This window comes from Hemitrygon akajei, chromosome 24, assembly GCF_048418815.1.
Source record: "Hemitrygon akajei chromosome 24, sHemAka1.3, whole genome shotgun sequence".
Taxonomy (NCBI): domain Eukaryota; kingdom Metazoa; phylum Chordata; class Chondrichthyes; order Myliobatiformes; family Dasyatidae; genus Hemitrygon; species Hemitrygon akajei.
This window is the reverse complement of record NC_133147.1, coordinates 47,713,251-47,767,429: the sequence shown is the minus strand read 5'-3', so window position 1 is coordinate 47,767,429 and position 54,179 is coordinate 47,713,251. Positions and strand designations below refer to the sequence as shown.

The 54,179-nt window shown below is 48.5% G+C and overlaps 2 protein-coding genes across 2 annotated transcripts; one reads left to right on the top strand and one right to left on the bottom strand.

Moving 5' to 3' along the window:
- Positions 1-9,489: 9,489 nt before the first annotated feature.
- Positions 9,490-9,944, bottom strand: LOC140715614 (large ribosomal subunit protein eL33). Its single transcript, XM_073027983.1, has one exon. It carries the CDS (start codon positions 9,872-9,874, stop codon positions 9,542-9,544), a length of 333 nt encoding a protein of 110 aa, XP_072884084.1. The 5' UTR covers positions 9,875-9,944; the 3' UTR covers positions 9,490-9,541.
- Positions 9,945-27,928: 17,984 nt separating this feature from the next.
- rhoaa (ras homolog gene family, member Aa) lies at positions 27,929-52,067 on the top strand. The gene is made up of 5 exons (XM_073028745.1): positions 27,929-28,083; positions 31,321-31,483; positions 46,549-46,669; positions 48,541-48,671; positions 49,654-52,067. Exons 2-5 carry the CDS (start codon positions 31,328-31,330, stop codon positions 49,825-49,827), a joined length of 582 nt encoding a protein of 193 aa, XP_072884846.1. The 5' UTR covers positions 27,929-28,083; positions 31,321-31,327; the 3' UTR covers positions 49,828-52,067.
- The last annotated feature ends 2,112 nt before the right edge of the window (positions 52,068-54,179 follow it).

Genomic DNA, 54,179 nt, shown 5'->3' with positions numbered 1-54,179 from the left:
CCCCTGTTACAGGCTGCCCCTGCCCACGTATCTGATGTATCTGTGTAACCCCTGTTACAGGCTGCCCCTCTCCACGTATCTGTGTAACCCCTGTTACAGGCTGCCTCTCTCCACGGTATCTGTGTAACCCCTGTTACAGGCTGCCCCTCTCCACGTATCTGTGTAACCCCTGTTACAGGCTGCCCCTCTCCACGTATCTGTGTAACCCCAGTTACAGGCTGCCCCTCTCCACGTATCTGTGTAACCCCTGTTACAGGCTGCCCCTCTCCACGTATCTGTGTAACCCCTGTTACAGGCTGCCCCTGCCCACGTATCTGATGTATCTGTGTAACCCCTGTTACAGGCTGCCCCTCTCCACGTATCTGTGTAACCCCTGTTACGGGGCTGCCCGTCTCCACGTATCTGTGTAACCCCTGTTACAGGCTGCCCGTCTCCACGTATCTGTGTAACCCTTGTTACGGGCTGCCCCTCTCCACGTATCTGTGTAACCCCAGTTACAGGCTGCCCCTCTCCACGTATCTGTGTAACCCCTGTTACAGGCTGCCCCTCTCCACGTATCTGTGTAACCCCTGTTACAGGCTGCCCGTCTCCACGTATCTGTGTAACCCCCTGGTACGGGGGTACCCCTCTCCACGTATCTGTGTAACCCCAGTTACAGGCTGCCCCTCTCCACGTATCTGTGTAACCACTGTTACGGGCTGCCCCTCTCCACGTATCTGTGTATCCCCTGTTACGGGCTGCCGCCTGCCCACGTATCTGTGTAAACCCCTGGTACGGGGTACCCCTCTCCACGTATCTGTGTATCCCTGTTACAGGCTGCCCCTCTCCACGTATCTGTGTAACCCCTGGTACGGGCTGCCCCTGCCCACGTATCTGTGTAACCCCTGGTACGGGGTACCCCTCTCCACGTATCTGTGTATCCCCTGTTACGGGCTGCCCCTGCCCACGTATCTGTGTAACCCCTGGTACGGGGTACCCCTCTCCACGTATCTGTGTAACCCCTGTTACAGGCTGCCCCTCTCCACGTATGTGTAACCCCTGGTACGGGGTACCCCTGCCCACGTATCTGATGTATCTGTGTAACCCCAGTTACAGGCTGCCCCTCTCCACGTATCTGTGTAACCCCTGTTACAGGCTGCCCGTCTCCACGTATCTGTGTATCCCCTGTTACGGGCTGCCCCTGCCCACGTATCTGTGTATCCCCTGGGTACGGGGTACCCCTGTGTAGTGCAGAAAATATGAGGTACATTAGTGTACATTGTTCAGAAATCACAGAAAGGGCAGAGGGGAAGTTCGTTGTGGTAGAACGAACTTGGTTGTTCCTCGTTTGCCCCGACTGACAAATCCGCTCTTTCAATACACAGTCGAGCTCTTCATCGTTCGCTTTACGCGGCGTTTCTCCGCCGCTCATCACCGGTGTGAGGCCGCTTCTCGGGACTGCGCCCGTCACCCGGGAACCTGCTGAAATTCACATTTGCCGTGTCACCTCTGATTTTCGCAACTGGTACTCGTCTCGGCTTGGCGGAGCGTCCTGCAGGTTTATCCTGGGATTTCCCCACCCAGAAGATGCTTGGATTTTTGTTTTTGGGAAGCAAGAGCTGGTAATTACTTAAACACGCTGCCGAGATACGGCGAAAAGCTCTGCCGCGGAGACCGGCCCGTCCCGACAGATCATTCCGTTCTTCCCACAGAGTACAGAATCAAGTGTGTTGGCAGCAGAGAAACTGGAGATGACGAATGAAGTGTCGCGGCTACAGAGAAGGTACAGCGCGGGCAGACAAGCAGACCCTGGCTCTCAATGTACAGGAACTCGCTGCGCAGGGCCCGCAACAAGATACGTTTTGAGATTACTAAAGAGAAAGATCTGTTAAGGTTGGCTTTTGTTTTCCAGCTGAGGGTGAAATGAGTCGCCTGTGTCGACGCGTTTAAGGGGTGCGCTGGGGGCAGCCCGCGAGTCTCGCCAAGCCCGTCCCCCTCCCACGGAGCTCCCCCTTCGCCATTCCCAACATCCGTTGCTCCCGCCTGTTTTGCGAACTCGCCCTCTGCTCCTCGTCGTGCAGAAGCTGAGGGCAAGAATCTGTCCTGTTGTTTCTTAAAGAGTCTACTCACCCGTCGTCCGGTCGAACAAAAGGACAATTATTGCAGAATAAAGTGTTACAGAGGGGGTGGACAGTGAGGTGGGTGCAAGATCTTAACCAGGTCCATCTTATCATTGAAAAATCCGACAGCAGCGGGGATAGAAAATGCCCTAGGGCCCGGTGGGGCTTCCGGCGTTTGCATTTTTCTGCCCGATGGAAGAGGGGGAGAAGAGGGAATGCTCGGGGTGGGTGGGGTCTTTAATTCTGCCGGCTGCTTTGCCGAGGCAGCGGGAGGTGGAGACAGGGTCCAGGGAGGGGGGGCTGCTTCCCGCGATGACCTTGTGGCCCCGAGCAGGGTACGATGCTCTATCTGGGACATCTGGTGAGGTCTGGAAGTGACCGTGGCCAAGTTCCCTCGGCCTCCTGAGGAGGTAGGGGGCTTCGGACGCGGTATCTGTGTGGTTGGACCAGGATGAGTTGGCGATGTTGTCTCCTCCCTCCCCTCCTTTCCTCATCCTTCCCTCCCTCCCTCTCGGGCACCACCTCCCCCCCCCCCCCCCCCCCCACGCTCTTTCTACCAGGAGGGGCAGGTTTCCAGCAGATAAGCTCCTCCCCGTGTTTCGGAGGGCCATCGAGAGGGTTGGAGTCGAGAAACATCAGCCGCTCCCCTTCCTCCACCCCGTCTCGTTGCCCTCCGGGGACCTGCCCGCTTCCCGGACTACACGCGTTCTCCGGGGCATGGATATCAACACTCTCGCTGCCGGCGGGCTGGGGTCACTCTGCTGCGGTGCTATTGAGTTCGGTGCAGGGTAGAGAGCCTCGGGGCCGGCCGCTGGTGGGTTCCGGACGCTTTCAGTTCGTCCAGTTAACCCCACGAACGTGGACGGTCCCGCCGCGCTCACAGTTTTACCCGCAATACCGCAGCAGGAGTGCGCTCACTCGAGCCACGATGTTCCCCTAATGGAGAGCGCCTGGTGAGCGGCCTTGTTTAACGCGGGGGAGGCCGATGCGCCGGCAGCCGGCACGGATCGGGGTCGAGGACCAGAGGCATGACGACCGGGACCCCTTCCTCCGCCTTCACCGCGTCGTCATCTTCACCAGCTCCACCACTGAGAGTCTCGGTCGTGTCGTGTGGGTGACCCCACACAGTGTAAGCACACAAGAAATTGGGGGCAAGAGTCGGCCATCTGACCCGTCCAGCCTGCTCCGCCATTCAATAAGACTCATCTCCCCCCGACCTGCCTTTTCCCCATGACCCCTACTCTGCAAAAATCTATCCAACCTGGTCTTAACTATATTTACCGAGGGGGAGCCTCTGCTGCTTCACTGGGCAGAGAATCCCACAGATTCTCCTCATCTCCGTCCTAAAATCTACTCCCCTGAATCCTGAGGCTATGTCCCTTACTTATAGTCTCACCTCCCAGTGGAAACAGCTTTCCTGCCTCTGTCTTATATCATTTTATATGTTTTTATAAAGATCTCCTCTCACTCTTCTGAATTCCAGCGAGTGCGGATCTACCTCTCCTCATCTCTGGAATCAACCCGGTGAACCTCCTCTGCACCGCCTCCCAAAGCCGGTATATCCCTCCTCAAGTCAGGAGACCAGAACTGCCCGCAGTGCTCCAGGTGCGGCCTCGCCAGTACCCTGTACAGTTGCAGCATGACCCCCCCGCTCTAGCAATGAAGGCCGGCATCCCACCTGCCTGTTTGATAGAGCACTGCACCTGCAAACCAGCCTTCTGCCATTCATGCACAAGCCCTTCCGCACAGCAAGCAGTGTATTTCCATTTAAATAATAACTTCATCTTCCATTTTTCCTCCCAAAGCATCGCTCTCGGCAAGGCGTCGATCCTCGGAGAGCATTCAGCTGCTCTGTTTAATAATACTGCCCTTTGCTAATTAATACCGAGCTGTACCCATTGGCACTGAAATACTGTGTTTACCGGTCTGTCAGACACGGCAGCTTCACCGCTGACCCAGTCCTCAGGGCGCAGACCGGCCGAGTTTACAAGGCGTTATATTCCAAAGCTATTTTTAATTCACTCCTTTTTAAAGTTCACACGGTACACTGTCCCAGTGAGACGGCTATTTTCCAGAATCCTGCAGATTCGGGGGTCCCGGAACGCGGTCGCCGTGGGTTTAAAGAGAGTTCGGGACGGGGCCGTGGTGGGTTGAAAGGGCGGGTTACACCCGAGCCCGAAGGGGTCCAATATCCCAGCAGGCAGGTTTAATAGAGCTGTTGGGGGGGGGGGGGTTAAACTAATTTGGCAGGGGGATGGGAACCGGAGTGATAGGGCAGAAGGAGGGGAAAACAGAAATAAATCAGAGATAGCGTGCAACAAAGATGAGAGAAAGGACAGGCAGGAAATGAGGCTTAATCACGGGCCGGGGGGGGGGGGGTTGGGGGGTGATTTACAGGGGCAACAGAGGCGTGGTGCAGTTAGAACAGAAAGCAACAAGTACTGGGCTGAAAATGTTGTGTTTGAACGCACGCAGCATTGGGAATAAAATAGACGATCTGGAAATTCAGCAACAGTTTGGCAAGCGTGACGTTGTGGCCACCTCTGAGACTCGGCTGAAGGATGGCTGCCATTGGGAGCTGAACGCCCAGGGGTATACGGTTGTGTCAGAAAGATAGGTTAGTAGGCGGGGGAGGAGGTGGTGTGGCCCTGTGTATAAGGAATAATATTAAAACAGGGATGACATAGGATGGGAAGGTGAGGAGTCTCTATGGGTTGAGTTAAGAAATAACAAGGGTAAAAGGACCCTAATGGCAGTTGTATACAGGTCTCCAAACAGCAGCCGGGATGTGGATTACAAATTACAGCAGGAGATAGAAAAGGCCTGTCAGAAAGACACTATCATGATAATCGTTGAGGATTTTAGCATGAAAGTGGATTGGGAACACCAGGCCAGCACTGGACCTCAAGAGAGAGAATTTGTAGAGTGTCTAAGGGATGGTTTTTTTTAGAACAGCTTGTAGTTGAGCCCACTGGGGGGTCGGCTGTGCTGGATTGGGTGCTGTGCAATGATCCGGGGGTGACAAGAGAGCTGAGGGTTAAGGAATCCTTGGGGAACAGTGATCACAATGTGATCGAGTCCACTTTGACATTTGAGAAGGAGAAATTAAATTCCAATGTGTTGGTATTTTAGTTGAATAAAGGAAATTACAGTGGCATGAGAGGGGAACAGGCCGTAGTTGACTGGAAAGGGACACTAGCAGGAAGGACAGCAGAGCAGCAATGGCTGGAGTTTCTGTGAAAAATGAGAGAAGGGCAAGACAGATATATTCCGGGTAAGAAGAAATTTTCAATGGGAAGAAGGACACTACCGTGGCTGACGTGAAGTCAGTGCCAAAATAAAAGCAAAAGGGAGGGCATACAAGGACACCAGAGCTAGTGGGAAGATAGAGGATCCGGAAGCTTTTAAAAACTTGCAGAAGGAAACTAAGAATGTCGTTAGGAAGGAAAAGATGAATTATGAAAGGAAGCTGGCGATTAATATCAAAGAAGATACTAAAAGCTTTTTTAAGTATATAAAGGGTAAAAGAGAGTCGAGGGTAGATATAGGACCCATACAAAACGACGCTGGAGATATTGTAATGAGAGACGTGGAGATGGCAAAGGAATTGAATGTGTATTTTGCATCAGTCTTCACAGTGGAAGACATCTGCAGTATACCAGATATTCAAGGGTGTCGGAAAAGAGAGGTTTGTGCAGTGAAAATTACGACAGAGAAGGTGCTCAGGAAGTTTAATGGTCTGAGGGTGGAGAAATCTCCTGGACCTGATGGAATACACCCTCCGGTTCTGAAGGAAGTAGCTGGAGAGATTGCAGAGGCATTAACAATGCTCCTTCAAGAATCGATAGATCCTGGCATTGTACCGGATGACTGGAGAATTGCAAGTGAGTGGGGATGACTGGAAGAATTGGATCAGCCTGTTATTGAATTGTGGGGCAGACTCAAAGGGCCGAAAGGCCTACTTCTGCTCCAATGACTTATGGTCTTAAAGGGAGCGTGGAACGGGGACCCGGTGGGGTTAAAGGGAGTGGAAGACCGGGTCCTCATGGGTCTAAAGGAAGCTGGAAACTGGATCCCGGTGGGCTAAAGGGGGCAGGAGACGGGTTCCACTGTGTATAAGGGCAGCGGGAGACGGGATCCAGGTGGGATTAACACACTGCTGTGTCTAAACTGCAGATGTGCTCCACGCAGTAACTGAAATTCTCCCACGAACACAGCCGTTGTCGCAGTGCGGCTGGAATTTCCTTTTATATAAATTTGAAATTATGTTAATATAATTGTGATTGTAATTAATTATGTTAATGAATATAATCCATATATTTTCTGAATAATAAACGTACCAACCTTAACTTTAAAACACCTTAGAGCTTCAATGTATTTACATTGTCAGCGTTTCAAGTAACAACACTATTACAAATTGTAACAATTAACACAGAATGGAAGTCCGTAGCTCTTTGTTAACGAACCGCAGGCCCAATAGAAAGAAAAGACTGATTCAATTAAGACTTCCACTGATATGTTGAACTGCCAGCATAGAAATGAAGAATTTGAAGAACTGTTAATCATTGTTGACATCAGTTGGAGCATTTCAAACTTCCCGTGCTGGCTGCCAACTTGGATTCGGTCGTATGAATTCAATCAAATGTGAATCCAGAAATAGACGAGAAGTGGAACATTTGGATGATCTGGTGAGGATTAAGACGTATCTTTCATCTGAATGTGAAATTAATCTGGATAGTGTTTACAAACAATGGATTTGTAATCTTAAAAGAAGATGGGAAATGGTTTACAAAACATGAAAGATTTTCTTTTCTTGTACTGTATTTTAATTATACCCTTCAATTAATAAAATTAAAAGTATTTTTTTATTCACTCTAAATATTTCTCTCCCCTCCCTTCCTCCCTCTCCTCTCTCCCCATCCCTCCCTCCCTCCCTCCCTCACAGTCTCACTCTCTCCTGTAAACATCATCCCATGCACATTAACCCTGGTCGTAGGTCAGTATTGAGCCCCATTACGCAGTCTCATAGGCTCTGATGTGTTGGACGATCTGCGTGATTTAATGTCAAGCAGTACTGCACAGGAAAAGGCCCTTTGGCCCAAGGCATCCCTGCTACCCACGATATCAATCCAAACTAACCCATCCGCTTTCACACGATCTATGTCCCTCCATTCCCTGTCTCTTCAAGTGTCCATTTACATGCTTCCTAAATACCCCCAACACCCCCACCTCCCACACATCTCCTTTAAAAGCTCCCCCCCGACTTTAAATACGTGAGCTTTGGGCAGTCGGTATTCAAGAAGACGCAGTGTGTAGTGAGACTGTGAGGAAGGTCAGGCAGTTGATAGGTCAAAATCGCAGTCAGTCGGATGGGTTGCAGTCTGCCTGTAAACTGAGTAGCAGGTTCAACTGTTTGGAAAAGTGAGGACAAAGCAAAAGGGAAGGAAAGTGATCTAGGAATAATGGTGCATAGTTCCCTGAAGGTGGAATCTCATGTGGATAGGGTGGTGAAGAAAGCTTTTGGTATGCTGGCCTTTATAAATCAGAGCATTGAGTATAGGAGTTGGGATGTAATGTTAAAATTGTACAAGGCATTGGTGAGGCCGAATTTGGAGTGTTGTGTACAGTTCTGGACACTGAATTATAGGAAAGATGTTGACAAAATAGAGAGAGTACAGAGAAGATTTACTAGAATGTTACCTGGGTTTCAGCACCTAAGTTACAGGGAAAGGTTGGACAAGTTAGGTCTTTATTCTTTGGAGCATAGAAGGTTGAGGGGGGGACTTGATAGAGTTGACGTGGATAGGCTTTTTCCATTGAGAGTAGGGGAGATTCAAACAAGAGGACATGAGTTGAGAGTTAGAAGGCAAAAGATTAAGGGTAACATGAGGGGGAATTTCTTTACTCAGAGAGTGGTAGCTGTGTGGAACGAGCTTCTAGTAGAAGTGGTAGAGGCAGTTTCCGTATTGTCATTTAAAGTAAAATTGGATAGGTATATGTACAGGAAAGGAATGGAGGGTTATGGACTGAGTGCAGGTCAGTGGAACTAGGTGAGAGTAAGTGTTCGGCATGGACTAGAAGGGCTGAGATTCCTGTTTCCATGCTGTAATTGTTATATGGTTATCTGGAGAGTGCAAGCAAGTCTCCAGAATAAATAAAAAGACAAAAAGGTTTAGAAAGGGATAAGAATTTAACTTCCAGTAACATGGGGGCAAAATTGAAGAGGGTGATGAACTCTATCTGAACGCACACGGTACAGGGATTAAGGTGGGTGATTCTGTAAAGTGGATGAGCCCCCTCTAGGGGGGGAAAAAGGCAATTTTGGATTTGTGTGTTGTGTCATTAATCAGATTTGCTGAGGGAGCTTAAGGTAAAGAGACCCTTAGGGGCCAGGGATCATCATATGATAGGATTCACCCTGCAGTTTGAGGGAGAAGCTAAAGTCAGATGTATTCATATTACAGGGAGTAAAGGGAATTACAGAGGCCTGAGAGAGGAGCTGTCCAAATTTACTGCAAGGGGACACTAGCAGGGATGACAGCAGAACAGAAATGGCTGGAGTTTCCGGGAGCAATTTAGAAGGCGCAGGATAGACACATCCCAGAGATTAAGGATTCTAAAGGGAGAGTGGCCGACAAGGGAAGTCAAAGACAGTAAAAAAGGAAAAGAGAGGGCATATAATTGAGCAAAAACTCGTGGGGAGCTAGAGGATTAGGAAGTTTTTGAAAAATAACAAAAGGCAACTAAAAAGCAATAAGGAGAGTCAAGGTGAAATATGAAGGTAAGTTAACCAACTATATTAAAAAGAATTCTAGAAGTCTTTCCAGATGTTTAAAGAATAAAAAAGAGGCAGGAGTGGACATTGGACTGCAGGAACTGACACTGGAGAGCTCGTAATGGGGGACAAAGAAATGCCAGATGAACTTAAGTGTTTTGGGTCGGTCTTCACTGTGGAAGACACTGGCAGTCTGCCAGAAATTTGGAAGTGTCAAGGGACAGAGTAACTGTAATTGCTTTTACTAAGGAGAAGAGCTTGGGAAGCTGAAAGGTCTGAAGGTAGATAAGTCACCTGGACCAGGTGGACTACACCCCAGTGTTCTGAAGGTGGTAGCTGAACGATTGTGGGGGCATTAGTAATAATCTTTCAAGAATCTCTAGACCACTCTGACTTCAGTCCTTTGCGGGAACGGGGCCTCGCGGAAGGCTGATTTCTGATATCCCAAGGACGCGGCCTGGAAGACGAGCGCACCCTCAGAGTTCCGGTTCCTCGTGGCTCCGGGGACGGGCTGATTCCAGGCCGGTGCCCCCAACTGAGGCATCGCGGGAGGACACGGAACATGGGGAGCAGCGGTTTAGCTGCCGGGGGGTTTTGTGTCCGGGGAGCTGCACCTTTTTTTTTAAACCACTTGGCTATTTATTTTCAATTTATGTACAGCTCTGTTTTAAATTCTTGATGGATACAGCATCACCCGAATCCTGTGCCCGATAGCTTTTGCAGGCAGGTTACTTTTGAATTTAGCACGGACCATGCCACTGTTACCATGAGAACGAGTCACTTTACCCCAAATAACGCGAGTTTTATTTGGTTTACCACCAGGAGTGACAGTATTGTTCTTTGCCTTGTATACATAGGCACATCTTTTGCCCAGGTAAAATTCAGTTTCATCACGGGAGTAAACACCCTCGATCTTCAGCAGAGCTGTATGCTCCCTTTGGTTTCGAAGGCCCCGTTTATAGCCGGTAAAAACAGCTTTGCACCACAATCTTCCAGGCATTGTGAGTGCGCGCCAGGCAGCCGGACCCACTCACAGCCTGCCCCAAAACCCAAGATGGAGGAAGAGCGAGCTGCACCTTTCTGATGCCGACTCTCTGAGCACAGAGCTGGGAAAAAGCGACGCTACAGACTTCTAACGTCGTAAATCAGCGAGTTGTTTGCTATGTCTCCCCTCTCATTGTAAAACAGGGACACCTCTTTTCCCTTGTTAGGGAGAGGGAGAGGGAGAGGGAGAGGGAGAGGGAGAGGGAGAGGGAGAGGGAGAGGGAGAGGGAGAGGGAGAGAGCCTGTGGTACCGGGCGAACAAGTGATCTTTGGGGTGCTGCACGTCTGCGTCTTTACCGATGCTTTGCTACATGCTTGAGTGCTGGGTGCTGAGGGTTTTTGCTGGTGGGGGGTGGGGACGGGTCAATGCCTTGTTGCTACTTGTGCGTAGGAGGGGGAGCTGGGGGGCTTTAGGGTTCTAACATTTAACTATAATTCATTCTTCGGCACTCTCCTCTGTTTTCGTGGATGTTTGTGAAGAAAAAGAATTTCAGGATGTATATTCTATACATTTCCCTGACACTAAATGAACCTATTGAGATCCTGGCATGATTCTGGAGGACTGCAAATGTCACTCCACTCCTCAAGAGGGATGGAGATAAAAGACAGGAAACTATAGGCCAGTTAGCCTCAGTGGTTGGGAAGATGTTGGAGTCCATTATTAAGGATGTAGTTTCAGGGTACCTGCGGGCATATGATAAATTAGGGTGAAGTTAGCATGGTTTCCTTAAGGGGAAATCTTGCCTAACAATTCTCTCAGAATATTCTGAGGGAATAACAGGCAGGATAGACAACCGAGAGTAAATAGATGCTGGATTTTCAGAAAGCGTTTGACAAGTTGCCACACATAAATCTATTTAACACGATACTGTAAGAGCCCGTGGATATACAGGAAAATGACTAGGATGGATATAGCAGTGGCTGATTGTCCAGGGGCAAAGAGCGAGAATACAGGGAGTCTTTTCTGGGTGGCTGTCAGTGACCAGTCATGTGCTGCAGGGGTCAGCGTTGGGACTGCTGGAATTGATGGCTTGCTAGCCAAGTTTGCAGACACTGCAAAGACAGGTGGTGTTGAGGAAGCAGGGAGTCTACAGGAGGATTTAAGACAGGTGAGGAGAAGGGGCAAAGAAGGGGCAGATGGAATACAGTTTAGGAAGTGTCTGGTCACGCAGTTTTAGTAGAAGGAACATTTTCGAATTGGGGAGCGAGTTCAGATTTTGATTTCTCTGGGTACCGAGCGACCATTTATTGTCATGGGCAGATGCTGACAGGAACACACAAGCTTTGCACTCTCAAAATTTCTCTTCTGAAGGCCTCCCACTTACCAAGTGCACCTTAGCCAGAAACCAACCTGTCCCAGTCCAGACTTGCCTGACTCTTTCTGATAGCATCTAAATTGGCCTTTTTCCAATTTGGGCCAGACCCATCCTTTTCCATAATTATCTTGAAACCAGTGGCATGTGATCAGCAGATTCAAAGTGATGCCCTACACTAACTTCTGTCACCCGCCCTGTCTCACTCCCTAATTGGGGATCCAGTATTGCACTCTGTCTAGTTGGGACCCTGACGTATTGATTAGGGAAACTTTCCCAAATGCATTTGACAAATTCTATCCCATCCAGCCCGTTTACAGTATGGGAGTCCCAGTCAATATGTGGAAAGTTAAAATCGCCTACTATAACAACTTTATGTTTCTTGCAACAGTCTGCGATCGCTCTGCAAATTTGCTCCTCTAAATCCTGCGGACTGTTGGGTGGTCTGTAATATAATCCCATCAACACGATCAGAACTTTCCTATTCCTCAGTTGTACCCATTACACCTCACTAGATGAGCTCTCCAGTCTGTCTTCACTGAGCTCTGCCGGGACACTTCCCCTGAGCAGTAATGACAATCCTCCCCTCCTGCTCACTGTAAAACAACAGAACTCTGGAATATCGAGCTGCCAGTCCTGCCCCTCCTGCAACCAAGACTCACTAAAGGCCGCAATGTCATAATTCCTCGTGCAACCTAAGTTCATCCACCGTTCCTACGATCGAAATCCACGAGGCCCAGAACATTAGTCCCACTTTTCAGTTGCAGGCTTAACAACGTCTTCCTCCATAACCTCTCCACTATCTGTACTGGTGTTCTGGTTCCATCTCCCAACGACCCAACCCCTGTGCAGCACTAGTAAACCTTCTCACTTGGATATTAGACCCCTGTAAACTGGCCTTTCTGTACATGTGCTGCGTCTGCGAGGCTGAGTCGTGGAAGTCCATAGCGGGGGTATTCCCTTCTGCCGCTGGCTTGGGATGGCGAGTCTATCAGGACCCTGGGGACTTGTGGAAACTGTGTGTTGATTTCTTTTGAACTTATAGTCCTTTAACATCTTTGGACTATTTTAACCGTGTCCATGGTCTGTTTTTTAATCAATTATGCTATTGTTTGCACTGTTGTATCTATGTGGTTTTGTGCAGGTCTTGTAGCTTTAGTCTTTGGTCTTGTTTTGTCTGGTGGGATTGGAGCTCCTTTCCGGGGAACGCGCTAAGATGGTAGTGCGATATTAATACGCAGCAGCCTCTCCGGACTCTGGATTGGGGATTGCCAAACGTTATGTGGATTTTCTGGTGTAGTCTGTTTTGTCGTGTGCTTTTGTGATATCATTCTGGAGGAACGTTGTCTCATTTTTTAACTGCATTGCATTTGTGGTTTCTAAATGACAATAAACTGAATCTGAATGTTCCACTGTCCCTGGAAAAGAGCCCAATGAAGCCCTCCCTCCTGCAATATCTCCCTAGCGGCATGTTAAACTGTATGATCTTCCTACCACTAGCGCTCCTGGCAACCTCCTCAAAGAACTCTATAAGATTGGTCAGACATGATCAACCACACACAAAGCCATGCTGACTATCCCTAATCATCTTATCCACCGGCCTACAATTTCCTGGTTTACTCTTAGAGCCTTTCTTAAACAAGGGAATGACGTTGGCTATTTTCCAATCCTCCGGTACCTCACCCGTGGCTAAGGATGTTTTAAATATCTCTGCTAGGCTCAGTGATTGTTGGCAAGTGACACATTTCACTGGATGTTTCGCCGTACATGTGAGAAACAAATCTGAATCTGATCTCATGGCATGAAGACTGACTACTCTAAATTTCAGGTCATTTCTCCATCTCTCCATCTTTCTTTTTCAGTTACCCTCTTGCCCTTTCCTCACCTGTCCAATAACATTCCCCTCCTCCTTCCCTCTCCTCTCCTATCAGATTCCTTCTTCTTCAGCCCTTTACCACCTCCACCAATCATCTCCCAGCTTCTTACTTTATTCCCACTCCCCCCACCCACCCACCTTCCCCCTTGACTAGTCTCACCAATCCCCCTCCCTCCACCTTATTCCGCAACCCTTCCAGTCCTGAGGAATGGTCTCGGCCCAAAACTGATTTCTTAAAATTCCCCTCCTGCTGCGTTCCTCAGCGCTCTGTGTGTGTCACTCTTCAAGAGGCTACGCCTCAAAAGAGGCGGTGCCCGTCACCAAGGGCCCTCAGCACCCGGGACGTGCCCTCTTCTCATTACCGCCATCAGAGAGGAGGCGCGGCAGCCCGAAGACCCAACTTAAGCACGGGAGACTCTGCGGGAGCGGGAAAGCCGGTGTACCAGCCGCGGAACGCTGGCACCGCCTGTGAGGAGTTTGTACGCTCTCCCCGTGACCGCGTGGGTTTCCTCCGGGTGCTCCGGTTTCCCCCCACAGTCCAAAGGCGAAGCATTTAGTAAGTTAACTGCTGTTGTAAATTGTCCTGTGATTAGGCTAGGGTTAAATTAGTGGTTTTATAAGATAATAGGTTGCTTTTCCGAATAAATAAATAAATAAACAAACATCCAAATACATCCATCAACCAAACAATAAATAAATAGACAGAACACAGAAATCGACAGCACATTTCAGGTCCTTTGGCCCACAATAGACAATAGGTGCAGAAGTAGACCATTCGGCCCTTCGAGCCTGCATCGCCATTTTGAGATAATGGCTGATCATCTACTATCAATACCCGGTTCCTGCCTTGTCCCCATATCCCTTGATTCCCCTATCCATAAGATACCTATCTAGCTCCTTCTTGAAAGCATCCAGAGAATTGGCCTCCACTGCCTTCCGAGGCAGTGCATTCCAGACCCCCACAACTCTCTGGGAGAAGAAGTTTTTCCTTAACTCTGTCCTAAATGACCTACCCCTTATTCTCAAACCATGCCCTCTGGTACTGGACTCTCCCAGCATCTGGAGCATATTTCCTGCCTCTATCTTGTCCAATCCCTTAATAATCTTATATGTTGCAATCAGATCCCCTCTCAATCTCCTTAATTCCAGCGTGTACAAGCCCAGTCTCTCTAACCTCTCTGCATGAGACAGTCCAGACATCCCAGGAATTAACCTCATGAATCTACGCTGCACTTCCTCTACAGCCAGGATGTCCTTCCTTAACCCTGGAGACCAAAACTGTACACAATACTCCAGGTATTTGTACTCCCTGTACAAATGCAAAAGGATTTCCTTGCTCTTGTACTCAATTCCCTTTGTAATAAAGGCCAACATTACATTAGCCTTCTTCACTGCCTGCTGCACTTGCTCATTCACCTTCAGTGACTGATGAACAAGGACTCCTAGATCTCTTTGTATTACTCCCTTACCCAACTCTACACCGTTCAGATAATAGTCTGCCTTCCTGTTCTTACTCCCAAAGTGGATAACCTCACACATATTCACATTAAATGTCATCTGCCAAGTATCAGCCCACTCACCCAGCCTATCCAAGTCACCCTGAATTCTCCTAAAATCCTCATCACGTCACACTGCCACCCAGCTTAGTATCATCAGCAAATTTGCTGATGTTATTCTCAATGCCTTCATCCAAATCGTTGACGTAAATTGTAAACAGCTGTGGTCCCAATACCGAGCCCTGTGACACCCCACTAGTCACCACCTGCCATTCTGAGAAACACCCATTCACCACTACCCTTTGCTTTCTATCTGCCAACCAGTTTTGTATCCATGTCAATGTCTTCCCCCAATGCCATGAACTTTGATTTTACCCACCAATCTCCTATGTGGGACCTTATCAAATGCCTTCTGAAAATCGAGGTACACTACATCCACTGGATCTCCCCCGTTTAACTTCCTGGTTACATCCTCGAAAAACTCCAATAGATTAGTCAAGCATGATTTACCCTTGGTAAATCCATGCTGGCTCGGCCCAATCCTATCACTGCTATCTAGATATGCCACTATTTCATCTTTAATAATGGACTCTAGCATCTTCCCCACCACTGATGTAAGGCTGACAGGTCGATAGTTCTCTGTTTTCTCCCTCCCTCCTTTCTTAAAAAGTGGGATAACATTAGCCATTCTCCAATCCTCAGGAACTGATCCTGAATCTAAGGAACATTGGAAAATGATTACCAATGCATCCGCAATTTCCAGGGCCACCTCCTTTAGTACCCTAGGATGCAGACCATCTGGATCTGGGGATTTGTCAGCCTTCAGTCCCATCAGTCTTCTCATCTAAAGTACTCATTAAATTCTTCTGCCATTTCTCTGTTTCCCATAACAATTTCACCCAATTCATTCTTCAAGGGCCCAACATTGTTCTTAACTATCTTCTTTCTCTTCACATACCTAAAAAAGCTTTTGCTATCCTCCTTTATATTCCTGGCTAGCTTGCGATTGTACCTCATTTTTTCTCCCCGTATTGCCTTTTTAGTTAAGTTCTGTTGTTCCTTAAAAATTTCCCAATCATCTGTCCTCCCACTCACCTTAGCTCTGTCATACTTCCTTTTTTTTTTAAAGCTATGCAATCTCTGACTTCCTTTGTCAACCACTGTGGCCCCTTTCCCCCCCTTGAATCCTTCCTTCTCTGGGGGATGAACTGATTTTGCACCTTGTGCATTATTCCCAAGAATATCTGCCACTGCTGTTCCACTGTCTTTTCTGCTAGGATATCCATCCAGTTAACTTTGGCCAGCTCCTCCCTCATGGCTCCATAGTTTCCCCTGTTCAACTGCAACACTGACACCTCCGATCTGCCCTTATCCTTCTCAAATTGCAGATAAAAACTTATCATATTATGATCACTACCTCCTAATGGCTCCTTTACTTCAAGATCGCTTATCAAATCCTGTTCATTATACAACACTAAATCCAGAATAGCCTTGTCCCTGGTCGGCTCTCGTACAAGCTGTTCCAAGAATGCATCCCGTAGGCACTCTACAAACTCCCTATCCTGGGGTCCAGCACCAACCTGATTCTCCCAGTTCACCTGCATGTTGAAATCCCCCATAACTACTGCAACATTACCTTTGCCACATGCCAATGTTAACTCCCTATTCAACTTGCACCCAATATTGTGCTGACCATGTAACCTACTGTAAATATTGCTTGGAATTCCCCTAACATACAGCCCTCTAATTAAGCTCCATGATTCTAAGAGTCCCTATTGTATCTGCTTCTGCCACCACTGCCGGCCCACCACTCTCTCTGTGAAAAAGTTACCCCTGATCTCGCTGATCCTCCACAGGAGTCTTACTGTTTATATCAGGGGTGTCAAACTCATTTTAGGTCACGGGCCGGATTGAGCAAAATGCAGCTTCATGCGGGCCGGATCAGTCGGACGCGTGCGAACGCAGCTTTCGTTGCCTCCGTTTTTTCAGCCTGCTCTCATGTGTCTCAGTCTCTGCTATAACTACAAAGTGTTTCACTTTACAAATTCCGTTTCTTATGAAGAAGACTGCCGAGCAAGACTGCCGAATAAACACTAAAAACCCTGAAAACCTGGTACCTGAATAAACTCAGCATTAGCCATATCATACGCCATAGGCACTTCGATTACTGGGGCCAGCTTTAATAGTAATTAGATATTATCTCACGGGCCAAAGATAATTCCACCGCGGGCTGGATTTGGCCCGCGGGCCTTGAGTTTGACATATATGGTTTATATTATATTATGTCTTCAAATCTGACCTACCAAAATGAACCACTTCCCACTTACCTGGGTTGAACTCCATCTGCCACTTCTCAGCCCAGTTTTGCATCCTATCCATGTCTCGCTGTAACCTCTGACAGCCCTCCACACTATCCACAACAGCTCCAACCTTTGTGTCATCAGCAAACTTACTAACCCATCCCTCCACTTCCTCATCCAGGTCATTTATAAAAATCACAAAGAGGTGAATCCTAGAAGAGATCCCTGAGGCACTCCACTGGTCACCGTACTCCATGCAGAATACAAAATATCTACAACCACCCTTTGCCTTCTGTGGGCAAGCCAATTCTGGATCCACAAAGCAAGGTCCCCTTGCATCCCATGCCTCCTTACTTTCTGAAGGAGCCTTGCATGGGGAACCTTATCAAATGTCTTGCTGAAATCCATATACACTGCTGTACCTTCATCAATGTGTTTTGTTATTTCCTCAAATAATTCAATCAAACTCGTACGGCATGTCCTATCCTTGACAAATCCCTAATCAGATTATGTCTGTCCAAATGTTCATAAATCCTGCCTCTCAGGATCTTCAACAACTTGCCCACCACTGAAGTCAGAATCACTGGTCTATAATTTCCTGGGCTATCTCTACTCCCTTTCTTGAACAAGCGAACAACGTTTGCAACTGTCCAATCCTCCGGTACTTCTCCCGTCCCTATTGATGATGCAAAGATCATCGCAAGGGGCTCAGGAATCTCCTCCCTCGCTTCCCACAGTAGCCTGGGGTACATCTCATCCGGTCCCGGTGACTTATCTGACTTGATGCTTTTCAAAAGCTCCAGCACATCTTAATGTCTATATACTCGAGCATTTCAGTCCACTGTAAGTCATCCCTACAATCGCCAAGATCCTTTTCCATAGTGAATACTGAAGCAAAGTATTCATTACGTACCTCAGCCACCTCCTCCAGCTCCCTGCACACGTTTCCATTATCACACCAGATAGACAGACAAACCCAGCAGTCAGTTGACACCGTGGGCCAACGTCCCTCTTAAATATTGAAGATTACTTGCCACGTGTGTTGTCACACCTTGCTGCTGCTGGTGCGATATCGCTCGTTAATGACTGTCTGAGACGTCGACGTGTTGGGATGGGCTCCGGATCATGTTCCCTGGTGGCTTTGCTATTGCACGGTGGGTGGTGTTGGGATGGGAGATGAAACGTTTGCTGGAACAAGTGGGCGGGGGGGGGGGAGAGTGTTGATGCTTTTGATGCTGCACGTGCGCGGGGGGAGGGGGAAGGAGGAGCTTTGGTGTGCTAACGTTTTCTGTCATTTATTCTTCGGGCATTTTGTCTCCGTGTCGTGGACGTCCGTGAAGAGTAAGAATTTCAGGTTGTACACCTCAATGGAACCACTGAAGCCGACAGTGAACTGTGCCTCGGTGCGCTGTGTAATGAGGAACATTCTGCAAAGCAGGTTTTTCACTCTGCCTTGATAAGAATGATGATAAGGAACTGATTCACAACTCTGACCGCCCGCTGCTGGCTTGTGTGTGCAAACAATGGGCTTGGAGCCTCGGGGCAGGGAGTGTGGGTCTGGCATCCTCTCCTTTCTTGGAAAGAGAGGACATGCGTGCACTTTCTTAGAAGTTTACGCAGGTTTGCACTGTCGTCTCAAACTCCGACTGACTTCTGTAGATGCAGGGCGGGGAGTATCCTGACTGGCTGCAGCACAGACTGAGCGGTACAGAAACAGGCCCGCCCAGGACTGGAAAGTCGTGGATCCGGCCCAGTCCGTTACAGTTAAAGCCCTCCCCAAGCGCTGAGCACGTCTACAAGGAGCACCACCACCAGGAAGCACTAACCGTTATCAGTGTCCAGGCCACGCTCTCTCCTCGCCGCTGCCTCGGGTCGCACACCGCCGCGTTCTGGAACAGTCGCTGCCCCTCAGCCATCAGGCTCCTGAACCAGTGTGGAGAACGTCACACTGAATCAGCCATAATATCGATGGGCTGAATGGACTAATTCTGCTCCTATGTCATCTGGTCTTCTGGAAAAGTACAGATAAATTAAAAGATGCAACATGGAGCATTACAGCACAGGACAGACCCTTCGGCCCACAATGTTGTGCTGGCCTTTTTAGCAGCGGCAAGGGAAGGAGAGAGCAGGAGAGGTAACTGAACGGAGTAAACAATAACACAAACATTTTAGAAAGGGGGAATCAATGGCAGGCAACATGGAGACAAGATGGGAAAGGGTGACGAATACAGGACTGGAGGTGTTATATCTGAAAGGGCGCCGTTAGCAGAATAAAGTAGGTGATCTCGTAGCGAAGTTAGAGATTGGCAGGGATGACGTTGTGGGCGTCGCTGGGTCGTGGCTGAAAGAAGGTCATTGTTGGGACTACCTGCCCCTCCGCCTTTCTTTGTATCGTCCAAAAACCCGGGCACAGAGTTAACAACACTAGCCAGCCGGAAAACACCCCCTTTATTCCTATGCTTCTGCTCCTGCCAATCACCCAACCTTTCCTGTAATGCCATGGGTTCTTATCTTGTTACTATGTGAGGAACCTTGTCAACGGACTTCTGAAAATCCAGGTAAGCAACATGCACTGACTCTCTGTTGTCTATCCTGCCTGATATTTCCTCAAAGGAGGGAGAAGAGTTTGTATCAGGGGTGTGTGGGGTCCTTCATAACGCTGCTTCCTTTGCGGATGCAGCGTGCGGTGGAAATGTCCGTGATGGCGGGAAGAGAGGCCCCGGTGATCCCTTCAGCTGACCTCACTATCCGCCGCAGGGTCTTGCGATCCGAGACGGTGCAATTTCCGGACCAGGCAGTGATGCAGCTGCTCAGGATGCTCAGTTATCAGTAAAAGGCCAAAAATCCACAATCCGATTATTTACAGTTCCACTCTTCCCCATCGGGACCCCATTTCCCACTCCCTTTAAACCCACTGGGACCTCATTTCCTGCACCCTTTAGACCTATCGGGACCCCATAGCCCGCTCTTTTTAAAGTAACCGGGGCCCTGGTTCAGGGAGAGTGTTGGGACAGAGGTGTGTGCAGTTGCTATGACTACGGAAAAGGTGCTTGGAAAGCTGATAGGACTGAAGTTAGTTGAACAGTAACCTGGACCAGATGGACTACACCCCAGGGTTCGGAAAGAGGTGGCTGAAGAGATTGTAGAGGCATTAGTAACAATCTTTCAAGAATCACTAGATTCTGGAATGGTTCCGGAGGACTGGAAAATTGTAAATGCCACGCTACTCTCTAAGAGAGAGGGGGAGGCAAAAGACAGGAAATTATTGGCTGGTTAGTCTGACTTCAGTGGTTGGGAAGATGTTAGAGTTGATTATTAAGGATGAGGCTTTGGGGTACTTGGAGGCAAAATGGGCCCAAGTTAGCACAGTTTCCTTTTTTTGTAATTTATTTTTTTATTGAAGTTCATCATCAAACAAACATTTCCATAAGATGTATTTCAGACATTGTACATATATATCATATAATCATATATATCACAAATCTCCACAAAGTATTTATCTGAGGTATACACTTATAGAAAAGAGTGGAAAGAAAAAACAAGCAAAAGGAAAGAATTATGTACAAGTAGGGAGTGATTTTTTTTTACAAAAGATTCATTGATTTGTGAGAATAAAATCAGGCCTATGAGGCATTATGTAGTTAAACCATTTTTCCCAGTATGAATCAAATTGTTCCAAATTGGATAAAATTCTCTTATGTTTGATTGGATTTAATAGCCCATTGACATTAAAAGAAATGAATTTTACCTTGTCCTTAGCCATCTGTATTTATCTGTCAATGTATCATTGAAATTAGAATAAAACTTAATCGATCTACTCCCTGAACAAATAAGAACCAAGAAACGCAAATAATAACAAAAATGGCAACGAACGTGTGATTCCAAGGCTGAGGTCTCTAGTAGATGACCCTGCGTTGAGCTAGAGGAAATGTCTAGCTCTGGGGGATAACCCCTCCTACTTGTGAGTTGAAGGCCCCCAGTGCAGTATTCATAAAAGCCAGTGAACAAATCCATTACACAGAAAAGATTTCCCTGTGCATTCCTCCTATATACACACACACAAACATATATATATATATATATATATATATATATATACACAGACACACATATATTACATACATATATACATATCCTCATTTTGGTGGGGAAAAAGGAGTAAGTGAGCGAATAAAGAAAAACAACTAAGTAATATAAAATCGACATTATAATAAGTATTTCTGGAGATAGGTATATCACCGTCTACTTTTGCTTCCGTTTAGCTTCTCAACATTTTTAAAGTTAGCCAAACCTTATGGCTCTTCTGAAGGGGGGTGAGGACTGTCTTTGGAAAACTCCCAGTCTCTTCCTGATGTACTTCTCTCGGCCTCCTCCCGTCTCCTGCCTTCTCGATTCTCGCACTATTTCCCGAGCGGAGCGGGATAATTCCTCTGCCACGCTTTCCCCCGGTTTGGTCACGCTGACTGGCAACCCTCTGGCCTTCATGTCTGTAGTCGCCTCTTCCACTGTCTGGTACAACCGCGTCCCGTCGTCATAAAACCCTCGAAGTTTAGTAGGCAACGGAGTATGAAATCTAATCTTTTTTTGCTTTAGTACTTACTTTACTTCAGAGTATTCTTTGCTTTTCTGTAGGACGCGGTCTGTAGGGGGGGGGGTAATCTTGGTCGAAATATATTAATTTATCGTTGAAAAACACTCACTTCTTACCCCAGGCCCTTCGTAGAATCTCCGCCTTGGTGCTGTACCGAAGGAATTTAATTATTATTGAGCGTGGCTTTCTATCCTGGGTAGGTTTCGGGACGAGTGCACGATGGGCTCTTTCGACTTCCAGCTCCATAGCCGAGGGAAGATCCAGCGCGTCCCGCAGTAACTTTCCAACAAACTCCGTCATAGACAAGCCCTCCGCTCCTTCGGGAATGTTGTAGATTCTGATATTTTTCCGCCGTGATCTTCCCTCCAGGTCAAGCAGTTTACCTTCTTGGTGATGTAATATTTTTATTGTCTTGCTCAGTATCCGTTCCACGTTTTGAACACGATCTTCCACCTTCTGAATGCGAGTCTCTGCCACCGCTATTTTTTGATTAACGCTGGCGAGCTCTGCCTTAATATCACGGAGCTGCTGCTTTATATCTTTCTGGACCTCCATTATCTCTTTCAGGATTTCGATCATATTCGCCGCTTCGCCTGAACGAGGCCCAGCGTCCGCCTCACTAGCACGCGGTCGGGTCGGAGAGCCGCTCGCTGCGCTCCTCTCGGCCGCAGGCTCCGCAGTGTCGCTTTTTTTATTTCCATTCCTTTTCCCCATTCTTTCCCCTCTTTTCAGTTCAAATATTTTTCGAAAAATATTGTATTTGATGGGTTAACGGGGCTTAATACCCGTTTTTCCAGAGGAGCTAGTGACTTAAGCCGCCATTCTCGACGATGATGTCACCGGAACCAATCAGCACGGTTTCCTTAAGGGTAATTCTTGCCTGACAGATCTGTTGGAATTCTTTGCGGAAATAACAAGCAGGACAGACAAAGGAGAATCGGTTGATTGTTGTGTACGTGGATTTTCAGAATCCCTTTGACAAGGTGCCACACGTGAGGCTGCTTAACAAGAAAAGTGTCTGTGGTATTACAGGAAAAATACTAGAAGATTGGCTGAGTGACAGGAGGCAAGGAGTGGGAACCAAGGAGACCTTTTCGAGTTGGCTGCTGGTGTTCCACAGCGGTCCGTGTTGGGACTCATTTTCTTCACATTATATGTCAATGATTTGAATGATGGAATCGAACGTCTTTGTGGCCAAGTCTGCAGACAACGTGATGATGGAGGAGGGCAGGTAGTGTTGAGGAAGCAGAGAGGCTTAGGCAGGTAGGAAAATGGCCAAAGAAGTGGCAGATGGAATACAGTGTGGGGAAGTGTATGGTCATGCACTTTGGTAGAAGGAATGAAAGCAGAGACTATTTCCTAAATGGCGAGGAAATTCATTTCATTTCATTTTTCAATCTTTTTTATTGATTTTCAAATAAAGAATATACAAAATACAAATTGAAAGAGGAGTTTAACAAGTAGACAATATAAAAGACATATAAACAGCAATATTAAAGACAAAAAGCATATAATATCAAACTCAAATAGGTAATATATTATGCTGTTATATATACAATGTTCGGAGAGAAATTACAACTCCTCATAGCAATCGTAAAAAAAAAAGATTGAAAATTTTATTGATAGAGAAAGAAAAACCCCACTAACTAAACTAAAACAAAAAAGAGAGAAAGAAAGAAAAAAAGGAAGAAAAAGAAAGATTCGGAAATCAGAGTTGCAAGGGGACTTGGGGTCCTCGTGCAGGACTCGCCAAAGGTTAACGAGTCGGTGGTGAGGGAAGCAAATGCAATGTTAGCATTCATTTTGAGAGGACGAGAACATAAAAGCCAGGATGTAAAGCCAAGGCTTTGTAAGGCATTGGTCAAACTGCAATTGGAGTATTGTGAACTGTTATAAGACAATAAGACCATAAACTATTGGAGCAGAATTAGGCCATTTGGCCCATCAAGTCTGCTCCACCATTTCACCATGGCTGATCCATTTTCCCTCTCAGCGCCAATCTCCTGCCTTCTCCCCGTATCCCTTCATCCCCTGACCAATCAAGAATCTATCAACCTCTGCCTTAAATGTACACAAAGACTTGGCCTCCACATCTGCCCGTGGCAAAGAATTCCACAGATTCACCGCTCTCTGGCGAAAGAAGTTCCTCCTCGTCTCCGTTCTAAAAGAATTCTGTGGTCTTGTGCTCCCCCCGCCACAGGAAACATCCTCTCCACATGCATTCTATCAAAGGCTTTCAACATTCGATAGAGTTCAATGAGCGGTGAGCTCCAGTCAGGTCTGGAGCCATCAAATGACGTCTTTAAATCCAGGAACCATTTTTGTGAACCTTCCTTGCCAGCACATCTTTTCTTAGATAAGGGGCCCAAAACTGCTCACGATAGTCCAAGTGAGGCCCCATTAGTACTTCACCTGTACCTTGTACCCCATGGCAACAGCGGGAAAAGAGCGTGGCCCGGGTGGAGAGGAGCTCCGACGATGGATGCTGCTTTCGTACAACAGTGCTTCACGTAGGCGTGCTCAACGGCTGGGAGGTTCAAAGGTTCATTTCTTAACAAAGAGTCCAACTCTGAAATTCTTCATCTCCATACGGCCATGAAACCGAGAAAGCAAAGGAAATCAGCACGACCCTCGACCCCCAAATCCCTCCAACCTGCACAAAAAAATTACCCAAAACAGAACATCGGCCCCCAAATCCCCTTCCCCCACATACAAAGAAAAGGACGATCGGGTTAAAAGCACAGATAATTTAAAAAAACTATAAAACTTCAGAAAGGCCTAAAGCCCAAGTCCACATGCAAAACGTAGAAAACCTGTGAAACATTCTCCAGGCTCAGCAGCAGGCGTTTCCCAGACGGAATGACCCGTGATGGACTGGGCCGAAACCACAACCTTTTGTAGGATTTTCTGCTAAAAGGCATTGGTGTTCCCGTACCAGGCCGTGATGCAGCCAGTCAGCACCCAATGTTGCCCCCTCCCTGATGCCAACCTTCGTGTGTGACTCAATGTGGAACCGAGGTGCGTGGGCACCGAGTGCCACTGCATGCCAGGGGCCTATCCGTCCACAGTGATGCGGCGGATGGGTCTGGCCCCCTTGCCAACCTGTTCTCCGTGACCTTTGACCACTAGCCCATCAGGCAGTGGTCAGCTCGGAACCTCCTGCCTTGAAACAACAAATTTCACAACACGTATGGCTGCCGACAATTGTCCTGGCGAAGGGTCTCAGCCCGAAACGCTGACTGTTTATTCCTCTCCATGGATGCTGTCTGACCTTCTGAGTTCCTCCAGCATTTTGTGTGTTACTCTCAGTTTCCAGCATCCACTACATCTCTTTTGTTTATCACAACCTCACCCCGTTGTCATCAGGTTTATGAAGGGTCAATGAACACCACCTCGCCATTTTTGCTGTGGACAAAATGAGTTAATTTATTGTTATATGCAGTCGTGTGTAAAAGTCTCTGACGCAGATCAATATCTAGGCTGCACAGTGCGGTATTCGTCAATCTGGAGCGGAGGGAGCGGAGCTTGTAAGTCCGGCGGGAGCAACGGACATTGGGAATGGTGAGGCTGGAGCGCCGCGGGAGGGGTGTGGAACAGGTGACAGAGAAGGAGTGCCAGTGGTGGGGGGGGGGGGGGGTTAGCGCAGGAGTGGGGAAGGCAGCCCTGAGACACCAGGCCATTTGATTCCAAACAATTGGTTTATCGATCATTAAAAAGGCTGCATCCGTTGTTGGCTACAACCCCGGACTCTTTTGAGTCGGTGGTGGAGAGGAGGTCGCTACACAAACTGTGATCCATTATGGACAACCTGGTACATCCTACCCACGACTGAATAAGCAGCGGAGACCCCTTTCCAACAAACTCACTCAGCTCCACTGTCACAAGGATCGTTAGAGAAAATCTTCCCTACCAAATGCAATAAACATATCCAACAGTTCATCTCTGTGCGACAGGAGAACACACATCGTAGTACAATAGTCTCTGTTTTATTATTTCCTACACATTGGTAATTATTACTGTGTAGATTATTATTCTGTGTATTTCATTATTCGTTAAGTCTGCACACTGCTAAATGTGTTTTTAAATGTTGCTGCTGTAATGAAAGAATTTCCCACTCGGGATCAATAAACTATTTATTATTATTATTATTATTATTATTATTATTATTACTACTACTACAGAGTGTCTCCCTGGTGCTTATCGCACCCTCCCCACTCCCTTCCCCTTTTCCCAACTATGATCCCCCTTTCCCTGCCCCCTTCCCACCCTTAGTCCACACCAGGATCAGGTTTATCATCACTCACATATGCGATGAAATTCGTGTTTTTTTTTAGTGCGGCAGCAGTACAGTGCGATACATAAAATGACTACAGTGTTTGTGGGTGAGCCTGACATCTGAAAAGATTACCATAAGAGGAATGTCTGGCAGCTCTTGGGCTGTATTCCCTGGAGTTCAGGAGAATCTCACAGAAACATTCCCAATGTTAAAAGGCCTGAACAGACTAGATATGGCAAAGTTACTTCCCATGGTGGGGGAAGCCCAGGACAAGAGGGCACGTCTTCAGGATTGAAGGACGTCCATTTAGAACAGAGATGCAGAGAAATTATTTTAGTCAGAGGGTGGTAAATCTGTGGAATTTGTTGCCATAAGCGGCTGTGGAGGCCAAGTCACTGGGTGTATTTAAGGCGGAGATAGATAGGTTCTCGATTAGCCAGGGCGTCAAAGGGTATCGGGAGAAGGCAGGGGAGTGGGGACGACTGCAAGAATTGGATCAGCCCATGATTGAATGGCGGAGCAGACTCGATGGGCTGAATGGCCTACTTCTGCTCCTATATCTTATCATTGTATGGTTTATAGTAGTGGGAAAGATATTGGAAGGTATTCTGAGGGACTGGGTATATATAAGAGTTTGGATAGACACGGACTGAGTAAGGATAGTCAGCATGGCTTCGTCCATGGTAGGTCGAGACCAACCAATCGTAGAGTTTTTCCAAGGAAGTTACCAGGAAAGTTGATGAAGCCCGAGGCAGTGGATTTTAGCAAGGCATTTGACAAGGTCCCGCATGGGAGTTTGGTCAAGAAGGTTCAGTCGCTCGGTATTCAACATGAGGTAGTAAAATGGCTTTGTGGGAGAAGCCAGAGAGTGGTAGTAGAGGGTTGTCTCTCTGTCCGGAGACCTGTGACTGGTGGGGGGGGGGGGGGTAGGACACTTCGGTAGGACTGACCAGGGTAGGCCTTACACAGCGGGTTAACGGTGAAAGGTGAAAAGTTTAAGGGGACCACGAGAGAGGGGACGTCTTCACATTGTGCGCCTTGACAGTGTGGGACGAGCAGCCAGCATGAGGGGTGCATACGAGCTTGATTTTCACGTTTAAGAGAAGTTTGGAAAGATATATGGATGGGAGGGGTGTGGAGGGCTGTGGTCTCCGTGCAGGTCGATGGGTGAAGGCAGTTTAAGTGGTTCAATAAGGAAGCGAGGTCAGCAGGCAGGAGTCCGTGCCAGGAAAAAAGCAAAGCCCTAGCCGGCCGGCTCCCCCGTCCATTGTGCTCTCCAATGGACATTAAATTGGACTACATCTGTGGTAACGAAATACTCGGCGGGAGTACAGAAACGGACGGAATCCCGGACGCCACCATTCAGCTGATTATTTATGTAACATCGGACTACCAACCCACTGAGCTCTGCTGTGCCTACTGACTTGTTTACTTATTGTAATGCCTGCACTGTTCTGTGTACTTTATGCAGTCCTGGGTCGGTCTGTAGTCTAGTGTAGTTTTTGTGTTGGTTTACGTAGTTCAGTGTAATTTTTGTATTGTTCACGGAGCACCATGGTCCTGAAAAACGTTGTCTCGTTTTTACTGTGTACTGGTACCTGCAGTTATGGTCGAAATGACAATAAAAAGCAACTTGACTTGACTAGATGGGCCGAAGGGCTGTAGTCTATGACTCTACTAAGCAAAAGTCCGAGGCACCCTAGCTGTGTATATATACACAGTCCTGTATATATTTAGTTTTGTATTATGTATCGCACAGTACTGCAAAACAATAAACGTCATGACATGCCCGCATTTGTGTCTATATTAAACTCGATTCCTGCGTGTAAGTTTTGCATTAAACCGGATGCGTAAATGTTAGGATAAACTTCAAGAGCGATCGTATCTTTCGCCTATCCTCCCGTTGTCCCATTGGCTGCGGCGGAGGTTCGGCGCCACTTTCAGCGCAGCGCGCCCTCTCCCGGCGCGGAGGAGGAAGTGGTGCCCGCTGATTGGTCGGTGGTGCGGTAAGGCGGGGGGGGGGGGTCAGACAATTGCACCATTTCCTCGACCCCCCATCCCCCTTTCTCCGACTCCTAACCACTTCCTCAAGGCGTGGCTGAGCCGCAACCAAGCTTGACGCGCGCCGTTGCCGGACGTCCCACCCACCTGCCAGCCGTCGCTGCGTGTCATTGGAGGAGCGGCGGGTGCGCCGGCCGCCCATTGGCCCGGCGGCCGCGTCAATCCCAAGTCGGGCGGAGGAAGGCCGGTTGAGGCTGGTGGCGGCCCTTGAAGAGAAAGTTTGAAGAAAGATCGAGAATTGGCGTAGGGGAGGTGAGGCCGAGGGGGAACGGTGGGCGAGGGGGCTGCCGACTGCTGGGGAGTAGGTCGGTGCGGGCGGGGTGTGGCACAGGGCCCGGGGAGGGGTGGCAGAAATGGAGGGGGAGGCTGATGAAGGAGGAAGAAGACGGTGGGGGAGGAGAGGAGAGGGGGAGGGGAGGTGTGGGAGTGTGAGGAGGGAAAGGAAGGGAGTGGGCACAGGAGAGTGGGGGAGGGGAAAGGAGGAGGGTATGAGGTGGGGGACTGGGAGGGAGGGTGTGATTGGGGGGCGGGGAGGGAGAGGGGAAGGGAGGGTGTGAGTGGGGGACGGGGAGGGAGAGGGGAAGGGAGGGTGTGAGTGGGGGACTGGGAGAGGGGTAAGGAGGGTGTGATTGGGGGTCGGGGAGGGAGGGAGAAGGGAAGGGAGGGTGTGAGTGGGGGACGGGAAGGGAGGGTGTGAGTGAGGGACAGGGAGGGAGAGGGGAAGGGAGGGTGTGAGTGGGGGAGGGAGGGTGAGAGTGGGGAAGGGGAGAATGGATGGAGAGGGAGGGAGTGATGGAAGGGAGGAGAGTGTATAGACAGGGAGGGGGAAGGAGAGAGGAATGAGGCGGGAATGGGCTAGAGTGCATGGGGAAGGGGAGGATAGGTGTATTAGAGGGAATAGGGAAGCTTCAGAGTGGCTTGTTGGTGATGAGGGTGAGTAGTTGGGTGGACACAGTGGAGATGAGACAGGGAAGAAGTTGGGGAGGTAAATGGGTTTGCCATTAATAGCAGAGGGGATAGTGGAGTGGTGGGCAGAGTGGCCTTGGGGATGTGGAGGCAGTGGGGTGGGAGGGAGAGTGAAGATGCAAAGAATGAAGGACAGCATGAGGAGAGGAAGGGGATCAAGGAGGGTGTAGGGGAGAGCTGAAGGAATGGGGAGTGTATGTGGAGGAGGGGATTGAGGGGCGAGAGGAAGGGTAGGCAAGGGATGGGGTGCTGGGGAGGGAGATTGGGAATGGTAGGAGTGGAGTAGGTCAGGTGTAGGTGAGGAGTACTACGGATGAGAGGGTGTGGAAAGGAGAATAGGTTTGAGGGGGCAAGGACAGTGTGGGAATGATGGGGGATCGGATGGGCAACTAAATTGTATTGGACCATAAAAGTGTTGGGGCAGGAGTCAGCTTGGGGAGAGAGAGCAGGAGGAAGGGTCGAGGGACACTGAGGGCATAGGAGGGGGAAGAGGTTAGTGGAGAGAGGGCTTGGATTTGGAGGGGTAAAGGACAAAGCTGTGACAGTTAGGGTGTGTGTTGGCATGACTGAAGATGGGGGTAAGGAGAGGGTAGAAGTAGTGGGTTGGAAATGGAAGGGAGGTTGAGCTTGTGAGCCAGGGACGGGCAGATGGAGAGGGGTGCAGGAAGGAGCCAGCCATGGGGCCAACAGGAGAGGATAAGGGAGAGGGGGTTGGAGAAGGATTCCAGGTGGGAGTGGAGTTGGAGCAGAAGAGGTATAGATAGGGAGGAGGGGATTGCTGCCTCCTAGTCTCATAGTTTCCTGTAGTCCTGTGACCCTTCCAGTGTGACCCCAAACAGTGTGGGGTTGTGGGCAGTGGGGTGGACTGTGGAGCAGTTCTGGTTGCATTTTCCTGGGTCAGGATGACATCGGTTGATCAGAAAGGCATCTCTGGGATTCCGGATTGGCAGAGAGGCACTACGGTTCAGGAAGGCGAGGCTCTCAGGGGCGTGGGCTGGGATTTGGGGGAGATGTGTGGTGGCACCGGATGTCGGAGTGGAGTTGAGTCGCTTTGAGAAGCCTGGTGCTAAACGCTGAAGGGTGTTGCCGTCAGCGCCTTAGCAGTAAGGTTCTGTACTGCTGTACCTGCAGTCACTACCTCAGTCTGAATAACACACACAAAATGCTGGAGCATCAATGGAGGGGAGTAAAGAGTTGTCGTTTCAGGCCAAGACCCTTCAACAGATCTCAATTTGTCTCACCAACTAGCCTGGGTACATCTTACTAATCCTCTACCCTGTTTGCCCTTCTGTCCTCTGACAAGATACCAGCCACTGGCTATCTCTGTACAACACCCGCCTTCTGGTGTGCCCTCCCTCCCCACTCCCAGGGCTGAGTGAAGAGCCAGTTGCTGTTGACCTGGTGGGTAAATTGGAGCAGATCCAGGTCACTCCTCAGGCATCATGTCTTCTCCCTCAGGCTGAAGGGCCTGTCCTTTGCTGTTCGGTGTTGAATGACCGCCCGCTAAAAACATTTCAGTCAGAGTGTTCTCCACAGTACATTTGTAGAAATGTGCCAGAGTCTTTAGTGACACACCAAACCTCAAAGTCTTTTGTGTTCTGCCGAAGTCCAGATCAATTCCTTAGTGTTAGAACTGACGCCAGATTTGCAATGAAGCAATAGATCGAAAAGCCAGTCTAGGACCCTGCAGTCTACCACCAGGGCAGCAAAAATCATTGCAAACCCCACCCACCCAGCGAAGGGGCTGGGCCGGAAATGTCGACGCTGCCTGGCCTGCTGAGTTCCTCCAGCACTTTGTATGTGTTACCTTCCGGAAAGTCCTATAGGGCTATTAAAACAAAAGCTTCACGCTATCTTTAAGTTTTTTTCTCCTCAGGTAGTTAATCTGATCGACCAATCTAGTTACCTTCCCCGCCTCTTATCATTGCACTTCACACCACTTTTTATGAGTTTGTTTACATTGTAAATACGTGCTGGGATTTCTGTATGCAGACTCATACTGTAACCTTTAACTTTTACTGTACATAATTCTTTATTCTTAATCATTGATTTTTTTTCCTGTCGTATGTCATGCCCTGATCGACCGACCTCCTTCCCAGCACCCCAACTGGGACAAAGGCCTCTGACAGCAGCTTGTCAGAGTCTCGGTCCTCGGCCAGTCTTTTAGGATGTCCTCAGGAGAAGTGTCTTGGAGGTGAAGAGCCTCCCTCTCCCAGGGATGAGGTTTTTGGAGCTTCAGTTGGCTTTTCAGTAGCTCTGGGTTTTACCAGATGGGGTTGCTAGCCTCATGCCCAAACCTCCTCCTCTCACAGGTGGGCTTGGGACTGTCCATGGGGGAGTTGCCCTGTCCACCACAGCAAATTCCTAACATATAAGTGTATATAGCAAACAAACGATCCTTAATCCTTTTACTCACCAGCCATCACAATGTCAGGCGGTTGGGGTGTCTGGAGCTTGGTTTGGAGTAGTTTTCTGACCCTCCCTGGGCTCACTGCTCCTCTCTTTCTCTCCCTCCACTTCCAGCACAGCAATGGCAGCCATCCGTAAGAAACTGGTGATCGTAGGGGATGGAGCCTGCGGCAAGACCTGCCTCCTGATTGTCTTCAGCAAGGACCAGTTTCCAGAGGTGTACGTGCCCACCGTCTTTGAAAACTACGTGGCGGACATTGAAGTGGACGGGAAGCAGGTGTGTGGATGATAGAGAAGGCGCGTGGCCTCTTTCCTCTTATTAATCGAGGCATTGATTTCGAGAACACAGAGCACCACGGTATAGGCCCTTCAGCCCACAATTTCTGCTGAAATTTTAACCTAATCCACCATCAATCCAACATTTTTCTCTTACAGTGACCTCCGTCTGTCTGAGAGTTTCTTAGGTGTTCCTAATGTATCTGTCTCTACCACCACTCTCCAATCTTTCTACACTTTCCTCCAATTTAACTTCCTTAAAATTATACCTACACCCACCCCCCAATACTAGCCATTTCCACCTTGGGAAAAAGTCTTTGGCTGTCCACTTGATCTGTGCCCCTTCCTTTAAGCGCCTCTATCAAGTCGCCTCACATTCTTCTTCGCTCCAAAGAGACCAGCCCCAGCTCACTCAGCCGATCCTAATATGACATGTTCTTTAATCCAGGCAGCATCCTGGTAAATCTCCTGTGTGCCCCTCTAAAGCTTCCACAACCTTTCCATCATGAGGCAGCCAAGAACTGAGCATAATACAAGGAGATGGAGCAGGTTCAAGGTGAACTTGAATCAGCCCATACAGAAATAGAGCTGTCCAGTTCTGGTCACCTCACTGTAGGGAGGATGTGGAAGCATTGGAAAGGGTACAGAGGAGATTTACCAGGATGCTGCCTGGTCTAGAAAGTGTGCATTATGATCAGAGATTAAGGGAGCTAGGACTTTACTCTCTGGAGAGAAGGAGGATGAGAGGAGACATGATAAAGGTATGTAGGATATTAAGAGGAATAGACAGTGAACAGCTAGCGCCTCTTCCCCAGGGTACCACTGCTCAGTACAAGAGGACATGGCTTTAAGGTAAGGGGTGGGAAGTTCAAGGGGGATATTAGAGGAAGGTTTTTCACTCAGAGAGTGGCTGCACTGCCTGAGTCTGTGGTGGAGGCAGATACACTAGTGAAATTTAAGAGACTACTAGACAGGTATATGGAGGAATTTAAGGTGGGGGGGGGGGGAGATATATGGGAGGCAGAGTTTAAGGGTCGGCACAACATTGTAGGTCAAAAGGCCTGTACTGTGCTGTACTATTCTATAATACTCCCAAGTGTAGTCAAACCAGAGTTTTATAGAACTGCACTGTTACCTCACGGTTCTTGAACTCGATTCCCCTGCTAATGAATTCTAGCACACCATACACCACCGTAACCACCCTATAAACTTGCGCAAAAGCTTTGTGGGATCTCTGAACATGAACCCCAAGATCCCTCTGTTCCTCCAGACTGCCAAGGATCCTGCCGTTAACTACTGTTAAGAGGCCTTCAATTTTGCCCTTCCAAAGTGAATCAGGAAGAGGAGAGCAGCTTTATAAAACTCTGCTTGGGCTGCCTCTGGAGTTGCCTGGCTTCAGTATGTGTTGCAGGAAGAGGTTGGACAGACATGGATTGTTTTCTCAGGAATGGCGGAGGCTGAGGGTGGAGCTGGCTAAAGATTGTAAAATTCAGCTAAGAGTGGACAGTGGAGTCTGCGGCAGTGTTACCTCCCTGGAAGTGGACACACTAGTAGATACGGTGTTGAAATAAGTATACAGCGCTTGCTTTCACCAGCTGGGGCGTTGATTATGCTGGACAACAAATTCCTTCAGATGTGCTGCTTCCTCAGTATTTTTTTGTTTATGATACACCACTTGAAGCTGAACAGAAATATAATTTCAGACTACTTGTAACGTGTAGGAATTTGGAGAAACAAGAAATTAGCTTTTACTGAATATAATGCGTTCAATTGCATAACGGTGCTGACACTTTGAAATAGTTCAACTCAGCTAAAGTATTTTGTTGATGGTTTTCATTTGTACTCAGTGTCTGAGGCTTCTCAGCAATAACCAGCCAGCATTGATGGATTCCAGTTGCCCTGATACCATTTCTCCGTGACCGCAATGTTCTGGTGAAACCTTTCACCATGCTTGTCACTGACAGCACGAAGAGTTGCAGGGAAGAAGTCAAGATGGGAATGCAGAGAATGAATCTTTAATGACATGTTGCACCATGCTTGAAGCATGTTTTCGGCCAGCTGCACGTAGTCTGGTGCCAAGAAAATTGTTTGACAGCAGCCTTGAATGTCTTCCATGCAATTTTTCTCCAGTCTCACTGGACGTTCTTCAGATTGCCTTTTGTTGCTCAACTGTTTGATTTACGGCCCAACAAAAATGCCTTCCTTAATCGACTTGAATTATGAATTGAAATCACAAGTATCGGGGATTTTTAAAAAAAATAAGGCGCGCAGCTGTGTGATAGGGAAGTGTCATGATTTTCATGTTCGGTAGCCCAAAATTCTTAAAGTACACCCAAAAGTATTGAGGAAGCAAAATTCTCGCTGTCCAGCGTTGTAAGCATCAGGAAGTCAAGCTGGAGCTGTATCAAACCTTGATCAGGCTGCACTTGGAGTATTGTGGGCAGTTCTGGTTGCCCCCATCAGGAAGGATGATGCAGAGGTTCACCAGTGGATTGCAGAACAAGTGGCGAGGGGAAGCCGGGCAAGCTTCTCTTGTTTTCTGTGGAACGGCAGAGGCTGCGGGGGGGGAGCCCTGATGAAGGTTTATAAGATCACGGGAGAGTACAGAGCCCTAAACACAAAAGATGCTGGTAATCCAGAGCAACTGCTACGCAATGCTGGAGGAACTCGGCAGGTCAGGCGGCGTCTGTGGATGGGAATAAACGGTCAGCTCCTCCAAGGTTGAAATGTCTTGTACTAGGGCAAGGTTGAGAAAATGCGTGGCGGGGGGCAAGTTTTTACGTTAAACAGTGGTGGGTGCCTAGAATGGGCGGTGGTAGAGGCAGGTAACAGAAGCTTTCAGACTGACATGTGAATAGGCAGAGAATGGACGGGTGTGTACTGCACGTGGAATTAGGTGTCATTAGCATAATTAACTTGGCAAAACGCCTTTGGCTGAAGGGCCTTTTCCAGTGCTGTAGTGTTCTATAAAAGCAGACTTCATTGTTACATGTGCAACTGCGTGTCTGCTCAGGCAGAACGAAGAACTTGCAGCCGCACGGTAAGCAGGGAGCATCAGAGAGAAGCATCCACTCAGTGGCCACCTGCTTACTGCAGACATCTCATCAGCCAATCACGTGGCAGCAACGCACGCCGACACGGTCAGGAGGTTCAGTTGTTGTTCAGACCAAAGACTGGGGGGGAGAAATGTGATCCATGTGACTTGTGATTGTGGAATGATTGTTGGTGGTTGAGTATCTCCAAAACTGCTAATCTCCAGTGATTTTCACACACCACGGTCTCTAGGGCAGGGGTTCCCAACTTCTTTAAGCCATGGACTGCTTTAACCTGTGGATCCCAAGTTGCTCTAGACTTTACAGAGAATGGTGTGAAAAACAAAAAAACATCCAGTGAGCGGCAGTTCTGTGGGTGAAAACGCCTTGTTAACGAGGGAGGTCAGAGGAGAATGACCAGACTGGTTCAAGGTGACGGTAACTCAAATAACCACGTGTTATTCGATAACAGTGGCCACTCTGAACGCATCAAAGCTTGAAGTGGATGAGCTCCAGCAGCAGGAGACCACACCCGGTTCCACTTGTTACGTACCCCGTAACTGGGTCACTTACCAGCAAAGATAGAGAGGTCCGTTGAAGTCTGATGGTACTATTTTTAACAGTATTTATTGATAAAATACACAAAAATAATATCAATGCAAACATACAGATAATATACGTCATCAATACTAAATCTAAAAGCGCAGGTATAATAATCATAAGAAATAGCTCTATCGTTGTCTAGGGGATAATGTATTGTCCGATGGAAATATAAAAGTCACTCAAGTTCATTCAAGCTGCAGCTTTTGGTTGGAGAGAGAGACGGAGGTTTAACTTGCCCATTCCTTTTATGATGTCAATCCTTCGAGAGTCGTTGGGGGCTGATTTCCCCTTTGTTGTTAGCTAAAGCCGTTCTTCTGTGGCAAGGCCCACCAATTCCGAGGCAAATGGAAAAGGACGCACGTGACTTTCGCTATTACGCTGTTACAGGATTTCGAGCGTTTCTTCTGGTGCGTCTGAGGGGCTGTTCCCACAGACCCTCTTTTATCCTGACTCACAGGGTCTCAGATGTCAATCAGGGTGGAATGATGCCAGCCCTCCACCAACCCCCCTCAGTTCATTGCCTGGGGGCTTCGATGAATCGTACAGTACTCAATACACAATTCCGTCTCCAAGAGATAATGGCCGTTATCCATGGCTTTGTCTCTCGGAGGCCCAGGACACGTTCCAAACATTGAGGAATCTGCGTGTCTCTCCCTCATTTCCTGGGTCTCCTGACCTGAATTAATAGCGATCTTGCGATTCTCAAAAAGGAGGGGGCTACAGGCGTAACACACTCCTGTACCTAATGAAATGGCCACTGAGTGTAGATTATACATAACCTTTACAAAAAAAACCGATTAGAGCAAAGAGAAAACGGTGTTGCTGAACTGTTGTGATTGGGGTTGTGTCGGATTGTTGAGCATTTGAAGGGAAGCAGCTGTTCCAGTGTAACGTCAGGCTTCTGTACCTCCTGCCCTATGGGAGCGGCGAGAAGATGGCGTGGCGCAGACGATGGGGGTCTTCCGATGCTGCCTTCTTGAGCAGTGGCGAGCTGAATCTCCTAACGTCCTATGGAAATAAAAATGCCGGCGAGCCCTCATTGTGATTGCATCTATGAGCTGGTCCCAAGACAGATCAGCTGATGTGTTAACACCCAACAATTCTGCTGATTCTTTACACCACCGATTTCCTTCCCTCCCCCCCCCCCCCCCCACGTAGGCGAGCACACGTTCACCCTCCTTCCCCTTCCTGAAGTCAATAATTCTCCTCTCATTTTTACTGGCTGAGTGAGAGATTGCTGTTGTGGCTCCACTCAGAGGTATCCTCTCTTGCTCCTGTGTGCTGACTCATCTCCACTTCTGCTTAGCCCATCAACAGTGGTGTTGTTGGCAAATATGTAATCGACATCAGAGCTGTGTTTAGTCAAGCAATCTTGTGTGCTCGGAGAGCAGAGTTGGGAGGGGAGGTGCCTACGCATACAGCCTGTTCCAACTGCCAGTCTCCTCCCACACAATAACCACAAGGCAGCAGTATTTTAATTTCTACTCAGATGATGATCACCATTAAGTGCCTTGTAGGCGATCGATCATGATTGTTCTTGGCAACTTGACAGAAGTTGTTTGCCATTGCCCCCTTCTGGGCAGTGTCTTTTCAAGACGGGTGTCCGCAGCCGATATCAATACCCTTCGGAGGTTGTCTGTCTGGAGTCAGTGATTGTATAACTAGGACTTGTGATGTGCACCACCTGCTCCATGGCTTCTGACCCTGAACTGGGGTGGGGGGGAGGGTCCAAGCAAGTGCTATACCTTGCCCAAGGGTGACCCTCAGGCTAATGGAGGGAAGGAACGTGTTACACCTCCTTTTGTAGACTGGTATCGCCATGGCAGCACCTGTTACGTAGCAATAGAGCGCGAAATTGCCCTTTCCAGACCACTGAGCTACATTGCCCAGCAACCCCTGATTTAACCCTAAATTAACCACAGGACAAATTGCCAAGACCAATTAACCTACCCAGTTGGTCTTTGGACTCAGGGGAAAACCGGAGATTCCATGGTGGGGGTGTAGAGACGGCGCCAGGATGGAATTCCGCCCCAAACGGTAATAACCTTACACTAATCGCGACGTTCCCATGGACTCTGGAGTTTGGCCGAAGAGTATGTTTGCAAGGCTGGTCTCAGGGCAGTGTTGGGTTCAGCAAGGTACAGTAAGAAAGAGAGCACGGCAAAGTATCCTACACGGGGTTTGCCGTCGTGCGTTTGAGGAGTTCCTATAGACGACTTGATGGGCCTGCCCTGGGGTGAGCTGACTGAATTTGAATTGATGACCGTTACCCCAGAGCAGCAGGGATTTCCTCTGGGCTGCTGGAGAGGATAACGGATATCAGGATGTGGGATGTGGTGTGAGCTTGACAGAGGAAATGCTTTTTTTCCCACTCCATTAGTCCGTATGACTCAGCTCTGTGCTTTTTATACAAGAGGTCATAGGTTAAAGGTAAAAGGTGAAATGTTTTGGGGGATATTGGGGAGGAATTTCTTCACTCGGAGGGCAGTGCCAGTGTGGAATGAGTTGCCAGAGGACGTGGCAAATTCAGGTTCAACTCTTGGATAGGTATGTGGATGGGAGGGGTATGAAAGGCTGTGGTCCTGGTGCAGGTTGCTGGGATCAGGCCAGAAAACAGGTTATCACAGATTGGAAGAGCCAGTCAGTCTGAATGTGTGTAGTGTTTGATAATCAACATCCTATCACTAAGAATCCTCTCCAGGGGATGGATACGTCACTGTATAACATTAGGTTATGGTACCGGTGGGGACGGGTCCGTCACTGTGTAACACCGGGGTACGGTACCGGTGGGGACGGGTCCGTCACTGTGTGACACCGGGGTACGGTACCGGTGGGGACGGGTCCGTCACTGTGTGACACCGGGGTACTGTACCGGTGGGGACGGGTCCGTCACTGTGTGACACCGGGGTACGGTACCGGTGGGGACGGGTCTGTCACTGTGTGACACCGGGGTACGGTACCGGTGGGGACGGGTGTGTCCTGTGTGACACCGGGGTACGGTACCGGTGGGGACGGGTCCGTCACTGTGTGACACCGGGGTACGGTACCGGTGGGGACGGGTCTGTCAGTGTTTAACACCAGGGTACGGTACCGGTCGGGACGGGTCTGTCAGTGTATAACACCGGGGTACGGTACCGGTCGGGACGGGTCTGTCAGTGTATAACACCGGGGTATGGAGTCTGCCTTCCTTGATCTGGTTTTGGTGGTGCTGGGGCTAGAAGCTCCTGTTCCTGACACTCAGTGCTTGGATACCCCTCAGGAAACTGGCTGTGTGATGTCGGCCGTGGCGGGATTGCCTCTGGCCCCCTTCGTACATCACAGATTCCTGCTCTCCTGCTCTCTCAGTCAACCTATTAGTTTCTAAGCATCTGGTTTGGAATCCCCCCCTCCCGCACATCGGTTGTTACTTCCCCTCCTTCAGGAATCTAATCGAGGTTGAGAAGCTGGAAGATAGAGACAGATGAGCTTTATTTGTCGCATGTACTTGAAAGCATTCAGTGAAATGAGTTGTTGGGGCTTGTGCTGGGGACAGCCCACGTGCACCATACCGTGCCCACAACTTACTAACCCTAACCTCACTGAGATTTTGGAATATGGGATGAACCCGGAGCACCTGGAGGTCACAGGAGAACAAGAGGACTCCTTGCAGATTGCTGGCGCTGTAAAGCGAAGTGCTAACTACAAATGGGAGAGGGCCAAAACTGGGGAAGTGGAGTTGGTCAGCATGGATTAGTTGGCCCGATTCCCTGCTGTCGGATTCTGTGACTCTGAGCCTGTACTGTTACTTGTGTGACACTCCTGTGAAGCGCGTGGCACTCTGCCGTGCACAGCCAGAAACACGCTCTTCAGCCCAACTCATCCCAGCCAACCAAGCACAGTCCATAATCCCTCCAACCCAGGGGTACCCAACCTTTTTTTATGCCGTGGACCAATATCAGCATCCATGGACCTCAGGTTAGGAACTCCTGCTCTAAACCTTTCCTGTGCATGCACTTGTTCAATAACTTATCAGCATTGTTAATCACTTCCTGTGGCGGCTCATTCCATTCACCGACTGCGATGGAAAACGTGCTCAGGGTCAGGACTGTTATCACTGACCTAACATGTGTAATTTGTTGTTTTAGGGCCACCGTACATTGCAATGCTATGAGTTAGATAGAGCAGATGTTTCCTATTGTGGGGGAGCCTCAGAATAGAGCGTCGTCCATTTAGAACAGAGATGAGGAATTTCTTCAGCCAGAGGGTGGTGAATCTGTTGAAGCTGTTGCCAAGGGTGGCTGTGGAGGCAAAATCATTGGTTGCATTTGAGGCAGAGGTTGGTAGGTTCGTGTTTAGTCAGGGATTGAAAGGTTATGGGTTGAGGGAAATGGATCAGCCATGATTAAATGGCGCTGTAGAGTTGATGGGCCTGGTCCTGCTTCTACGTCTGATGGTCTAAATTTCATTAAAAAATATTGAAATGATGTTGAATTGAATAAGCTGTGCAAAAAGAGAGCAAAGTTAGTGAGTTTATATTCACAGGTCAGTTATTCATCCATTCAGAAATCTGATGGTGGAGGGAAGAAGCTGTTGCTAAAACATTGAGTCTTCAGGCTCCTGTACCCTCCTCTTTTATGGCAGTGATGAGAAGAGAGCAGTTCCTGGTTGGTCATCATTATGTGCTGTGGGCTATTCTGGTCTCATGACCATGATTGTTCTTGGCACATCTTTCTACAGAACTGGTTTTCCATTGCCTGCTTCTGGGCAGTGTCTTTACAAGACGGGTGACCCCAGCCATTATCAATACTCTTCAGAGATTAGTCCTTCTGGCATCAGCGGTCACGTAACCAGGTCTTGTGATTATGTATTGGCTGCTCATATGACCGGCCATTACCTGCTCCCATGGCTTTACGTGACCCTAACCGGGGGTGGGGGGGTGGGGTTAAGCAGGTGCTACACCTTGCCCAGGGGTGACCTGCAGGTTAGCGGAGGGAAGGAACACCTCACACCTCCTTTGGTGGAGACATATCTCCACCCCGACACCTGGATCATAGAGATCCTTAACAATGGATCCCACCTCAGGGTCCTATTAAATCTTGCCCCTCTCACCTTAAATTTGTGCCCTCTGGTTCCTGATTTCCTGAACTCGGAGAGCAGGACGAATTAGACAAAGTCTGCCTCTCTTGGTCTTGTACACCTCTATAACGTAACCCCACAGCCTCCTTCCCTCCAGGGAAAACAGCTCCCAACCCTCTTAACCCAAGCCCTTCAGTGGTGTCTCATCCTGGTGAATTCGGCACCCCTGTCCAGAAGAATGACTGACAGTGTCTCCAGGAGGATGTGAATTTACTTCCCAAGCACGTAGCCACTTTGTTTGGTATACATTTACACCTCATTAATCATCCAATCATAAATCAACTCAGTGTATCAAAGTGTGCAGACATGGTCAAGAGGTTCAGTCGTAGTTCAGAGTTAACATCAGAATGGGGAAGAAATCTGATCTAAGTGACTTTGACCGTGCAGTGATTGATCTACACTAAAGCTGTGTTGCAGGAAAGCAACATCCATCAGCAGGGACAACTACCACCCAGGACGTGCTCTCTTCTCACTGTTGCCATCAGGACACACACCACCAGGTTCAGCAACAGTTATTACCCCTCAACCATCAGGCTCTTGAACTTTACTCAGCTTCACTCACTCCAACATCAGAATGTTCCCACAACCGATGGATTCCCTGTTAATCTCATTTTCTTGATGTTTATTGCCTGTTTATTATTATTTATTATTGTATTTTCACAGTTTGTGGCCTTTTGCATGTTGAACCCCCAAGTTGATGCAGTCTTTCATTCATTCTATTATGTATTTATTGAGTGTGCCTGCAAGAAAATTAATCTCATGGTTGTATATGTTGTCATACATGTACTTTGATGATAAGTTTACTTTGAACTTTGGTGCCAGATGGGTGATATGAGTATCTCAGAAACCGCTGATCTGAAACTGGGATTTTCACACACAACAGTCTCCAGAGTTTACAGATAATGGTGCAAAAAAACCAAAGGCGAAAAATCCAGTGAGCAGCAGTTCTGCAGGTGAAAAGGCTGTGTTAATGAGAGGGGACAGGGGAATGGCTAGACTGACAGGAAGATGAGAGTAACTGAAATGACCACACGTTACAACAGCGGCGTGCAGAAGAGTGTCTCTGAATGCACAAGACATTGAAGTGGATGGGCTACACCAACAAAAGGCCACACCAGGTTCCGCTCCTGTACTCAGTAACCTTTCCCTCTCGGGGGAGGTAGGTACACTGACTTGTGTCTCGCAGCAGCAGAAGACCTCGCTGGCTTGCACTCCGGTATCTAATAAAGTGGCCACTGAGTGTGTGTCACTATATACACCTGGAGATTCATTTCTTGAAGGCATTCACGGTAGAACATAGGAATGCAATATAATCGATGAAAAATGCACACAAGATGGGCAAACAATCAATGTGCAAAGGAAGGCAAGCTGTGCAAATATAAATAACACTGAGAATGAGTTGGAGAGTCCTTGAAAGCAAGTCTACAGGTCATGGAATCAGTTCAGTGTTGAGATGAGTGAAGTTATCCGTGCTCGTTCGGGACCCTGCTGGTTGAAGGGTGATAACTGTTCCTGAACCTCATGGTGTGGGACCTGAGGCTTCTGTACCTCCTCCACATGGCCTGGAGTGTGGGGGTCCTCGATGACAAGTGGTGCTTTCTTGTGGCATGATGAATTTAAATATTTCGTCCGCCAGTTTTTTCAATTCCTCCCGTGCCTCAGTCACAATCACATCGTTTGGGAGCTCTTGCAGGGTGCATTTCTAACCTATTTATAGGACCAGCAACCTCAGCAGTCTTTTTAAAAATGTATTCATTTACGGGATGTGGGTGTTGCCAGCCAAGCCAGCATTTAATGCCCATGAGCTGCCTTCTTGAACCACTGCAGTCCCTGAGGTGTAGGTACTGCTAGGGAGGGAATTCCACGATTTTGACCCAGCACCAATGAAGGAACGGCGATATGTTTCCAAGTCAGGATGGTGAGTGACTTGAGATTCCCAAGTGGTGGTGTCCCCAGGTACCTGGTGTTCTTGTCTTTCTAGCTGGTAGTGGTTGTGGGTCTGAACCGTGCTGCCTCAGGAACTTTGGTGTAACCCACAGGATGTTGGTAGTGGAGGATTCAGTGATGGTGAATGTCAAGGGATGGTGGTTAGAGCCTCTCTTGTTGGAGATGGTCATTGCCCGGCACTTGCATGGCTCGAATGATACTTGCCACTTGTCAGTGCAAGCCTGGATATTGTCCAGGTCCCGCTACGTTCGGGTGTGAACTGCTTCACTATCTGAGGAGTACGAATAGTGCAGAACACTGCGCAGTCATCTGCGGACATCCCCACTTCTGACCTTGTTGTAGAAGGAAAGTTATTGACGAAGCAGCTGAAGATGGTTGGTCCTAGGACACTTTCCTGAGGAACTCCTGCAGTGATGTCCTGAGGATGAGATGCTTGACCTCCAACCACTACAACCATCTTCCTTTGTGTTAGGTATGATTCCCCCCCAATTCCCATTGACTCCATTCTAGCTGGGGAACCTTGATACCGTACTCAGCTGCCTTGATGTTGAGGGCTATCTCACCTCACCTCTGTGATTTAGCTCCTTGGCCCAAGGAGGTGATGAGGTCAGTAGCTGAGTGGCCTTGACGGAACCCAGACTGGGCATCCATGAGCAGGTTATTGCTGAGTAGGTGCTGCATGTGTTGGTGACCTCTTCGTTACTTTGCTGATGATTGGGAGTAGGCTGCTAGGGCATAATTGGCTGTGTTTGGCCTGTTTTTTGTGTACAGGACATATCTGGGCGATTTTCCACATTGCCGGGTAGATGCTGGTGTTTTGGCTGTACTGGAACAGCTTGGCTAGTGGTGTGGCAAGTTCTGGAGCGCAAGTCTTCAGGACTATTGCTGGGAATTCGAATGGACCCATAGCCTTTGCGGTATCCAATGCCTTCAGCCATTACTCGATATCATGTGGAGTCTTAAGGGGGTGTTGGCCAAGACTTGGGTCAAAAGGCCTAGATAGAATGAATGTTGAGAGGATGTTTCCTATGGTGGGGGATTCAAGGAATTAAGGACACACCTTCTGATTAGAGGGACGTCCATTTAGATCAGATGAGGAAGTCCTTGTCAGGGAATCATAGCTGGAGGGGGTCAGTAACTTTAAATACTTTGGCATTATCATGCCAGAGGATCCTGTCCTGAGACCGGCGTGTAAGTGCCATTACAAAGAAGGCATCTTTCTTAGAAGCTCACGCAGATTTGGCATGTCATCTAAAACTTTAACAAACTTCTATGGATGCACTGTGGAGCGTGTCCTGATAGCATCACAGCCTGGTATGGAACCACCAATGGCCAAGAACAGAAAAACTTTACTAAAAATAGTCGTAGAGCCCAGTCCATCACAGTCAAAGCCCTCTTCACCACTGAGCACATCTGCAGTGTCCATCGTCAAGACCCCTACCATGCAGACCATGCTCTTCTTGCAAAGAAGGTAGTAGAGCCTCAGGTCCCACACTACCAGGTTCAGGAACTGTTACTACCCCTCAACCATCAGGCTCCTGAACCAGTGTGGATAACTTCACTCACCACAATGAGCCTCAGGTCCCACACTACCAGGTTCAGGAACTGTTACTACTCCTCAACCATCAGGCTCCTGAACCAGTGTGGATAACTTCACTCATCACAATGAGCCTCAGGTCCCACACTACCAGGTTCAGGAACTGTTACTACCCCTCAACCATCAGGCTCCTGAACCAGTGTGGATAACTTGTGTCACCTCAATGCTGAGCTGACTCTACAGCCTATGGGCTTACTTTCAACGTCTCGACAACTCGTGTTCTCAGTATTATTTGTTTTTGTATATGTACGGTGTGTCTTTGTTTGCACGTTAGTTTTCGTCAGTCTTTCTGTGCAGATTTTCAAAGATTTTATTGTTTTTCTGTGTTCTATTGTGAAAACCTGCAGTGGGATGAATCTGAAGGTAGTATACGTACTGTGATAAATTTATCGAAGAGAGCGACAAATGAGAGGTGTAGTGATCCATTAGCATAAGACTTTACAGTGCCAGCTATCAGCGATCGGGGTTCAGTTCTCACTTGCTGTGAGGAGTCTACACGGTCTCTCTGTAACCACGTGGGTTTTCTCTGCATTCCCGCCACTGTCTGTAAGAAGGTTGCATGGACTCCCCGTGGCCGCCTGGGTTTCCTCTGGGCTCTTCGGTTGCCTTCCCAGTCCAAGGACATATCACTTGGCAGGTTAATTGGTCATTGTAAATTAGCCCTGTGATTAGCCTAGGGTTAAATCAGGGGTCGCTGGGCAGTGTGGCTCAAAGGGCCGGGAAGGCCAGTTCCACGCTGTATCTCAATACTAAACATTCCAGGTTGTGGGCGTGCTGTGTTGGCGCAGGAAGCCAGCACACTCTTGAACTGTGGTAGTCGTTGACGTGAACTGTGCTTTTCTATATATTTCCATGTACATGTGACAACTTTATCTTTAAAGAGACTACAGAAACGTGACCTTGGTGCAGGATTAGTGAAACTCTGGCGCGTGCTCAAGATAGCACGCGCAAAGCTGTTGTTGGCATGTGGCAAGCAATGCTGCCCCTTGATGGAACCAGCCCGTAATAAAAATAGTCATAATGATTATCCTGAATGCTGAATAAAACAGCAAGTGACTTACTAACAACCTGAGGCCAGTGAGACGTTTCCACAGGAAACATCGTACACGGGCTTGGTGCCAGCCAGACAGTTGTGAGAACATATGACATTGGAGGATACGTTTTGTCTGGAACAGGAGGCGTAGACTTTAATAACGAAACTACTGCTACGTGCACAGTTCTCAAACATGTCAATACAAGCCAGATATGGAGCTTTTGTGGCAAAGTGTGGTCGTTTTCCGATCTGTCGTGAAAATTCACCAAAGCTTATAATTTCATCTTCACATGGCTTATTTATGAGCTGCAAGAAGATCCAATCTTCAGAAAATGTTATTTTTCAATTGTCTTTTCAAAGTTTAATATTAATTTTAATAGATTTTCTAAAATGTTTCATTTATTTTGATCGATCTCCGTTTGCACAGTACTGTAGTAATGATGTGAGTGATGATAAATCTGATTCTGATATGGGTCTCTTGTGGGCTGAAAGTGGGAAGGGGGCAGGGAGAAGGGGAATCATAGTTGGGGAAAAGGGAGAGGGGAGGGAGTGGGAAGTATTGTAGACATTCTGTAATGATCAATAAATCACTTGCTTGGAATCAAATGACCTTGCCTGGCGTCCCAGGGCTGGGTGGTCTGCACCCGCACCAACCCCACCCTGGCACTCTGCCTCTACCACCCGTCCCACACCCCGTCCTTGGCGCTCCACCCTCGCCATTCCCATTATCCTGCCACATTGACAAACACAGTACTGTGTATTTCCTCATCTCTGTTCTAAAGGCACATCCTTGTATTCTCAGGCTGTGCCCTCTTATCCCTGACTCTCCAGTCAGCGATAATCTCTGCTCAAGATTACAGTGGCATGTGAGAGAAATTTTTTAGATTTTAGGCTCATGCTCTCAAATAAAAGGTGTGCCACCCCTGCTTTACTGCAGAGAGTAAACGCAAAGGCAAGTCCATGCTAGTGTTCCATCACTGAGACAGGGTTAGATCGTGAGGGTCGGCGAAAGTAGCTGTTAGTGAATCTGCTGGAGTAAAACTTTGGCCTCTTGAATCTCCTTCCCAATGTGAAGAGGGCATGACCCAGATGGTGGAGATTGATGGATTCTGATGCTTTCCATCCAAGTTTCTTTCGGAAGTCCTGTAAAACTTCTCTGTTTTATGAAGTGCTAATAGAACAAAGAAATTGGAGGCGTAGAGGTGTAAAAGTCTGTGCAAAGAACAGAAAATTACCAAAAGGATGGGCCAATGTATTGATGCTTATACCACCAATAAGAAACATTTAGTACCAATTTGTAGATAAGAGTTAACCAATCAGATAGCCCCTATTCAAATGTGGTGAACCAAGAAGCTTCCAGATCATACAAGAGATATTAGCTTCTAGGGTACACACTGGACGATTGCATATATATAATGTGACTACTAGGTAGCATACAAAACAGTTTTATATATATATATAGGTAGTTATACTAACAGACATAAATTGTTGCAAACTGCAAAGAGAGTTACAATTGTGCAGTCTAAGTCAACATGGACGATGGATGCCATATTCTGGCGGGTGCTGTCCACCATGTGCTCGGGATTGATAACAAACCTTGTCAAGGTGCACACGGGCCCCACACGGAGACTGTGTTCACCACCTCAACTGGCACCTGATTAGAGGCCTCTGAATTCTCTGACTGCATTGGTGTTGGGTTTTAGGGCTTGCAACAACTCATGCCTTGTGTACCCCTTCAGGTGGAATTGGCCCTCTGGGATACAGCTGGCCAGGAGGACTACGATCGCTTGCGGCCTCTCTCATACCCCGACACGGATGTGATTTTGATGTGTTTTTCCATCGACAGTCCTGACAGTTTAGGTAAGCATCATCTTTATCATCCTCTCGAGTTTCATACACTGCCAGGTTTCTAGTGAAGTGTCATGCGCCCGATGTGGAGCCTTCGCTGGGGGAGGGGGGAGGGAGCGGGAGGAAGCTTGGGACGAGGACTGGCAAAAGCCTGAAGTTGTGGTAGGTTTCTAGAGTGCAGTAGTGGGGGCAGCAAGTGGGGCCTTGCAGGGTACTGTCTGTGCGGAGTTTGTATGTTCTGCTGTGACTGTACGGGCTACGCCATCCACCGGGGTCTGCTGCATTTTCCCCCCACGTCCTGGTGATGTTCTCAGGCAGCAAGATGAGTAGCAGTTAGTGCAAAGCTTTACACAGCCAGCGCTTGTCGAGCGGGGTTCAATTCGTAAGGAGTTCGTATGTTCTCCCTGTGACCACGTGGGTTTCCACGGGTATCTCACGTCCCAATGACGTAGGGTTAGGGTTAGTAAGCTGTGGGCATGCTGCCCCCGGCACCTTTTGCACTGTTGGTGGCCAGTGCAAATGACGCAGTTCACTGTATGTTTCGACACACGTGACCAATAAAGCTGACTGTTGTATTTTTAATTGTGTTTGGGTGAGGGGTGAATCTCGGAGGGTGTATTTCATGGCAATGAGAGCGGAAGGGATTGTTTGGATTTTGCTCTGTGAACTGAGCATAGTCTCAATGGGCCAAGTGGCCTCAGGAGGAATCGAGGTGTCCTTCCAGCTCAATTCCTGCTCCCCCTGTTCTTGAGAATGTAGAAGGGTCCAGCGCGGGGATAGGTCCTTTTGGCCCAGTCTAACTAATCCCATTTCCCTGCACATAATCTATATCCCGCCTGTTCACAAGACTTTCTCTTAAACACTGTTTCCACCACCTCTCCTGGCAACCAGTTTCAGGCACCTACCGCTGTGTAAAATAAAAGACTCCGGACATACGAGCAAAATTGGGCCATTCAGCCCATTGAGTCTACTCCACCCTCTCAACCCTGCTCTTCTGCCCTCTTTGACACTGTGACTAATCAAGAATTTAATAATGAACCTCTACTTTAAATATACCCGATGACTTGGTCTCCGCAGCCATCTGTGGCAATGAATTTCACAGATCCACCACCCTCTTTGCTAAAGAAAGTCTTCATTTCTGTTCAACAGGGACGTCCCTCTATTCTGAGGCCATGCTCTCAGGTTCTCAACTCCCGTGCTGTAGGAAGCATCCGCTCTATGTAGGTTTTCAATATTCGGTAGGTTACAATGAGATTTCCCCCCTCCCCCCCCCAGCCCAAAGCTCCTCATACACCAATCCTCTTGTTCCTGGGATCGTTCTTGTGAACTGTCTCTGGACCGTGCAAGACCAGCACATTCCAAAACTGCTCTCAATACTCCAAGTACCATCTGAACGATGCATCAGCATCACATCCTTGTGCTTATGTTCTAGTCCTCTCGAAATAAATGCTAACATTGCATTTGTCTTTTGTGTCAGCCGCACCGTACAAATTATATAAGTTACAAAAACGAGTGCAACAGAGGTAGCGTTGATAAATCTCCTGGCAGAGGGGAAGAGGCTGTTCCTGAATCATTGAGAGTGGGTCTTTGGAAGGAGCCCTCACTGGTGTGAAGGCTCGTACCCGTGATGGAGCTGGCTGATCTACAACCCTCTTGCGATCCTGTGCATTGGAGCCTCCAGTCCCATAACTGACCCGATGGGTGAGCAGGCGACCCTGTTCAACAACCTATCCTGGTGATATTTTCAGTTTTCCAGCACGAGGTATTTTCAGTTTTCCAGCACGAGGTATTTTTATAACCTCCTGCACTTGCAGACATCCCCAGTCCCCTGCCACCCTTGTGACCTAACTAACACTTGCCACTAATTCTCTCATCCTGGACAGAGAACATTCCGGAGAAGTGGACCCCGGAGGTGAAGCACTTCTGCCCCAACATCCCCATCATCCTGGTGGGAAACAAGAAGGACCTGCGGGGGGATGAGCACACACGGAGGGAGCTGGCCAAGATGAAGCAGGTGAGCGGCGAGCCCTAGCGATGGGTTGGCGGGGTGGGAGGAGGAGGAGGAGGAGGTTTGTTCTGTAGCCCTGGGCAGGGAGTGGTAGATGGTAGGAGAGGGTCCGGAGGAGGTTTGCGAGAATGATCTTGGGAGTAAAAGGGTTAAATGATGGCTCTCGCTGGAGTTTAGAGGAATGGGGTGGGGGGAGGGGGGGGAGATCTCATTGAAGCCTACCGAATACTGAAAGGCCTAGACAGAATGGATGTGAAGAGGGTATTTCCTATAGTGGGGGAGACTAGGACTAGAGGGTACAGATCAGAAGAGGGACGTCCATTAGAGCAGGGATGAGGAGCAATTTCTTCAGCTGGAGGGTGGTGAGTCTGTGGAAGCTATGGTCAGTTGTCGAGGCAAGTCATTGGGTATATTTAAAGTGAAAGGTTCATAGGTTTCTGATTATTCAGGGCGTCAGATGTTACAAGGAGAAGTCAGGAGAATGGGGTTGGGGGAAATAATAGATCAGCAGTAATCAAATGATGGATCAGTGTAGATGGGCTGAATGGCCTAGCTCTCCTCCAATGTCTTGTGGATAACAGATTTGCCGTTATCTTGTGCTGTTGCTTATTTACAACCCGTCCCACTTCACGCCCCCGGCCCCCGATCCATCCTCAGCTCCATTCTGAGTCAGAGAGCAAGGATGCAGGCCTTTCACCCATCTGCTCCGTGCTGACCACAGTCCCAATTTCCTGCATTCGGCCAATATCGCTCCGTGTTCCTGTGCAATTGCTTCTTCAAAGATCCTATTGCACTGGCCCCAGCTGCTCCCTCAGGCAGCTTGTTCCTCACCCCCACTTCCCATATCCCACCCTCGTGGTGTCCTACTTCCCACCCCAGATACCAGCCTCTCTCAGTCCTACCTCCCCCTGACACCGGCTAATGGGTGGAGGTTTCCTCGAGCAGCAGCAAGGATTCTCATCCCTCACTCCACCCTCCCCTCCTGCAGGAGCCCGTGAAGCCAGACGAAGCAAAGGACATAGGGAGCCGGATCAACGCCTTTGGCTACCTGGAGTGTTCTGCCAAGACGAAAGAGGGGGTGCGCGAGGTCTTCGAGCTGGCCACGCGCGCGGCCTTGCAAGCCAAGAAGACCAAAAGCAGGAGCCCGTGCCTGTTGCTGTGAAGTTGCTGCAGCACTGAGAGGGATCTACCAGCATCCTAAACCCCACCCCCCGTACCCACCGAATTTCCGTGTCTCAGTTCTTTCCCTCTCTCCTCACTGTCTTTCACTCTTGCTCTCTCCCTCTCTCGTCTTTTGCTCTTCCCCTCCTTTTATCTTGTCTCCTTCCTTGCCTTCCTCTTCAGCTTGTATCTCTTCCTGTTTCTCCCCCCCCCCCCCCCTTTTCACTCCCTCCCCATCCACCGGCATTCTCCTGGATTCCTGTCCCCATCTTTCACCGGATTTTAATTACCTACACTTGTGTCCCGCCTCCCACCGAATTAGTGAAGGAATTTTCTTTTTAAATGTTCCTTTCATTTGAGTCGCTTGGTTTTTCGGCAATCCTGTTTGGCCCCAGCCCCCTCTCCCTTCCCCTGGACCACCAGCCCCATGGCTAGCTCACGGATCTGTGGCCTCGGGTGCAGCTGAGCCCAGGGATCGAGCCACCTCTCCCCACCTCCTATTTAGCGTGGCACCTCCTCGAGGACTGCTTGCCTGAGGCCCTTCCTGACGAGCAGAAGAAGCACGTGGTGCTTCTTGTTTGTGCCTGCCCCTCTGAGGGCTCTGTTCAGAACCGCAGCTGACTCTCGGGGAAAGACGGGGTGGATATCTCCTTATCTCTCCCGCTGCCTTCTCAGAAGGGGGTGGGGGAAGGAAAGAACTTCTGTGGACAAATCCTCAGGACTGCTGGCAGGTTGTCACAGTTCCTGGCTGGGATCACGGTGTGCCAATCACCGTACCGTGCCTCGCCAAATGCCTGTCTTCCTGCTCGGGCTCCAATACACCCCCCACCAGAGCAGGTTTCGAACTAAGGTCCTCCCCTCCCAGTTTGCCTGTGCATCTGGCACCCACCCACCAGAGTGTTATAGCCCTTGTGCACGGACTGGCTGGGAGTTAAAAGGAGTGTGTCTGGCTCCCTGTCTGTCACCTCCTGGATGTGGCAAAGTCAGGGCCCTTTCACTCCACATGTGCCACACTCCATAGCAGGCAGTCACAGGATGGTCAGTGTATGCCCAGCGTAACGGGAGATAATTGAAGCCCCAGTGCCTGATCACTGCCTTTTTATACCAATCAGAACCTGCCTTAAGAATAGCCATTGCCTCCCCACAGCCATCTTGGATTGTTTAGGGAATGGTATTAAATCTACGCTGCAAGTGTAAAGGGAGACATCCCTGGGTGATGGGACGGTGTGGAGGGAGCTTCACTCTGTGTCTGACCCCGGGAGTGTGTGATGGGACGGTGTGGAGGGAGTTTCACTCTGTGTCTGACCCAGGGAGTGTGTGATGGGACAGTGTGGAGGGAGATTCACTCTGTGTCTGACCTCATGAGTGTTTGATGGGACAGTGTGGAGGGAGATTCACTCTGTGTCTGACCCCGGGAGTGTGTGATGGGACGGTGCGGAGGGAGATTCAGTCTGTGTCTGACCCTGGGAGTGTGTGATGGGACGGTGTGGAGGGAGGCCAGTTGAGGATCAGTCCTTACTGTTTCAGGGCTTCAAATCCCTGCCAGATCTTACCGACCTGCGGGAGAGAGAGGGGCTGGTTTAATATTCACTGGTAAAGTTTTAAGCCTGTGTACTTTTGCACTTCAAAGTGTTTCTCACCCACCCCCCACTACAAGTTCTTGTGCCTGGTCTGTGGCATCCCAGTTTCTGAAAGGGGAGGGGATACTTTTGGGGTGTGTGTATGTGTGGGTGCATCTGGAGCTTTCTATTTGAAATGTTTACTCTCAGTATTAGTTGCTTTGTTTTATTCTGTCCCTCGGGCAATGCCAACACTTGTCTCCTCCCTTTCCAGGACTGGCAGCTCTTCCCCACCCCTTACCCCTCCTCCCACCCGGAGCCTATAACACAGTTACCGCCAACCAGTGGGGCCAGAGCCCGTCACTCGGAAACACCATGCCCGCTTGTGGGAAGCGGACGCTGTATGACGCCCGAGAGGGCGGATTGTCCCTTCCCTCACACGAAAGAGGTGAATCCCTTTACCCCCTCCTCCCCCACCAGCAACTCGATGCAGCAGTCCGAGGAGAGCTACCTGTCCTCTTTCCCAATGTTTATACTCTCATTCAATTGTTACTGAACTGTAATTTATTCATTTAATAAAAAGAAGTATCATTTGGAATATCTTTGTAAATTTCAGAAGGAGAAGTGTGTGTGCATTTGTATTATTACAGAAATAAAAGAGATGGCAGTATACTAAACAGGACAGATTTGTTGGATTCTGATGTTTTAAACCTAACTTTCAGAAGTTAGGGAAGCGTTTTATTAGCCATTGGTCGAACGAAGCAGATTGAAAATGGACAGTAAGGAGTAAGAGGCAGAAGAAAGATGGTGCCCAACATTGGACACCTCATTTTGTTCAGTACTGTACTCAGACACATGTACATAGCTAGGGTACAAAAGCCCTGAAGCACGTACACCAGGTCCAAGGACAACTTCTGCCCTGCAGTTATAGGACTATGCATAGTACGACTAGGGGACTCCTGGCTTTGCGATCCACCTCGTTATGACCCTTTACCTTATTCTCTGCCTTTCTCTGTAGCTGTTGCACTTTATTCTGCAGTCAGGTTTCCTTTTGTTCTCCCGCAGTGTACTGATGTATGGAATGATGATGTATTCTTGAGCTCCCACTCTGCCAGGGCCTTGCAGAGGCACATGATTCTACAGCACCACTAATTGGAAGTTCTGGGCTCAATTCCTGTCGCTGTCTAAGGAGTTTACAGTACTTTGCAAAAGTCTTAGGCCCACATATATACAGTTAGGGTCCCTGAGACTTCTGCACAGTACTGTGTTTGTCAACGTGGACCAGAGTGAATTTCTAAATCTGATGGGGGCAAAGGAGGTTGGAAATGGGGAGGTGGAGTGGAGTGGGAGGGGTGCAGGACAGGTGGCAGAGAAGTGCCAGGGGCTGCCAAGTGTGCAGACATACCCAGCCCTGAGACACCAGCTGAGGTCATTTGATTCCTAAGATTCGGTTTCTTAATCAGCACAGAATGTCTCTACCCCCTTCCTACTCTCAGCCCACAATAGATCATCACCCACACAAGTCATGAAATTTGTTTTTTTTTCTCTCAACAGCAGTAGATTGCAATACATAAAGTTACTACAGTACAGTGAGCCTAAGACTTTTGCACAATACTGTAGATAGGAGTAATTCCATTCGAATTTGTGGATAAGGCGGAGTCAGTCAGAAAGCTCCTATTCAGATAAGGCACTAGTACCAAGATAAGTCTCCTGAACCATACCAGTGTAACCAGTAGGGGGCGCACTGAACACCTGCGCACGCAGGTTTCCCCCGCTATCCGAAGGCAGAGAGTTTCTAAGGCCGCTTGTAATCGGAAATGTCGCAAAGCGAAGAAGCGATTACTATTCATTAATATGGGAAAAATTTCTGAGCGTTCCCAGATCCAAAAAATAACCTACAAAATCATGCCAAATAACACACAAAACCTAAAATAACAGTAACTTATAGTAAAAGCAGGAATGATATGATAAATACACAGCCTCTATAAAGTAGAAATACTTTTCTGCAATCATTGCAGCATCGTCTAGTGTAGTGAAAATCTCCCTACTTAGTGCTACTAGCATAGTGGAAGCAGTCTCATACCAAATAACACAAAAATACATAGCCTATATAAAGTAGAAATAATGTATGTACTGTACAGAGTAGTTTCACTTACTGGAATCGGAAAGACAGCGAGCACACTTATGATGGTGTATTAGGCTGAGTCATCAGAGGTTGGGGTGCTCGGAACACAGTGGGAAGTGTTTTTTTTATCATCGTCTAAGTGTCCTCGGATTTTCCAAATGGTACACTAGTAGAGGCTTAAGGACAGCATCGCCAGTGGCGTTAATCATAGGCATTAGGGTAACCCTGGCCTTCGATGCCTTGGGTCCCTTAGCCTGCTTTTCTTCTATCGAAATAAATGTATTGCTCGGAACTTTTTGGCAGCTTCAGTATCAGCCGAAGCACTCTCTCCAGTAAACGTTAAACTACAAAGCTGCCCTCCCCTCAGAAACCGATCAAACCACCCATGACTACCTTTAAATTCCACTTTCACAACACTTTCATCACCGTCGTCCAGCACTCTCTGTTTCAGCTTATTAAAAAGACTGACTGATTTCTCCTTAAGTATAAGATAACAATGGAACACCACACTTTGTACCCATCAATCCACTCAAGCAATAGACTTTCCATTTTATCCATTATTGGATGCCAACGAAGAGAGACCACTTTGCTACGAGCAGAACCAACAGTAACATCGGCAGCTTTCAAGTCTTTTTCTCTGCGTATAAATAGTGCGAATGGTTTAACGTG

Excerpts from the sequence above, each read along its gene's own strand:
- LOC140715614 (XM_073027983.1), bottom strand. The coding sequence starts at position 9,874 with ATGCCTGGAAGATTGTGGTGCAAAGCTGTTTTTACCGGCTATAAACGG.
- rhoaa (XM_073028745.1), top strand. The coding sequence starts at position 31,328 with ATGGCAGCCATCCGTAAGAAACTGGTGATCGTAGGGGATGGAGCCTGC. Across the intron at positions 46,670-48,540 it reads CGACAGTCCTGACAGTTTAG|AGAACATTCCGGAGAAGTGG; the intron begins GTAAGCATCATC and ends CATCCTGGACAG. Across the intron at positions 48,672-49,653 it reads AGCTGGCCAAGATGAAGCAG|GAGCCCGTGAAGCCAGACGA; the intron begins GTGAGCGGCGAG and ends CCCCTCCTGCAG.